The sequence below is a fragment of the Schistocerca gregaria genome, chromosome 1 (genome assembly GCF_023897955.1).
Source record: "Schistocerca gregaria isolate iqSchGreg1 chromosome 1, iqSchGreg1.2, whole genome shotgun sequence".
Classification (NCBI taxonomy): domain Eukaryota; kingdom Metazoa; phylum Arthropoda; class Insecta; order Orthoptera; family Acrididae; genus Schistocerca; species Schistocerca gregaria.
In genome coordinates, this window is record NC_064920.1 from 750,492,584 (window position 1) to 750,564,672 (window position 72,089).

Sequence of the window (72,089 nt, forward strand, 5' to 3'; positions counted from 1 at the left end):
AGGTCATGACCAATAGATTGTGGTCAGAGTCCACATCTGCCCCTGGAAATGTCCTACAATTTAAAACCTGATTCCTAAATCTCTGTCTTACCATTATATAATCTATCTGATACCTTTTAGTATCTCCAGGATTCTTTCATGTATACAACCTTCTTTTATGATTCTTGAACCAAGTGTTAGCTATGATTAAGTTATGCTCTGTGCAAAATTCTACCAGACGGCTTCCTCTTTCATTTCTTAGCCCCAATCCATAATCACCTACTATGTTTCCTTCTCTCCCTTGTCCTACTGACGAATTCCAGTCACCCATGACTATTAAATTTTCGTCTCCCTTAACTACCTGAGTAATTTGTTTTATCTCATCATACATTTCATCAATTTCTTCATAATCTGCAGAGCTAGTTGGCATATAAACTTGTACTACTGTAGTAGGCATGGGCTTTGTGTCTATCTTGGCCACAATAATGCGTTCACTATGCTGTTTGTAGTAGCTTACCCGCATTCCTATTTTCCTATTCATTATTACACCTACTCCTGCATTACCCCTATTTGATTTTGTATTTATAACCCTGTATTCACCTGACTAAAAGTCTTGTTCCTCCTGCCACCAAACTTCACTAATTCCCACTATATCTAACTTTAACCTATCCATTTCCCTTTTTAAATTTTCTAACCTACCTGCCCGTTTAAGGGATCTGACATTCCACGCTCCGATCCGTAGAATGCCAGTTTTCTTTCTCCTGATAACGACGTCCTCCTGAGTAGTCCCCGCCCGGAGATCCGAATGGGGGACTATTTTACCTCCGGAATATTTTACCCAAGAGGACGCCATCATCATTTAATCATACAGTAAAGCTGCATGTCCTCGGGATAAATTACGGCTGTAGTTTCCCCTTGCTTTCAGCCGTTCGCAGTACCAGCACAGCAAGGCCGTTTTGGTTAATGTTGCAAGGCCAGATCAGTCAATCATCCAGACTGTTGCCCCTGCAACTACTAAAAAGGCTGCTGCCCCTCTTCAGGAACCACATGTTTGTCTGGCCTCTCAACAGATACCCCTCCGTTGTGGTTGCACGTACGGTACGGCCATCTGTATCGCTGAGGCACGCAAGCCTCCCCACCAACGGCAAGGTCCATGGTTCATGGGGGGGGGGGGGGGGGGGGGGGGGAAACTGCATTATAGTCTCGTTAATATCATTTAGCACAGTTGTCGACCAACGAAGTCAGAACAATAGTCTCGAGTTCCAAAAGCGTGTACTCGTCCCTCACAGTACATATGGCCTACAGGGCTAGGCTATTGCACTGCAGAAAAATAGCCGTCGTATGCAAGACTAATGAAACCCAGCATCTCAATCAGCTGACTAGTGAATATCAGTTGCTGGCAACTTATAGAGTAAATATTAAATTTCGTTTATTTTAGGGATTTTAGTCAATATTTATTGGTTATGACAGTGAAATCTTTTGTAGCGTTTGGTTACACGGTAAAATACGTGCAGAAAAAGAAACTGTTTTAAAGGTAGTACTAACTTTGTTTTAAAGCTGAGTGGTGTTGCTGTTACTAAGCAAAAACGAACAGTCTTCTGTTTAACATTATTTACTTGCATGTAAGTGTTATGAATTTACTGAGGATGGTTATTAGGTACCGATCCTGTAAAAGTATGACTGGAAATCTGTAAAATATTAAATATATTGTCTTGTCTTTTCTGTCCGGGATATGAACTTCCAAGCTGCTCTTTACGTAATCATCAACGCTAGTGACAGTTTCTCCACTACTAAAATGCGAAGGAAAGCTAGGGTCCTTAACCAGGAAAAGAAGAATGAAGTAGTCAAATAACTACTCAAAGATCCAGTAAACATATTTCGCCTGATTATTTTCACATTGAGGTCTTTATCGTCGGAAGAAAACTAAATCCACAATCTGTGTCATCACTGTGAAAATTCCACAGAAATAAGCATGCAGTATTTTCTCTTTTTGGCAGTAAAATGTGAGATACATTTAACTCTACTTTATATTGACGTAACTAGAAAAAAAATATTGTGGGCCAGTTTAATTCACTTAAATGTAAATCTATTGATCTAAAATTACGTACTTTGAAGTTTTGTTTGATTTATACCTGTATAAGAACCAAAAGAAATACCGTGAGTAGTGTTGCTTCATAAGAGCTACGATTGCTAGAGCATCAATAGTCAGGAACTATTAGGGAAATTTCAGTACTGCAATTTATAAAAAGTGCATAGAATCCCATTCACACCCATATTTTAATAATCGTCTCAAAACGATACGCAAACCACCAACGTGACGCATTGTTTTGATTAATACGTGAATGGTGATGCGGTGTAGCAAAATAGAGGAAGTCGCTGAAGTAATTGTAATTTTGACGCATCTGAAAAGAGTATATACAGATAACTGTGAATACGATGTTTTAAACGTTATTTATTTATTTATTTTACTTTAATGGCTCTTGAGCAAATAAGTTAGACGATCACTGATAGAGTATGACACTGGAAATGTGAAAGTTTTTGTTCGATAATGTCAGTTTACTAGAAGTAGAAGAGCGTTTTCAAGCTTCTACGCCACCCTGCATAAATATACTCCTGCTCCCACTGTGTAAGTTGTAGCGGAATGACAGATTCAACAAGTTATAATCGAAATGGAGAGAGCTTCGAAGTGTATGTCGTTTATAACTCGTATGGCACACGTCTCGTTACAATCTTCGTATAGTACCATTTCGGCAGTTAGATTGTAACAGTTCTTTATGTGTAGGTATTTAGCGTAATAAGTGACTGGTAGTGCAGTAACGAGTGTAATGTTGATAATGATGATGCAAGATGGTGGCGACGGGAGAGGGTGAAACCAACTGCCGACAAATAATCTACTTACAACAGGTAGCGTGAAAGGTGTTGCCCGATTCACCGTGTTCATCCGACAGACGGATAACTGCCCACGTCGCTTTGTGGGGAGTTTTGGCATCTCATCCGTCTGGAAGTTAACTTTGTCATCTCTCCTCCACTAATAGCGCGAATACTGGTGATAAAAATGTGCTCTGCTAGCAGCATTCTAACTGATTACTTCCTGGATAAAGGTCACTGCATTAGTGTGTGCAGACGGGATCCGCACCTCGGTAGTGGAGACAAGTTCATCCCAACTGCTAACTATACAATCATTTCAGCACAACTGCATATTCCACATACACTGAATCAGACGTAAAAAATACAGAAAAACACAATGAGAAATTATACATATTGTGTTTTCTTGTTTACAGTTTCAAGTAGCTGTTTCTTGAAACTACAGAGGTAGGGGAATTTGTTTTAATGTCTCTCTCTTCTGAATTTTTCATACTAACACTTTTTTGTGGAAATGAAGTTATGCGGAAGTAGCAACAGATTTCGTGTAGAACTGATTCTCTTCTTTACAAATCTAATTTGAGTACTGAATGTTTTATTCCTGGCAGAAATAAGGAAATAAGAGCAAACGTAGAAGAGCGAGACATGAGTGGACACTTGCCGGAGTCGGGTCACTACCAGCTATGCGTGAAGGTGATTGAGGGCCGGCACTTAGCCTGGCTCAACATGGACCCCGTCGCCTGCGTCGAAGTAGGCGCACAGAAGCGCTACACCAGGGTCTGCGACAACACCGACTGCCCCTACTTCAACGAGGTATGTTCATGCTCGTCATCGTCAATCGAGGCACCCCCTTTTTATACTACAGAGAGCAGAAGCTGCCAGAAATGAAGATGTTGGCCATTTGTTCTCAATCTGGAGGTGAGTAATGGTGCCAGTTTGAATATGCTGTTCTCAGGCCATGTCTCCATCTAAGTAACAATCGCCGACAACCTCCTTCCAGTAAGTGAACTCTAGGGTCAAATATAACTACTTTATCAACAAGTATTCCGTGAGAATAAAGCCCTGTACAGGCGAAAACATTCCTTGCTCCACGACCGGCGTACTGAGTAAATTACTACGTAAGAACAGCTACCTAGCGCTCCATCTGGTGGCGTGCCATCGCCTTGCTAGTAAATGGCGTGCAATCGAATGAGGCTTTATTCCACGCCATATGGCTGCCATTTTATTGCGTAGATCTGTTTGTTTATGTTATCTGTAGTGCACTATATAATAATGGAGTGGTCTAAGGAAGCTACAGTCATTCTAATTGAGGCACACAGTCACGAAACATCTCTTTATGACACAAAATCACCCATGTATCATAACGAACACGCCAGGAAATATTCACTACACAAAATAGTTAATTCACTAAAGGCCGAAACTGCGGCGAAGAAATTTACGAACAGTGTTTGTGTCGGAACTTAAAAGCTCCGACGAAGAGTGGTATAGCATCTGCGGACGTGTATAAACCCACACTGTGGTATTTTAAGAAACTTCTGTTTTTGCGAGACGACGTTCAAGCTTGCAAACTGACTTGCAGAGCAGAATTCTCACAAGAAATCGTGGACTACACTAACAACACTAACGTCACTATAAGTGATGTTTTGCCCTTTAGTTTCTACTGTGATTGTTACAGGAGGTGAAAAAACTGAATAGATACCTGGGGTTGCCTTGGTGCACCCCACAACATAAGTTATACGAACATATACGTAGGATGATTGAATAGCTCAGATGTTGCTGGCGCGGTAGCTCAGAGTGTTCGGCCAGAAGGCCGGATGTCGTCTGTAATAAAATAACTGTGTGATGTACTCAACGATCAACTTTGAGAGGTGTCATTTGACAACCGGCAGGACGCAATAACTAGAGCAATGACGAAGAAAATAAAAAAAAGTTTTTTGCAGCTTCTAGTTATAATTCGCAATAATGAGAGAGCAAGCCCCACTGGCATCGTTCTTTTATTTTGTTGTAACGTTAAATAAAATACCATTTGAAACTAAGATCGTACTCTATGATCATGCACAGTATCTAATATTGACAATGAATATCCAGTTACACAAATTATAAAGCACACACTGCAAACTGTGTACAATTGTTATCATTATCTTTCAGGATAACTATCATATCAGTAAGATCCCAAACTATCCCTTTGATCTTAATAAGGATTTCATAATTATAGAGCAGTGGTTCCCAAACTTTCTTTCTGACGCAACACTTTGTGAAACCAGGTGCTTCGATGGAACATCTTGATTACTGTATTTTTAAGGTTAACAAAAGTTTTAAAAAATGATAAAATCCCATTTTATTCAGTGATTAAGCCAATTTTAAATCATAACTAGTGGCAAAGAATATGTAATAAAATTAAAAAAAAATGTAGCACCATCAAAATGCTGAGGAGAAACGCCATGTCATTAATAGTTTCTCGTGGAGCACTTATTCACTTGCCCAGTCGTTTCAGACAGTAACATTGTCACTGTCAGGTTGACATAGCTGAAATACATGGCAGACGCTGGAATATTGAGCTCGTAAAAATAAGTGGTTGATTTTGTAATAGTTGTTAATTAAGTTAATATCAGGTCGTAAGTAAGTTAATTAGCACATACTGTAACTGATCTATTCAAGATTTCACTTTTCCAAACGTATTTTTCGAGCAAACAAAATATTTCGTTAGTACCCGTTTTCGCGTTTTCCAAACGTAGTTTTACACAAACTTCAGACGTTTGCGGAAGTATTAAGTGCCAGATTTAAGTTGTTTTCGTTCCACATACATAAAGTTTAGTCTTACCTACTGGGAAAATTAAAGGTTTAAAGTTCTAAATGGTGCAAATGGCTCTGAGCACTATGAGACTTAACATGTGAGATCATCAGTCCCCTGGAGCTTAGAATTACTTAAACCTAACTAACCTAAGGACATCACACACATCCATGCCCGAGGCAGGATTCGAACCTGCGACCGTGGCACTCGCGCGGTTCCAGACTGAAGCGCCTAGAACCGCTCGGCCACAAAGGCCGACTTTAAAGTTCTATCTCATTTCTTTTTAAAAAGCAAATGTCCATATCACGCTTACACGATTTTAGGCCTAATTTTTCGAGTGTATGAGTTTAGCGATTTTACGTAATTTTAGGTGTATTACGTAGTACATACATATATTAGTGTCCTACACAACCTTAGTGTCCCCTGGGGTCTGTAGATAACAGAACATTATCGTTATTTTTTAGCTATATTTCGAAAATATGTTTGTAAACAACCATGAGTGCGAAGTGTTTGAGCTGCTGGAGGAAAATTAATTTTGGGATTCTATGCACCTATTGAGACAGATGGTTTAATGGGGGGTGGGGATGTAGTGGCGTGGGAATTAGGGAAGTAAGTGAGACTCTTCCACGGTATTGCGAAGTGTGTTCAAGGGACAGGAAAATAGCTGAACAGGAAGGAAAGATTAGAGCCCTTAAAGCTGTACTGGATAGTGCTAGAGAGAATCTGATGAGTCTAAGGGGGGAGAAGGGCGAAGAAAAATGGAAAGTGGTAGCAGGGAATAGGGGTCACAGAAAGAGAACAGTATCTGATAGTTTCATCATTGGCACAAAAAACAGATTTGCCTTGCGACCTCCGTTAACTAAGGAAGAGACTCAAGCAAGTGTATAACCAACAGACTTTTATTAGGAAACCAACAGTTAAAAAAAGAAAGTAGAAAATAGGAGGGAAGTTCTGCTGATAGGAAGTGGTCATGGAAGAGGTTTGAGCCAGCTTTTGCAGGAAAGATTAGCTGACAGGTACCACGTCACACACTTTTTCAAGCCCAGTGCATGTCTTAGCCAAGTGGTAGAGGATCTAGGATCTTGTGCAAGGGCTTTAGAAAGCAGGATTGTGTTGTGATAGTGGGTAGAGCAGGAAACAGTATTGATGGTGATCAGGGCTAGAACATTCATAATGGCCTGGTAAAAATAGGTTCTGAAACAAACCACACAAATGTTGGGTTGGTGCCTGCTTTCAAGAGGTATGATCCCTGCAGCTGAACAGTTCTGTGAGGAGGGTCAACACGGAGTTGGACTGGCTGCTTCAGGTTGCTGTAGGGTGAGACATTAGTTTTGTTCGTGTTAATGCTATTGGTAGGTGGGATTTTATTAGATGTGGCCGATTTATCGATAGGAAAGGGAAATTGGTTGGTTTATAGCAAAATCCTTAAGGGGAAGGGGCACTGAAAATCAAGGGAGTACTTCTTTTTTAGGCTAAGAACGGTTCCAGTGACACAATTCTGAAAGGAATCAAGCATAGTAAGAAGCTAAGACAAGCAGGTATTAAGGATTTTAAAATAGCTCTTCTTACAAAAGAACAATGAATAATGTTATCGCATTGCACCAGAATATTAGGGGATTAAAAAACAAAGTAGATGAACTTCATGTTTGTTCAGAAGATTTAGAAACAGAGAATGCAGTAGGTGCACTAACCCTGTCTGAGTATCATGTAGTCCCAGATTTGGAAACGGTACCTGTAAGTGGACATAAGCTTTCAGAACATGTAAGGAGAGACAATATGCAAAAAGGCGGAGTTGCTATATATGTTAAAAGTTATCATAGCGTGAAAAATTTAGAAACTAAAAAAAAATGTTTAGAGCAACTTATAGAAGCATGTGCCCGTGAGCTTAAACTAAATAATGATAATTTTATAATTGTGTATTGGTCCCCATTGGGAAATTTGCAGCTATTTCAGAAAAAATTGGATTCTTTGTTGTGCTATCTCTCAGACAGAGGGAAGCAAATTATCGCTTGTGGGGGTTTCAATGTATATTTTCTGAAGGCGTCTGGTAAAAGAATGACCTTGAACTATTAGTTGGTTCTTTCAGTTTGTCATCAGTTAAGAGATTTTCCTACATGGATAGTACAGGAAAGCAGGTCATTGATGTATAATATTATCATAGACTAAGATAAATATAATCCAATAACCATTTATTCTATTAAGAGTGGTCTTTCCAATCATGATGCACAGCTAGTTACAGTATAAGACATAGCTGCATACAGTAATTGAAAACAGGCCTCCAAAATGGCGCTTTCTATTAACGAATAAACGATTGCAAATTTTAGGAGAGCAGCATGCAGCAGTTAGACTGGGATGAGGTGTACTGGAAATCTGATGCTTATTTCAAATATAACCGATTTCATGATGGGTTTGTGAGTATTTTTGGAAACTGTTTTCTTAAGAAAACAGTGAAACATAATTGTAAGAAACCATGTAAAAACAATGGCTTACCAAAGGGATAAAAACATCTTGTAACTGGAAAATGGAAATGTAGGTAACAGCAAGAATGAGTAATGACCCAGAGACAGTCAAATACTCGTTTTATAAAAACTACTGTACTGTATTAACGAAAGTTACTGAAAAGTCAAGAAGTGTGTGTTATGTCTGAGATTAGCAACTAAGATAATAAAAAGTAAAACAAGGAAGACTCTATTAACATTAAACTGAATGATAAGCTTATTAACAAAAAGATCAGATGGTGAAGATAATTTTTGGTAACCATTTTTTAAATGTTGCAGAAAAATAGGAACCAGATATTCATTAGAAAAGGCAAAACTATATAAGGAAGAAGCAATAGCTGTGCAATTTGACAAAATTGAAATTCTACTGACCTCTCCTTCTGAAGTTAGGAAAATAATTAACTTACTCAAAAGTAAAAGCTGTATGGAATTGATGGTGTCTCCAAAAAAAATACTAAAATCTTTTTCACAACAAGTAAGTAAGATTCTCAGCCACATATGGAATATTTCAACGAAACAGGTCATTTGTCTTGTACTTTCACTGATCAAATATTAAATGCTTCTGAATAACTGAATATCTCCAGTTGGGAGTTTCTATAACCTTTCAAAGGTTTTTGATTGCAAAAATCTTGGAATTCCTTTAGATAAACTTAAGTATTGTGAAATGAGTGCTACAGTGCACAAATGATTTAATTCATATTTAATTGGAAGAGTACAGAAACTTGAAACAAATAGTTCTCATAATGCTAAAAAATCAGCAAATTCCTCTGACTTGGTGGTATCAAGAGTGGGGTCCCACAAGGTTCAGTCTTGGGTCTGTTATTGTTTTCAAATGTATGTTAATCAGTTGTCACTCTATATTCATGAAGATAGAGAGTTAGTTCTTTTTGCTGATGATGCAAGTATAGTAATCACACCCAACAAGCAAGAATTAGCCAAGGAAATTGTAAATAATGTCTTTCAGAAAATTCTCTGCAACTGGACTCTCGCTAAATTTTTGATAAAATACATTGTATACAGTTCTGTACAGTAAATGGCACATCACCATTAATAAATACAGAGTCTGTATAGAAGTCCATAGCTAAGGCAGAATGTTCCAGACTTTTGATTGTGTGCATTGATGAGAGATTGGATTGGAAGAAGCACATTGGTGATCTGCTGTCATCTACTGCCTACCTATGGCATCATATTTTGGGGTAACTGATCATTAGAGAAATAAATATTCATTGCACAAATGCATGTAATCAGAATTATAGCTGGAGCCCACACAAGATCATCTTGCAGATATTTATTTGAGGAACTAGGGATTTTTGAAGTAGCTTTGCAAAATATATATATATATATATATATATATATATATATATATATATATATATATATATATATATATATATATATATTATGAAATTTGTTATTAATAATACACCCTGATTCAAAAAAAGTAGCAATGTGAATAGCTAATACACTATGATAAAGGCTGCTCTTCACTACTTTCAGTTAAGTGATAAAAGGCTGCTTTTCCTACTTTCGGTTAAGTCTAACTCTGGTAAAGAAAAAGGTGAATTATGCTCTCACAAAAATTTTTGGCCACTTACCAAATAGCATCAAAAGTCTATCAGAGAACCATCTAATACTTAAAAGCAAATTAAAAGAATTTTTAATGACAATTAGTTCAAGTCAATAGCTAAATTTTCAGATTTTTTGATATAAATTAGTGGTCTTACCACTAACAAAGAAAAACACTTGAAGTATCACTTGTAAAGAAACCTTTTGTTGCACTGACACATTTCACATCATTATTAAGTGTCATATTCATGATCTGTGAAACATGTATTAGTCCAGACTACAAAGCAGTCCACATCGGAAGATACAGTTAAGGAAACAAACAGGAACAGTCGTTACAATGAAGAAGAAAATTGTGTTTTGAAAAGAGCTGACAACTCTCTGACCAGCATAAATAAACTAAAAATTGGTAAAGTTCAGTAATTTAGTAGGAATCTACCCATGTACGTTTGAGTAAATGAATGTTTCCTTTTGAAACCCCTGTACAATTATCGCTTCCTCATCGTTACCATCACTGTGCAACGTTAAATAATTCAACTTTGATTGTTTAAATTCACCTTAAGGAATCATTTTTGTCATAAAAATTGCTTGTGTATTGAATAGTTAATTCAGAGACGTAAGCTCGTACTATGACATGTTTGATCTCTCTTAGAGTAATAAAATCGTGGAATTAAATGAAATCAGTTCAGATGCTAACTAAGAATCACTACTTTCCCCATCATGTCGTCCCTGCAAGCAATTTCTAATTGTCATCTGTTGTGACAAGAGTGTAGTACCGATGATAGAAAGGACTGGTTACCTGTATGTAGAAGACTCAGAGAACCGTGCATGTTTATGACGCCGCTTTCACCAACCCTTATATACTTGTAACTATTCATGCTGATAAACATACGCATTTCCCGTTGCGTAGCTGAGTAATTTATTAATGACCATTTCACATTTTTTATCCGGCCAACCCTTTCGTCTATGACTAAAATCTCTTAATGGTGTGTCTGGAAAGTGAATTTGGTGTATATAATTGCAAACCGAGCGATCTCAGACGATCCTGGCAACAACTATAGCAAATATCATTGATTTGAGTGTGCAGTTTAATCTCAATGCAAAAATACCCTCGATATATTCAGTGTCTGTGAAGAGCAGTGCACTAAAATCGAACTATCTATGTGGAGAACAACATCAGGAATAAAGCAGGAAGCAAAAATATCATCAGTATTAATTGTAAATTATTACTGACAGTGGTAATTTAATACATGAGCCTCTTTACGATGTCGACAGATCTGTAAGAAAATCTATAGTTACAGTGACCATTGCAGAGGCGATGAAGTAAAGCGAAACGAAACGAAAGTATATAACCTACATTACTTTTATAAGTGCGACTGCGACGTCGAAAAACAAAGAAGACAATGTGTCTAACAATTATAGTGCTGGTTAAAATTCACATGGTATTTTCGACGACTGTGGAGCAATTAGTGGAAAAACACCAGTACCCGAAGAACAGACTTTTCTATTGTTTCCTGCTTATCTAACTCAATGTGCTACGCGACAGCCTTTCAACCACGTGGTATTATCTTCCTAGGTATAGCACAGGAGGTAAAATCACATCAGGCAGAGAACATGAAGTAGCTGATAACTCTGACACACATCATGTTTTGTTTGCTAGTTTGAATGACGTGTGAGCATTCTAAAAATTGTAATGGAAAAGATTTTGTGCTTGTGATAACATCAACAATTCTTGAGCCAGAGTGTGTTTTACATTTGATTTTATACACAGACCACGTATTTCAGTAACTGTCAGTGATTGATTATTGTATTTAGTTCTCGTCATTTAAGTAGGGCCAGTAATTCTGTCATAGGATTATAGTTTTGACTTGTCTCAGGTGACCTTAATATTGGTAATTTTTTTTGGTCTGTTACAGTTCTTCGTATTTGACTTCCGGACATCGCTTACAGAGGTGCTGGAGAGAACAATTACGCTTTCGGTAAGCATTCTTCGTGTTTATGAAATAATAGAAATAACATTTGACTGCACCTGCCGTACAACTTCATATCATCTAACAATATAAATGTGGCAGAAATTAATTTAACTGGATGTCAGATTTCTCTGAAGAATATTACACTCCTGGAAATTGAAATAAGAACACCGTGAATTCATTGTCCCAGGAAGGGGAAACTTTATTGACACATTCCTGGGGTCAGATACATCACATGATCACACTGACAGAACTACAGGCACATAGACACAGGCAACAGAGCATGCACAATGTCGGCACTAGTACAGTGTATATCCACCTTTCGCAGCAATGCAGGCTGCTATTCTCCCATGGAGACGATCGTAGAGATGCTGGATGTAGTCCTGTGGAATGGCTTGCCATGCCATTTCCACCTGGCGCCTCAGTTGGACCAGCGTTCGTGCTGGACGTGCAGACCGCGTGAGACGACGCTTCATCCAGTCCCAAACATGCTCAATGGGGGACAGATCCGGAGATCTTGTTGGCCAGGGTAGTTGACTTACACCTTCTAGAGCACGTTGGGTTGCACGGGATACATGCGGACGTGCATTGTCCTGTTGGAACAGCAAGTTCCCTTGCAAGTCTAGGAATGGTAGAACGATGGGTTCGATGACGATTTGGATGTACCGTGCACTATTCAGTGTCCCCTCGACGATCCCCAGAGGTGTACGGCCAGTGTAGGAGATCGCTCCCCACACCATGATGCCGAGTGTTGGCCCTGTATGCCTCGGTCGTATGCAGTCCTGATTGTGGCGCTCACCTGCACGGCGCCAAACACGCATACGACCATCATTGGCACCAAGGTAGAAGCGACTCTCATCGCTGAAGACGATACGTCTCCATTCGTCCCTCCATTCACGCCTGTCGCGACACCACTGGAGGCGGGCTGCACGATGTTGGGGCGTGAGCGGAAGACGGCGTAACGGTGTGCGGGACCGTAGCCCAGCTTCATGGAGACGGCTGCGAATGGTCCTCGCCGATACCCCAGGAGCAACAGTGTCCCTAATATGCTGGGAAGTGGCGGTGCGGTCCCCTACGGCATTGCGTAGGATCCTACGGTCTTGGCGTGCATCCGTGCGTCGCTGCGGTCCGGACCCAGGTCGACGGGCACGTGCTCCTTCCGCCGACCACTGGCGACAACATCGATGTACTGTGGAGACCTCACGCCCCACGTGTTGAGCAATTCGGCGGTACGTCCACCCGGCCTCCCGCATGCCCACTATACGCGCTCGCTCAAAGTCCGTCAACTGCACATACGGTTCACGTCCACGCTGTCGCGGCATGCTACCAATGTTAAAGACTGCGATGGAGCTCCGTATGCTACGGCAAACTGGCTGACACTGACGGCGGCGGTGCACAAATGCTGCGCAGCTAGCGCCATTCGATTGCCAACACCGCGGTTCCTGGTGTGTCCGCTGTGCCGTGCGTGTGATCATTGTTGTACAGCCCTCTCGCAGTGTCCGGAGCAAGTATGGTGGGTCTGACACACCGATGTCAATGTGTTCTTTTTTCCATTTCCAGGAGTGTATATGAAATCAGTCATAGTCTGCAAAATCCGTAAACCAAGCACTAAAAGATGATGAAAAGACGCAAATAAACAATTAAGCATTAAATTAAAAACGGAAGTTTTGGTGTTCACGCCTATCCTCAAATCTTATCATACAGCACCTGAATAATCTGGAGTAATATAAGAAAGTATGGCAGTTTATCTAAACATGCTCATACCTTAGACCGACTAGATGTAAAACGTCTTGTTTTTGGGAATAACAGAACCGTATTCAGCAGTTTTGTACTTTGATTTTCCAGTACTCAATCTATAATTGTTTCTCTCCTTCCTGTTCTTAATATGGGAAAGGTAATGCAGCGATTTATTTTAGTTTCTTATGAATCAGATCGAGCAACTGCAGACCATGGACCCAAAACATCTCAAACATGTCGAAATCCAATTATTATATAAGTAATAATATTTCAGATATATATACGTAATTGTCAATTTTTGATAGCCTTCGAAAGTTTATCAGTGTTTTAACTTTTACTCACGAGGATACACAGAATTAAATTACTTATCATTTTGCATAAAATCATTATGCATAATAAGCCGCATCTTTGAAAGTACCAAAACATCGACGTTCCGACCGAATTTGCAGCGATTCTCTTCAGGGTGACTAACTGCTGTATTCTGGTGAAGGTCTTCCTCTATGTACTATCGAGTTCGGTTGTCAGGTGCCTATCAAAGTCATTTATGGGATGCCATTGGATAATGAGAAGTAAACATTGCTATGGAGTGGAGGCTGACGTACGGTGGGCTATTGCTCGTGCTACTTGGTGGGTGACTGGTAGGCAATAGCAAATTGGAAGCTGTTCTCAGGAGGAGTGTTTTCCTGCAGCGGGACGTTGAACTCACACGCAAGTTGTCCTGTTCTTTCATTTGTTTTATCTTTGCTGTACATCAAGGGTCATTGTATGTCCTTGTTGCTATATCCATTCGCGAGGGATGTTGTCCGGAGTTCGTTCACTTCATGTTAGAGGGTGTCAGTGTCGTTAATCGGGTGTTATTGGGCTGTCTGTATATATAGCCCAGCGTTATATTGTACTGGATGGTGGTGAGACACCACATGTAAATATCACTGGGTGTGCGTTGGTTTCCTGTACACTTTGAGGCTTGAGTTTGTCACCAGATGTCCTGCACCTTCCTATATTCAGAAAAGGAATCCTTCCATTATTTTCCATTTATAGAGTGAATTGCATGTTTTTATTTAAACTGTTGAGGTGCTAATGAAATCTCCGTAGTTCTGCTTCTCCATGTGGCCATATGACGAACTTGTCGTCTATCTGAGCCAACAACGTGTGTGCAGCGGCGGGAACCTTAACGCTGTTTGAATGCTTCCACGAATACGGCAGCTGCTACCGGTGAATGAGAAGGGGACGGGGAGGAGGAGGGGAGCCCAATCCCACTACTTCTGACTGCTCATAAAATTGGACCTCCCAACCAAAATATGTAGAAGACAAGTACAGTTGCTCCAAGTCTCAGATATGTGACGGTATTTGCTTCTGCAGGATGTTAAGGGTTTCAGCTATGGCCATGTTAATAAAAATAGGTTTTCTGTAGAAGCTTACCATTTGATCTGTAGCTAACATTTATTTAACCCGTATGAGCGGGGCGAAATGTTTAGAATCCTTCGACAGAAGACTTTGTGTGGCCAGACAGGCAGCGTATGTTGTGGGCCAGATGTTTCGCCAGTTATATGTGGGCGAGTCGATCCTGTCACCAACCTCACAACAAATAAGAGCTGTGTTACTTCGCAATGATGCAATTTCCTTTGGTGCTATAGGGCTTATTTTTCCAGCTCCTGCTCCCCTTGAAGGCAGGTTTACAGATGTTGCAAAACTTGTTTTTGACCAGTTTAAAAAACATTTACTTTAAGCATGGTATACGGACATTGTTGCATTGCAAGAATTCCATGGCAGTGGGTCATTTTATGTAAAAGCATATCTGTAGATCGACAGGAAGTGCAAAATGGCTAAGCAGGGATGGCTAGAGGACAAATGTAAGGATGTAGAGTCTTATCTCACTAGTGGTAAGATAGGTACTGCCTACAGGAAAATTAAAGAGACCTTTGGAGATAAGAGAACCACTTGTATGAACATCAAGAGCTCAGATGGAAACCCAGTTCTAAGCAAAGAAGGGAAAGTAAAAAGTTGGAAGGAGTATATAGACGGTCTATACAAGGGCGATGCACTTGAGGACAATATTATGGAAATGGAAGAGGATGTAGATGAAGATGAAATGGGAGATACGATACTGTGTGAAGAGTTTGACAGAGCACTGAAAGACCTGAGTCGAAACAAGGCCCCCGGAGTAGACAACATTCCATTGGAACTACTGACGGCCTTGAGAGAGCTAGTCCTGACAAAACTCTACCATCTGCTGAGCAAGATGTATGAAACAGGCGAAATACCCTCAAACTTCAAGAATATAATAATTCCAGTCGCAAAGAAAGCAGCTGTTGACAGATGTCAAAATTACCGAACAATCAGTTTAATAAGCCACAGCTGCAAAGTACTAACCCGAATTCTTTACAGACGAATGGAACAACTAGTAGGAGCTGAACTCGGGGAAGATCAGTTTGGATTCCGTAGAAATATTGGAACACGTGAGGCAATACTGACCTTACGACTTATCTTAGAAGAAAGATTAAGGAAAGGCAAACCTACGTTTCTAACATTTGTAGACTTAGAGAAAGCTTTTGACAATGTTGACTGGAATACTCTCTTTCAAATTCTGAAGGTGGCAGGGGTAAAATACAGGGAGCGAAAGGCTATTTACAATTTGTACAGAAAACAGATGGCAGTTATATGAGGAAGCAGTGGTTGGGAAGGGAGTGAGACAGGGTGGTAGCCTCTCCCCGATGTTATTCAGTCTGTATATTGAGCAAGCAGTAAAGGAAACAAAAGAAAAATTCGGAGTAGGTATTGTAATACATGGAGAAGAAATAAAAACTTTGAGGTTTTTCGCCGATGACATTGTAATTCTGTCAGAGACAGCAAAGCACTTGGAAGAGCAGCTGAACGGAATGGAAAGTGTCTTGAAAGGAGGGTATAAGATGAACATAAACAAAAGCAAAACGAGGATAATGGAATGTAGTCGAATTAAGTCGGGTGATGCTGAGGGAATTAGATTAGGAAATGAGACACTTCAAGTAGTAAAGGAGTTTTACTATTTGGGGAGAAAAATAACAGATGATGGTCGAAGTAGAGAGGATATAAAATGTAGACTGGCAATGGCAAAGCAAGCGTTTCTGAAGAAGAGAAATTTGTTATCATCGAGTATAGATTTAAGTGTCAGGAAGTCACTTCTGAAAGTATTTGTATGGAGTGTAGCCATGTATGGAAGTGAAATATGGACGATAAATAGTTTGGACAAGAGGAGAATAGAAGCTTTCGAAATGTGGTGCTACAGAAGAATACTGAAGATTAGATGGGTAGATCAGATAACTAATGAGGAAGTATTGAATAGGATTGGGGAGAAGAGAAGTTTGTGGCACAACTTGACCAGAAGAAGGGATCGGTTGGTAGGACATGTTCTGAGGCGTCAAGGGACCACCAATTTAGTATTGGAGGGCATCGTGGAGGGTAAACATCGTAGAGGGAGACCAAGAGATGAATACACTAAGCAGATTCAGAAGGATGTATGTTGCAGTAGGTACTGGGAGATGAAGAAGCTTGCACAGGATTGAGTAGCATGGAGAGCTGCAGTCTCAGGACTGAAGACCACAACAGCGTCTGTAGACCACAGGGAAGTGTCTGTTTCAGTAAGAAATAAACAAACACCGCTTGGATCACAGCTTTTTATTTAATGACAACTGATTTCAGTCAGCGCTGCAAATCATCTTCAGGCCCGACGTCACGAAGTGCATTTTGCCAACATTGTGTGAAACAAACTGCACTATGCGGTGCCAGGCCTGAAGATGATCTGCAGCGCAGACTGAAATCAATTGTCAGTAAACAAAAAGTTGTCATTCAGGCGATGTTTGTTTATTTATTATTACAACGAGGTCACGGCTTCTAAGACATGGAGTCAGCTATGAAGCTCTTTTCTGTGTCTGCTGACTACTACTTCCTTCCATCTCTATGGCAACATGTTCGAATTGTGTGAATTATTGATCATAGCTTTCAACCGATCTTCTATCCTTTGGCTCATACTTTTCACTGACGTACGCGAATGAAGTGTATGTAAGACGACGGAATCGTTTTGTCGCAGTAGGACATTATGCTGAGAATGGGTAGACGGTTTGCTGCTCGATGTTTTATTTTACTATATAATATTATTTCGGCTTTGTTGCCTTCATCAGTACATCTGAAAACAATCGCATTTATGTATAATTTACATAATATATAATCTATTGATTATATATTATGAAAATTATAATAAACATAAATTATAATTTATAATTTGCATAATATATTATTTAAAGATTACATGTTTTGTAAATTATAAATAAACGCGATCGTCTTCAAATGTACTGATGAAGGCAATAAAGCCGAAATAACCTTATATACTAGAATAAAATACACACATCAAAAAAAGCTTTGCATCACCCCGATTCCCAGAACTCCTGAAGACAGACGTTGGCTGTGTATATTGTGTCCCAGACACAGTCCCTTTGACTGTTCAAAGACGCCTCTAAACTCGCCCAAAGATGTAAACAAACATGCATGAGCAGCGCCTGCCTATTAGACAAAGGGGGTCCAACAGCCGATCAGTTCCAGTCATTCCACCAGGAAGGAGGTACACTGCTCGTGTTGTCTGTAGTTCAACCATGCCTAGACGGTCAATACCGCGGTTCGATCGCGTCCGCATTGTTACTTTGTGCCAGGAAGGGCTCTCAACAGGGGAAGTGTCCAGATGTCTCGGAGTGAACCAAGGAGATCTTGTTCTGACATGGATGAAATGCAGAGAGACAGGAACTGTCAATGACATGCCTCGCTCAGGCCGCCCACATGCTACTACTGCAGTGGATGACCGCTACCTATGGGTTATGGCTAAGAGGAACCCTGACAGCATTGCCACCATGTTGAATAATGCTTTTCGTGCAGCCACAGGATGTCGTATTAAAACCCAAACTGTGCACGATAGGCTGCATGAAGTGCAACTTCAGTCTCGACGCCTACGGCTAGGTCCATCTTTGCACTCTGAGGGATCTACGCCGAATCGCCGTTGAGGAGTGGGACAATCTTGACCAACAGTGCTTTCATGAACTTATGGATAATCTGCCACAACGAATACAGGCATGTATCAATGCAAGAGGACGTACTACTGGTTATTAGAGGTACCGGTGTGTACAGCAATCTGGACTACCAGCACTTCTGGAGGTCTCGCTGTCTGGTGGTACAACATGCAATGTGTGGTTTTCATGAAGCGCGGTACAGATGGGCCCAACAACACGCTGAATGGACCGCTCAGGATTGGCATCATGTTCTCTTCACCGATGAGAGTCACAAATGCATTCAGCCAGATAATCGTCGGAGACGTGTTTGGAGATAACCCGGTCAGGCTGAACGTCTTAGACGCACTGTCCAACGAGTGCAGCGAGGTGGAGTTTCCCTACTGTTTTGGGGTGGGATTATGTTGGGCCGACGTACGCCGCTGGTGATCATAGAAGACGCCGTTACTCCGTAACTGCTGTACGATACATGAATGCCATCTTCCGAGCGATAGTGCAACCATATCGGCAGCATATTAGCGAGGCTTTCGTCTTCATGGACGACAGTTCGCGCCCCCATCGTGCACATCTTGTGAATGACTTCCTTCAGCATAATGACATCGCTCGAATAGAGTGGTCAGCATGTTCTCCAGACATGAACCCTATCGAACATGCCTGGGGTAGATTGAAAAGGGCTGTTTATGGACGACGTGACCCACTAACCACTCTGAGGGATCTACGCCGAATCGCCGTTGAGGAGTGGGACAATCTGGATCAACAGTGCCTTGATGAACTTATGGATAGTCTGTCACGACGATTACAGGCAAGCAACAATGCAAGAGGACGTACTACTGGTTATTAGATGTACCGATGTGTACAGTAATCTGGACTACCACCACTTCTGAAGGTCTCGCTGTCTGGTGGTACAACATGCAATGTGTGGTTTTAATGAGCAATAAAAAGGGCGGAAATGATGTTTATGTTGATCTGTATTCCAATTTTCTGTACAGTTTCCGGAACTATCTGAACCGAGGTTCAGATGGTTCAAATGGCTCTAAGCGCTATGAGGCTTAACATCAGTCCCCTAGACTTAGAACTACTTAAACCTAACTAACCTAAGGACATCACACACATCCATGCCCGAGGCAGAAGCAGCGCTGTTCTGGACTGAAGAGCCTACAACCGCTCGGCCACAGCGGCCGGCGAACCCAGGTGATGCAAAACTGTTTTGATGTGTGCACCAAGCAGCAAACTGTGTACCAGTTCTCTGCGTAATGCCTTTCTATGACATAGTACATGGTGGGGCAAATAAAAGTGGCCCGGAGAACAGTTCCGGAGTACAATGAAACACAGCAGAGGAAAGCAAAATACAGCCGACCGAACTTTGGGGCATATTTATACAATCTTCAAGCCTGACAGAGTTGTTAGCAGAGGTCAATCTCGTCGAAACGATAGATGGCTATCCAAGTCACCTGACCTGTCAGTGTGCGATGACTTTGTGCGGGGAGCACTTATGTCTAAGGTGTATCGCACCAATCCTCAAAATCTTCAAAAACTGCAGTAGAACATTTAGGATGAGACTGCAGCAATTCCAGCAGTCCAGCTTCTATCTGCCTTTAGCGACTTGTTGGCAAGTGTCCAAATGTGCCAAGAGATGAATGGTGGTTAGTTTCAACATCTGCTGTAGTCAGGTTAGTACTGTATTCCCTTTCCTCTGTTATGTTTATTTTTTACCCTAGAACGCTGATCTGCGAGCCACTTTTATCTGCCCAACCCTGTATATGCTGAAGGTCCCTAGCAAGGATCGTTTTTAGGGTGGCATTATGGTATCCTTATTGGCGTCTTTGGTTGCTGCGCCTACTGTACCGTTACTGCTAATTGCCACTTGCCATGGCAATCTACATATAACATACTTCTTTGGCCTCGCTTTGAATGTTCATGAGAATGTCTGGCATGTTTTGAATCATTTGTTCTCTTGCTTATATTTCCACAATTGGTTACTGGACCCTGAAGAGTGTTAGCTGATAAGAAATTGCTTGCTAAGGTGATATACCATCCACTCTAGTTTCTTTTAGATGGTGTCACATGCGTTTTGCATTTTAGGAACAGTATTTGAAACTTGAATTGAAATGTAAAGCTTTTTTTTTTTTACAGTTTCAATATTTTGTGTGACAGGGAACTTGCAACTTTATTAAATTTGATAAAGTGTTTATTAACGAATCTGTTAACAGCTGCAGTACTTATCGCCTTCACACTGTGGAAATTCTATGAAGTGAAGCGTGGTTATGGCGAAGTACGTGTAGGCGAAACGTAAAAGGATAAACCATACGATCGCCAAACACGATTCGGACCAAATGTAAAGTCTGTTTGCCGAAGAAGGCAATGTTTGTGTAAGAGAACTCCGAGAAACATCTGAAATTTCGAAGAATGAGCGCAATTTCAGTAGCGATGACGACTGCAGGATTCAGATTTCATGAGTAACCGCCATTAAGGAAATAAATACCCTGCTGCTGAGCGAGGGGAACGTACTAATTGACGTGGTATTATTGGATTTTGTCTCGCATGGCCGTTACCGGAAATGCGCGGTGACGTTGCAGTAAAGTAGTGCAGTGGTGGTTAAGGAAAAAAGATCGCTCTGTGATGTCAAGATAGCTGTACGTATGCTATAATGTGCTTCAGCGCGTCCTCGTGAAATATCACGATAAAATCTCACAATAAGCCAACCAAAGTGCACTCACTCCCATGTGCAGTAAATTGTGGTCGAGTAACAGTTATCAGAGGCCACTACGCTTCCACGACAACGATATTTTGATATCGTTCGCATTCTCTTTCACTAACTACAGTCATCATTCACCCTGCGACGACGACCCACTAACAGCTGGTGGCGTTTTACCAATTAACTCCATCTATCCAAAAGGCGCGGGGAAGCATCATTTTATACGTGGGCGCGACATTATTTTTGGACAGTGAGCACTGTTCAGCCACCCGGGGGCACCAGAAGAGTCCTGAACCAAATCCTTGCAGAGAGTTTTTAACGTCGAGTATCCTGTAAATCTGAATATGAACAGGACGCAGCACAACAGCTCAGAAGGTCTTGTCATCAATGACAACGGCCACGAGATGCTACAGACTTACATACAATACTATAGTTTCCTGTAATGTATTGAAGTGTGATTGTACTACCAAATTTCTCGCAGAGACTTATGGGGAAGGAAAGTACATGTTAAGTATTCGACCGAGTGAGGTGGCGCAGTGGTTAGTACACTGGCCTCGCATTCGCGAGGATGGCGGTTCAGATCCGCATCTGCCGGCCCTGTTGGCCGAGCGGTTCTAGGCGCTACAGTCTGGAACCACGCTACCGCTACGGTCGCAGGTTCGAATCCTGCCTCGGGCATGGATGTGTGTGACGTCCTTAGGTTAGTTAGGTTTAAGTAGTTCTACGTTCTAGAGGACTGATGACCCCAGCAGCTGAGTCCCATAGTGCCATTTGAACCATTTTGAGATCCGCATGTGGCCACCCAGATTTGGGTTTTCTGTGATTTCCCTAAATCCACTCTAGACAAACGCCGGGATAGTGTCTTCGAAAGGGCACAGCCGATTTCGTTCCCCATTCTTGGAAGTTTCCGATCTTGTATCATGTTTCTAATGTCCTCGATACCACCGGTACGTTAAAATCTTTCTTCCTTCCTTTTTAAATATATGAAATAAAATTTCCAATCAATTGTAGGTAGAGCAGAGTGACATTTCAGTACAACATGATGTCAGATCGTAATGCAAATGTGCCTAATAGCATTTGTTGAATTAAAAGAACTACTTCGACAATGAAGCTAGTTCATATGTTACATAGATCTGTAAATTAAAAGTTTATGGCATAATCCAATATTCTGTAATTTTTAAATATGAGGAAACTGTTTGCGAAATTTGGTGGCAGTGAATATTTCTGCAGACACTGGCAAATGACTGAAAAATTATCATGAATGAAAAGCAAATATTGTAGAACAAAAGCAAACAGTTGCTTTTCATTTATTATAATGTTGCTCTACCAAGAACCGACGGAAGGTTTTGTCAACATGAAAAATTATCCAGGACATTATAATAAAAAGACGTTTTGAACAAAATTTTCTCAGAAATAGGCATTACGGATGCATGTGACTGTAGTAGTAAAAAAAAAAAAAAAAACAGTAGCCTCCAAAAGATGGCAACAAGTTCCATCATCAGAATTTCTTAAGCTCACACGGAAGTCTAGACCTGACACGTTGGAAACCTGGCAATGTTCTCATGTTGTTTGTTGTAATTAAAGCTCTCGGCTGTTTATTAACAACTTCAAGCGAATTGTAATAGCCTTGTTACGCATCTAAACAATATAATATTTAGATTTAGATTTTTTGTTGGTAGGAGGTAAGACTGCGGTTTGTAGTGGGCGGGGAAGAGGGCCGTTATAACTGGAGTAGACTCCGAGAGGGAATAAGAATTAATCGAAAGAGTCAAATGTAGAGTGACGTAGATTGTAGTGTCACAGCTACAAGCAGTCATCGGAAAAGATAGGCAGTGAACGTGTGGATCGGCGTGGTTGCTTAATAGGATCTTAGGGAGCTTTCTCAATTGCACTTCATTTGAGCAGTCTGGGCTGTGTTTCAGGTATACCACTCTCCAGTCCGTCATTAAAACATGTTTCTTGTGTGGTTTGTCTGGGGTTTTTGGAAGTTCATCCGGACTGCTTGGCGTTCAAGGATTTGGAGACGTGGTAGAATCGAGTGGGGTGGAAATCTAGGTGACACTAGCATAAGAAAGGATAGTCCAGGTAAAGGTTTGCAAGCCGCCCCCCCCCCCCCTCCTTCCCCCTAGTTGAGAAAATAACCACGATGTTTGTGTTCGTATTCTCAGTTGGTACCGGGATTTACTGGAATCGGGTCCAGTGAACGATTTTAGCGACAAAGTATGGCTTTACAGTCATAGGGGTGAGTCGTCCACTCTGTTATTCAGCCTTAATAACAGCCCCGGCTGTCTATAATATTCGATAACGACAGAAGGTGGACAAATGAATCAAAATTTACACCACGGCCCGGACCTCAACCCAGATAGCGTGCTTACTTGACAGATTTGCTAACCATTACACCACAGTAGTAGTATGACTAACACACCTATACGGCCTACCATAGTGCAACGCCGTCTCTAACGCAAACTTCAGTTCATACTTTCAGCCCTTTTTCCCCTTCTTAAGCTTCATTTCTTCAGCTTGTATCATTATCGAAGATAAAGTTGAGATTCATATATCTCAAGGAAAATGTAAGTCCAGAAGATCAATAGAGATCGCTTATGCCTAAGGTACAAGGCATAACTTTCCCATTACGTACAAAGCTGGGGTACTATTCCAGTAACGGCGACCCTTGGCAATACTGACGATTTTAGAAGGGTTCAATGGCTGAAGGTGTGAACTGAAGTTTGTGTCAGGAAGGACATTCCACTATGGTTTTCTGTGCAGATATGCCATGTTACTACGCTGGTGTAATGATTAGCACATCTGCCTAGTAATCTAGAGACCATGGTTGAAGTCCCGGCTGTAGTACAACTTTTGATTCATTTCTTCAGCTTCTATCATTTTTGAAGATAAATTTCTGAAGGAAAATGTAATTCAATCAGATGTCTGTAATATGTTTGTCAGGCGAGCATCGGTGAAAAACGTGAGGCCTAGCATGTATTACAGTAACAAGTAATAAATATCCAGCACAGTGCCATGCCAAAAGACTGACTTCTGGAAACAGATTGATGAGGAAAAGACCAGTACCCACAAGTGACGAAGCGCAGCAGCACTGTCTGTTTAATACCTCGAAAACCTGATCAATTTAGTCATTTTCATAACTTGTACGAAATTATTTTAGGAATCACTGTTACTGGAAATACATTGTTTGTGTGGCAATTAACCATACCGAAATGAGTCTCCCCCCACGCTGGTCGCATTCGACGATACAAAATATTCTAAAGTATTTATTACAGTAAATATTAATAAAAAGCAATACTGCGCAATAGCGCACAATTTTTACAACACGAAAGTAACAATAAATATTTGTATACACAATTTCCTGCTTTTTTACAAGATAATAGGGTGAATGTTTACATATGCCAAAGTGAGCACAAATTCTTAGTTGCTTACGTGATGCTCCTGGTTTTTATGTAGCATGGATCAAATTTGAATTGTGACCAATTTAATTTGTCGCCTGGCTGAATTAAATTAACAACTGCTTACCCTGACACAGAAATATCTTAATATCTAAACACAAATACTTTTAAGACAAGGGTAAAGGTGGAGGGCAGTACTTGCTGACGTCACGATTCATGTGACTGTGGAGTGCATTTACTTGTTGTCAAATTAAGTGAGTAGTATTAATCCTAGTGAAAGTTCACTTTAGAGTTCACCTCCAGACTGACATATCGTTTATGAATGTCAATTAATAATAAGAGTTTACACAGTAGTGTGCAACGCTGCATTGAACTCGTAACGTTTGAGCGCACGATTTGATATTCTCAATTATTAGATAGGTCCAGTGCTTCAATTTCAGTATTTTTCCACATAATACCTATGAGTAATATTGAGTAGCCGCAAAGTCACGCTTTCGAGAGTCCTCACGTATTCCGAGCCGCTGCCAACGAGTGTAGTGAACCTTGGAACAGGCTTGTCAAGAAGTGGTCCGCGCACCATTTTATTAAAAGACTGCTGTGGTACGTGGCTTTTTCCCAGAGTTCAATTCTGCAGCTGATCACTGATTGGCAAGCAATGTTTCGTGTCCTAAACGTTGTGGAGATGGAGTTTACTGAAACCACCAAAGAGAAGACTTTATTGAATAACAATGGGCATCTGTATATAGTGGTCTGCTCCGACAAAGAAGATGTAACTTACTAGGCTTATGTAAATTTTATAAAGAATGAATACAAAGGAAGACTATCTACTAAAAACAACACAATTTTACTCGAAGGTAGCCATATTTGTGTTATAGATGAAGCACAAATAAAGTGCGAAAATTCAGAAATAAGCCCAAAAAAGCGTGCAAAAGAAACAGATACTAAAATTTCGTCAATGTACGTTTCAGTCGAGACCAATACTTAGTAGAACATTACCATCACGAAGAACTGAGAAACAATCGCTGTACCGCACTAGGCGAAAACATATTGGAACTACAGAAGATCTGACAAATACTGGATGAATAATCTCTCAAGCTAATAATTTACTGATGAATGATGGCAGCAATTTTTTTACTTGCAGATGACAGCAAGGAGCCGAATGGGAGAATATTAATGTTTGCCAGTGGAAAGGGAAAATTGCGTGTATCAGGGTATGGATCGTTCTCCAGTCCCGTGTTACAACGTCTTGGTACGAAACACACTATTGCAGCTCTTTCATTGTGCTTTGCTACAGCAAAGAAACGAGACATGATATTTCTTTAAGCCATTAAAACCAACGTGCCTATATGGGTCCTGTGTTTCTCATGATAGACTTCAAAATTGTTATCGTCCACTCTACTAGAAGTTTGTTTTCTGAAACACTGGTTATTGGCTGCAGTTACCATTTTAATCGATGTTCGTGAAAACCAGTTCAGTGTTGCAGCTTTGCTCCTGTCAATAGCGAAAACGAAGAAATACACTAACACATCTGTTCAGCTCCAGCACATCTTCTCCTGGAAATGTTGTATGATGCCTGGCTATATAATCAAGAGAGCACGTTTGAAAACCGAGAGTTTCAGGACTTCTACGACTATTTCGTGGACGAGCACAAGACAAGGGAAACTAAGAATTGCAGCCGGAGGCGCCGTAGCACGAGCAACGTCTCAAGAGGATGGAACTGAGGGATGAAAACACTAACGTCAAAAGTTCCTCCAAATGTTTACACATCAGCAAAAAATTTTTGAGTCGGTGCAGAGTAACAAGCTACCAGTTTGACCAATTAATTTTAAATTGCAACTGGAAAAGAGAAACAAGTCGGCAATTAAGACTGATGTGACTATCGCAGAGGCTTAACAAACACTCCAAACTGACAGAAACTTAAAATCATTTTTAACTTTATGGCCTACTCACGGAATTAACAGTGAAGAAGAAAACATCATAACCATTCGAAATTATGTAATTATTGGAAAGTGGTTTAATGCACGCAATCCTCGTTAGCAATTTTTCAGATAAATTTAATGGGGGACGAAAAGAGGCTCGCTACTCGTGGTGTTTTCCGCAAAACGACACAAAGTCGGATGAATGTCTCTTGAAATTTGTCAGTGGAGACCGACAAGAATATCTTAAAGGCCCTGCCTTTTCCAGGGAATCATCTCGGCATTCCCCTTGAGAGATTCTTAGAATTACAATCTTTGTAGGAGGACAATAAATACAAATCTTTGCAGCGAAAACTCAGGCCTATGGTAGACTGCTACATTCATTCATTCTCCCTCCATATGAAGACGAGAAAACCAGTCTGAAAGTGACTGAGTCGAAATAGATTATCCTAAAAAAATGATTGGTCGCAGTCTTGCATCATTTCAGCATGTGTTGAAATAATTCTTATAAACACATATCGTAGTCTGCAGCACGCTGTGCTGTACTGCTAGACTTCTTAAGAGTGTCTGCGAAAAGAAGCTTGTCCCAGCAAGAGCCTCAGGCTTCCTGGAAGTGTCACTCCGTACAAGTGTTCCAATCGCGCCGCGCAACATCCGAACCCGTTCGGCTGTTCCACCCTTTTTACCTGCGGCCATTCGCCTTGTGTTGGGTGCTAGCCATGGTTGCTAAGACCACCAAGCTGCTGTGCTATGCTCCGTTCTGCTCTCAGGTTAAGCCAAGGGTCAGCCGGGGTCGTACAGTCACAAGCTTTGTAAGTGTGGTGTGCAGTCACTATGTTTTATCAGTCTGTAGTTTCATTTAGTTGCGGACTTTCTGGTGGATGTTTATTAGGAGGGGTTGCAAGATAGTTGGTGCTCAAGAGTTAGATTGAGGTATACGGGTGTACTAGTTAAGGTGATAGGGCTGTTGCCAACGTCTAAGTAAAAGTATGGAGTCGTAAACTGACGGTGATTCGTCATATAGTTATTGCTTCGGTTCTGGAAAGATTTATTTTGAGAAGTCTCTGCTTGTATCATGTAGATAAACGTTGAGATGGATCTGGAGAAGGCACTGGGTTTTCTGGAGGAAATAGGATAGGGCTAGGAAAATAATGTCACCAGCGTGCTGGATGTAGGACACGAAATGAGGTAGTTCAGACACAGCTGTGATGGAGAGGATGTGTGATTGAGATGGAAGATACGGAATTCGGTATTTTTAATGGTGGCAAGGGATTGGCTACTGACAGATGCCTACTTTGGAATTGCATTGAAGGGCTACAAAAGTTAACGTCCCCGTCCAACAGGGTTATCGATTACAATGAAATTAATACCCCTAGCTGTATACAGACGTTGATGTAAGTCAAAGGGGACAGTTGAAAAAGTGTGCTCCAACCGGGACTCGAACCCGGGATCTGCTGCTTACATCTCCTGCTATCCATCTGGGCCACCGAGGACACAGAGGATTGTGCGCCTGCAAGTACTTATTTCTGGCACGCCTCCCGTGTGACCCACTTTCTCAACTTATTGTCCCGCACTATATTCATAGTGTCCCTGCCCATTATACTCATTACTAGCGGCTTTTTGACGATTCCCGTAAGAGGTCGGGCACTGTTTGTGCATCCACACAGAAGGAGATGGTCAAATGTCCGGTGAACTTATCGATGTCAACATCATTTATTCGCAATCCATGAGATACTTCAGAGGAAAGTCGAATTTCACTTAGAACACTGCCATGCATTCTGGTGATCCTGAACTTTACACCATCATCTATGTTCTCCTTGGCGGCCAAATATTGACGAAGGAAGTTATTTACAGCTACCGTGGATATTGAGGCGTGTCAGTATAATACATATTGGTAACAAGTACTTCCATCACCCTGACGGATAAATCTACTTGTCCACGTTTAACAACTGGCAATCCGTGACACGCTGAAGGACAAGACCTTTCACCACCCATCTCCCCAAGCCAGACACACAAATTACTTCTGTGAAAGTGTTTTGGAGTGATGAAAAGCAAGCCGGCGTTACGTCTGAGCAACATACAGTTTACACTTGAGTAGAACACGGCCTTCGTTGAACGGTAAAATCTAATGCTGAGACTGGTCTGTACCAACTGATATCCCTGTAGATCCTAGGCCATAAAAATTATGTTTCGTCCCTGCAAATAACCTTCCTGTCTATCCATTAGCTCATTGACAAACAACGAAATACATCGCAGAAGTAAATTTATTATGCCAAGTTTTAAAATATCTAACGTCCTTAGATGATATGGTGAAAGCGCAATCTCTTTTGAGTCAGAAAGAGTTGAATTGCAAATTTAAAGAATATTTTAATAATAATGTTTTTGATAATAACTTAATTATTTAGCTATAGTTCACGATTCTTGTCTCGATTTTAAACTCTTCTGTAATTTAATATTACCATTGCGATTGAAGTAAGCATCCATAAAAGAATAGTTTTTCTAGCTACATGTCGCACGTAATAGGAAAAGCTCGATGAGTGTCAGCTTACGTAAGTGATGCACTGGATTCCTGTTTTGCAGGTACTGGCAGACAGAGGGCCCTTGCGCCGTCGCAAACTCCTAGGCCTATCCCGACTCGATGTGGCTACAGTTTGGAAACAACCTGGTATACTTCACCAAACTATGTACAAGTACTGTAAATCATAGTTCACTCTTTTAATTATCCTTGTGCGTATGTTGAATATTCGTATGTTTGGGACGTAGAGCAACAATTAATGCCGCGACCTGCGTCATTGTGAAAGCTCTCACATCAGTTCTATAAAACAAATTTATTTATCATTCTATGATATTCGTTGTCTCTTTTAAACTATATCAGCTTAGTAGTCAGGCATATTTCATTTTACGATGACTTGTGTCTATGTTGTGAATTTTTGTATCATCTCAATAGAGGAGAGAACTGAATGATAGCATATGGAAAATGTTTACAAAGCAGCCATATGAAAAATTGCGACAAAACCTTCTTGGAGCGTTATCGATTATGTCATGGTCCACGGTGTATGCAGACATGTTCTTTTTGAATATGGTAGAGCTAGAGGCTAGGTATATGTAGTACAGTGGGGACGATACAGTTTCAGAGCACTGACTTTTTCTCTAGGTGCCGAGGTGATCAATCACTTAGACTGCGTGTTTATAGCACTAATAACGAAGGTGGCAAGAGCTGCAATGAGAGTAATGCTTGTGAATTGGCATTAGGTGTCTGTTTCTAACGTATGTCTGCAATCCAACACAGTGATACCGTCGCCCATCACTAGCACAGCGGAAGTCTGTCACATTGTCCTCTCGTATAGTAACGGGCAGAGGGATGATTGCGAGACAGTATTAATCACTTGTCTACTTGTTGATTAGCAATGAAGAAAGTAGTATTTACCGTATATTAACTGTACATCATTTGTGTCCAAGCTCTAATAACATATTTAATGATATAATTTAGGAATATTCCGTAATACTAGACAGCAAGTGGGAACTACGAAGGCAAATCAAAAAGCTTTGCCCGTATTTCTTTTAGCCAAATTACGGCTGTAAATGCGAAGTCAATATATCCATTCCCAGCGTTGGATCTTTTCTGACTCGCGCAGGACTTATCTGGCGGTAGCTCTGCCGCACGGGAGCGTTTTACCATAAATCTAATAAACGCAATAGATACACATAACAGGGACTTTTGTCATCAATAACATATTTTCCTTCACTATTTAAAACAGTCTTCCCACTCTGGGATAGCTTTTCGTTTCAGTGGGTGTAGAAATCACGTGGTTTTGAGACGAAGAACTCGTTGAGCCATTTTCGGAGCGCATTTTCATCTGGAAAGGCAGTTCCTTGAACGTTGTTAGATAAAGGAAGGAAAACGTGAAAATCTATGGGCGAAAGATGAAGTGAATACAGTGGATGTCGAATGAATTTCCAACCCAACTTCCGTATAGTATTTTTATCCGTCTAACAGAGTGCAAGCGGGCCTTATTGCGGAGTATTATCACTTCTCGCAGTCTTCCTCGTCGTTGTTCGTGGATTCCGTCTACAAGACGTCTCAGTTATTGATATTAAGTGTCATCAGTGACGGTTACACCTCCGGGAATCAATTTGTAGTACACCACACTGTCTCTGTTTCACCAGATGCATAACGTTCTTTTGTGGATGCGCACAAGTCTTTGTACAGGGAGTTACTGGTTTGTTTGGGCTCAACCAGTCCTTTCGTTTCCTCAGCTACCATAAAGACAACATTTCTCTTCACCTGTAACGATGCAGGATGGGAATTATCGATGGTGTTGACGAGCCAGCCGGTGACAAGTAAGCAGAGATTCACATATGGCCACCTGCTGATTTTTAGTGATTTAGGCTTAGGGCATACGGTACCCGGTTTTTGAACCTTCTCCACTGCATCCAAATGTTGCACGATGGTTGAATGATAGTGGCAGGGGTAAAATACTGGGAGCAAAAGGCTATTTACAATTTGTACAGAAATCAGATGGCAGTCATACGAGTCGAGGGGTACGAAAGAGAAGCTGTGGTTGGGAAAGGAGTGAGACAGGGTTGTAGCCTCTCCCCGATGTTATTCGATCTGTATATTGTGCAAGCAGTAAAGGAAACAAAAGAAAAATTCGGAGTAGGTATTGTAATACATGGAGAAGAAATAAAAACTTTGAGGTTTTTCGCCGTGACATTGTAATTCTGTCAGAGACAGCAAAGCACTTGGAAGAGCAGCTGAACGGAATGGAAAGTGTCTTGAAAGGAGGGTATAAGATGAACATAAACAAAAGCAAAACGAGGATAATGGAATGTAGTCGAATTAAGTCGGGTGATGCTGAGGGAATTAGATTAGGAAATGAGACACTTCAAGTAGTAAAGGAGTTTTACTATTTGGGGAGAAAAATGACAGATGATGGTCGAAGTAGAGAGGATATAAAATGTAGACTGGCAATGGCAAAGCAAGCGTTTTTGAAGAAGAGGAATTTGTTAGCATCGAGTATAGATTTAAGTGTCAGGAAGTCATTTCTGAAAGTATTTGTATAGAGTGTAGCCATGTATGGAAGTGAAACATGGACGATAAATAGTTTGGGCAAGAAGAGAATAGAAGCTTTTGAAATGTGGTGCTACAGAAGAATGCTGAAGATTAGATGGGTAGATCACATAGCTAATGTGGAGGTATTGAATATAATTGGGGAGAAGAGGAGCTTGTGGCGCAACTTGACTAGAAGAAGGTATCGGTTGACAGGACATGTTCTGAGGCGTCAAGGGATCACCAATTTAGTATTGGAGGGTAGCGTGGAGGGTAAAAATCAAAGAGGGAGACCAAGAGATGAATACACTAAGCAGATTCAGAAGGATGTACGTTGCAGTAGGTACTAGGAGATGAAGAAGCTTGCACATAATAGAGTAGCATGGAGAGCTGCATCAAACCAGTCTTAGGACTGAAGACCACAACAACAATAACAATGGTAGAATGATCGCAGTTAATCACATTTGTAAGTTGTCGAGTACACTGACGTGGAATATCGTGGATAAATGTGTTCAAACCATCTTCATCAAACCCGATGGCCACTGATGTCAAAAATATCCTCCTTGAAACAAGAAAACTAGTTTCTTCTCGTACTCTGTCCAATGGCATTATCCCCCTACATGGCGCAAATGTTTCTGGCTGCCTGCTCTGCTGTGACCCCTCTAATTAACTCAAACAGAAGAATATGTCGGAAATGTTCCGATTTCTCCACTTGGCCTTCTATTTTCCAGCGTCCACAGCTCCAATCACTATATCCAAATGACGAAATGACAATATGTAAACTCAAATTTGAACAGTGAACTAAAAATAAAGAATGACAATCGATAAATAAACCCATAGCAACCGGAATACCAACAAGCAAAGAAAAGTTGTCCGAGCTTATGCACCAATATAATAAGTAAAAGAAAAATCATGCGAAATAGTTAAAAAGGAACAGTTACTTCAGAATGAGAGTTAAAAGAAATAAATTAGGAGGCGTTAGTTTCTGACCAACTTTCGTATCTGTTTATAGGTTTCATAATGAAAATGTTCTCACTAATTGTGAAGGATTTTGTGGACAGTTTCCTACTCGCACTGCTCTGGATCTGTTTAGAAATAATTCCAACAAACATCTACCCAGAAAATAACCGATAACGGTACTCTGCAAATAACCGTTAGTGGCATCGAACAAAAGATACTGGCCTGCGAGGGGCTGTGTGGACGAAGATAATGCCTTCGCGAACGCAGCGTTATGTGCGATGTATGCTGGGGAACGCCTGTCTCCCGCTTTGGCCTTCCCGGCTGAGGGCGACTAGCTATGGCATTTTAGTTTTCTTCCTACCAAGGAGGTGATAATATGTGTGCAGTCAATGCGCTTTCTCTGAAGCCAGAGGGTGGGACCGAGACGACAGTTCTCCATTAAAACCTTGAGTTAAACTTGCCGTCTACTCAGACACCGAACTGACTGCCAAATATGGATACGTGTTTAGATACAACATACACCAGCGGAGGAACATTCATTGTCAGACATTTGACAACCTAATTTATCGACACAAAATTTAATTCATTTAGCTTGTAATACATCTCAGAAAAACAGACGATAATTTTAATTTAAGTCTAATTATTTGTTGTAATAGTTCACAATATAAACGGTAGATAATCCTACTGATCCTTTCACTGCAGAACTCTACAATCTTCAGAATTTAAGCAGTGAAATGACGTTTTTAGTCAGAGGAATACAACAACAGTGTACGAAAATGACTGGTGGAGCTTTGGCGCAATTAAGCACAATTACTAAAATTAAAAGCTTACACTTAATGTCACGTAAAGCTCATCTTTGTCTCTCTCACTCATTTTTCCCTTCTAAGAACGTTTAGGTCATCCTATACACAACAAATTTCGTTTGACAATTTTTCGCATTTAGATATATTCAGTCATGATTTTCACTTACCATTACCATCACTAGTGCGCACGTATGCAATTGTGATGTCTGTAAAAAGAAATTTCAACAATAAATGGGTTACACAAAAAATGGCTCTGAGCACTATGGGACTTAACATCTGTGGTCATCAGTCCCCTAGAACTTAGAACTACTTAAACCTAACTAACCTAAGGACAGCACACATGTCCATGCCCGAGGCAGGATTCGAACCTGCGTCCGTATCAGTCGCTTGGTTCCGGACTGAACGCCGAGAACCGCTAGACCACAGCGGCCGACTGGGTTACACACTTAAACGGTTATTTTATATACACAAAACAATACTCCAGTGCCTAGTGAAATTAAGTTTTTATTTAACTTTCACAAACAAAACCAGCTTGTAGCGTACAGGTCAGTGTACTTTATCACAAATCTTGTTTACTGTCCTTCAAAGGTAATTAATTTACTGTATTTACATTTACTTTTGTTACTTTGGGAAAAGACATTGAGGATTATCACTGCATGAGCCATACTAGACAATAATCCCAAGTGATTATCACGTGGCCGTTGATGACTCATGTGGGCCCTCAAATTAAGGAATAAGATTATATTTACCCGTACTCACAACTTCACTAATCATTAAATCAGTTGAATTCTGTGGATCGCTGTTACACTTTTCTTTAGTCTATAACGACTTACTACGTATTGGGTCGAAGTCTGCTGTCACGGCTTCTTGACAGGAACCCCAAATACTGGAGTAGTACTGTATAACATATCACACTAGCGTCTTGTATTTCAGTTTCTTTGCAGATGCACGACACTTTCTCAGAAACCTTCCAATAAATCTATTTATTCCATTCTTCTTCGCTACTTGCAGTCAGTGTTGATTTTGTTTGATACCGGTTCTTATGTTATTAGTAAATACTTCACTTATTTTACACGCCCGAAACTTTAATACAAATCTTGAAATCGGCTCTTTCTCTTTGCTGTGGGCATAATCATGCACTTATCCACAGTTAGAAAGACAGCAAGTAATATGGTGCCGTTCTTCGTTTCCTCAAAGTCATCCAGCTTTGGTACTATGTTGTACACTAGAGTAAGATTGAGGAAGATTCCTTTGACAATAAAACGGAACTTACTGTTTCAGCTTCCAGCGTGAGGAAGGCACTTCGCATTCTACATGTCAGGAATATATCATTCTCTCTCTGGTGCATTGGCCATACTGTACGCCAAGCTTTTCTGTACTAGTTTGTATGAAAAGCAAAAAATAATCTTGAAGATGAATTTTCCATTTGTCTTATGAAGAGTCATCCTCATAACATTATACACGATTCCTCAATGCTACAGCACTTTTAGCAAAGGCCTGAATGATGCAATCGGTGCTGTAATTTTGAACATTAAAATTATTGAACATTGTTTCTGTGTTTGTGCGTGGATACAATGCCTGACTGAGCTATTTTTGAAAAGTGCAATTTTCTTAGTAGAGAAGTTATATTTGGCCAGATTGCAGTAAATAAATATATAGACTGTCCGTTTGACTACCACCTGTCAGTGTGCCTTCAGCTGTCAATACAGACACAGCAAACAGTACCTTGTGAACCAAGTGTGTTTTTATCAGAAACTCTTGAGAGTGTTTACCACAAATATTCATCTTAAAATTTTTAATAAATATTTAAACGATTAAAAATATTAAATAATGAAATGTCTACCTGTATAAAATTATCTGTAGAACTATATTTGAAGTAACTCCAGAAGAGTAATGTATCTGTACATATATCACTTTCTTTGGCACATCACATTAGCAGCCGGTGTAAAGAAATGTGTCCGCCATATTGTTTTTAGTTCAATTCCTGTATCAGCGTGGATTGTAAAAGAAAACCAAACCTCTGTCTTATAATATGTACAGGTCGGCTTTTCAGGAAGTAAGTACAACATGTAGAGCATATATAAGTGTAACACTATGAAATCACAAAACTTTGTTAAGGTTTAGGATGCAAATGAAAAATGAAAAATCTTTTGTTAACTATGCACCAAGGAAACTTAGTTATATTTCAGGACACAAACGTAAAACTTAGAAGAAGTCAACGCTATCATCTGATGATGGGCTCAGGCCCTAAATTAGCAGTAGTGTAATAAATCATTTCGGGAAAACTCGTGGCCGGATTTCCTACAGGCTAATTTACGAAAACAGCTGCAGTGCTCTCCAACCAAAATGGATAAAATAATGGTTACGTATGTATTTGTTGTGATCTGGTCGAATAACACTTCTCTATTCCTGCTGACAGTCAAGTAACCATAATGAGTTATTTTTATGCTCTTACACGCATGACATTCACTATCTGTAACTACGTCTACTGAAATTAGGCAACATGGTAGCACAAACTTTGGGTCCCGAGTCTCTCATACTGCCTGCCTTATAAATTTAGAAATATTTACCATTCTTCCTTGAATATCATGTATTATGCGTTCACTTCTTGAAGACATTTGGCGCGGAGGCTGATGAGAGCCAGCAGAATCAATGCAAACCGTAGGTACTCGACTCGCGGGGACAACTTTCCCTCGCTGACAACCTAGCCCGAATTTCGTAGCCGACAGTACTGACTTCAGGAAAACGTACGTTTCAATAAAAGAAAACAGATATGACAGGTGGTTTAAGCAGTACAGGAAACAAAATCAGCACAACAAAAACACCTCAAGCTAGGGACAACAATATTGGTGTATACTACATTGAATGCTGGGCTGAGAATTGTGTATAACTTTGGAATACAACTTTTCGTCCAGGGTAGAATATCGGATGCACAGAATTACCGGCCAATTTTACTGTAATCGATTTGTTGTAGAATCATGGAACATATTTTGTGTTTAGACATAATGACCTTTCTAGACTCTGAGAAGCTCATCTGCAGAAACCAGCACGGTTTTAGGAAACAGCGGTCATGCGAGACACAGCTGGCCCTCTTTGTGCATGATATACAACAGGTTCTTGATACCGGCTCCCAGGTTGATTCCATATTTCTCGACTTTCGAAAGGCTTTCGGACTCAGTTCCGCACTGTCGCTTGCTACAAAAAATGCGCACTTACGGTCTGTCCAATGACATATGCGGTTGGATAGAAAGTTTTCTAACAGACAAGGAGCAGTATGTCGTCCTGAGCGGGTAACTACAACAGAAACAAGAGTAACTTCAGGTGTGCCCCAGGGCAGCGTAATAGGTCCTCTACTTTTTACGATTTACATAAACGATCTGGTTGATGGTATTGACAGCGGCCTTAGACTGTTTGCCGATGATGCTGTAGTCTACAGGAAAGTTGTGAACAAATCAATGAGGATTTGCAGAAAATAAATGCGTGGTGTAATGACTGGCAGTTATTTCCCAATATTAGTAATTGTAACGTACTGCGTATAACAAGGCGAAAATCCCCATTAATGTATGAGTACAAAATAAATGATCAGCCTGTGGGAGCGGTTACATCAGTCAAGTATCTGGGTGAGACTAATCGAAATGATCTCAAATGGAATGATCAAATTACAAAAGTGACGGTTAAAGCGAACTCTAGATTGCTATTTATTGGTAGAATCCTGAAGCGATGCAGTCCTTCAACAAATGAAATTGCTTACAATACGTTAGTTCGTCCAGTCTTGGAGTATCGTTCATCTGTATGGGACCCTTACCAGTTGGGTCTGATTCAAGAGATTGAGAAGATCCAAAGAAGAGCGGCAAGATTCGTGACTGGTACATTTAGCCATAGCGAGAGCGTTACAAATCTCATAGAAAGTTTGAAGTGGGACTCACTTGCAGATAGACGGCGCGCTAAACAGAAGGGGTTGCTCACTAAATTCTGAAATCCAATCTTCACCGACGATTTAGAGCATATATTATTACCACCAACTTTCAAATCGCGTAATGATCGCCATTCAAAGATAAGGGAAATAAGAGCTCGTACTGAGGCGTTCAGACAATCGCTTTTCCCTCGCGCCATCCGCAAGTGGAACACAGGTGGGGAAATATGATTTTGGCGCGAATTGTGCCCTTCGCCACACACCGCTTGGTGAAGCGGAGTATATATATGTAGATGTAGATGCTGGGAGTGTAAGCATGCGACCGCCACTTTGTACTTTGCGTGCTGTGAGGGGGGGGGGGGGGGGGGGGGAGGGGCAAAGGGAGAGGAGGTGATAAGAAAACCCGTGTACTCATAGCGTAGGGAAAGCAGCATACTGGGTTCAACACTGCATTCACAATGCCTGCTGCAATATACTACGTCGCGCTGCAATGTTTCTTAGCTACGTTTGGGAACTTACGAATAGAATTCGTACCGGACCGAAGTATCCGACTCCCACCGATTCCTCCGCTCCCAGAAAAGCAATAGGTGAAAAACTGTGCATATAGTATAATACCGTCTAACGACATTCGTTCATTCTGCTATTCCTATGAGTCGCCCCACAGAGTGTCTTCCTCCGTGCAGATTAGTACGCTTGCACTGTCATTTGTGATGGTATTTGTGGATGGTATGTCTCGGACAGATCACCAGTTCTTCCACAAGTGGGCGGCGCTTGAGGATCCCGCCAACCCGACGGCGGGCAGCCGCGGCTTTTTGCGCGTCGACCTCAGCGTCTCGGCGAGTGGGCGAGCGCCGCCACCGCAGCAGATCACTCCCGAGGACGACGACATCGAGGGGTGAGCAACGCAGCCAGCGCTACCATTTTTCTATGGACGCTCACTGCGTTTATTCGCTATTTTAACAGTGCGCTGATGGTGTAGCCTTCAGTCTGAAGACTGGTTCAATGCAGCTCACCACGATAGTCTATACCTGCATAACTGCTACAACATACATCCACTTGAACCTGCTTCTGTAATCATGCATAGGTCTCCCCTGCAGCTTTTACTCCCACACTTCCTTCAGTTACCAAACTGACAACTCTCTGATATCACAGTATGTTTCCTATCAACTGAGCACTTGTTTTGGTCAAGCTGTGTCACAGTTTTTTTCCCTGGTGCTCTTCAGCACCTTATCATTAATTTTTCACTCTACCATTCTTCTCTGCCGTATTCTTCTGTAGCAACACATTACAAGCCATTTTATTCTCTTCCTGTCTGAACTGCTTATCGCCCATGTTTCACTTCCAGTCAAGGCTACAAACCAAACTAATACCTTTACAAAAGACTTCCTACGACTCAAATTTGTAGTAGATGTTAACTAATTTTCCTTTTTCAGAAGTTCTTTTCTTGGTCTGTTTAAGGTCTATTTTATATCTTCTCTTCTTTGGCCTTCTTCATTTGTTTTTCTGTTCAAATAGCAGAACTCGTCTATTACTTTTAGTATTCAATTTCCCAATCTAATTACCGCGGTATCGCATAATCAACTACATTCGTTTGCTCTCGTAGGTCGTAAGTCATGCTTGGTTCGTTTGAGAAGAAGACCACTTGTCTGCAAAATACAGCGGTTCCAGTTTTGGGTCCAGATATGGCACACGGTGGTAGCCTACCACGGAGTTGCAAATCAGCACACACATCCCTGTAGAGTGAAAATTCATTCTGGAAATTTCCAGTTGGGTTCGTAGAACCGATTTTAACAATCTAATACTGAACCAAGACTGTTCTCGTCTCTCCATTTTGATATGTTATTGCTCTTTTAGCGCACTTTTTAAAATGCTTTATAAAGTTTTTGGACTATCCTTAAGTTTGTTCCATTCCGTATAAAATTAGGTGTCTGAAATTTGGGTTCAGTAAGACCAGAGCCTCTTGAATTGGAAAAATCTAGAAAAAGGGTACTATGTGCTTTACAAAGCGTCACCTCTGCATGATAAAATTATTCGTTACAGTAGTGTATCTATGTGTGTTCCAGCTACTAGTTGGCGCAACAATAACCGAAAAAATCCAAGATTTCGGTGTTTGGAAACACAAAAATGAAAGACGGCAGCGCCAGGAATCATAAATATTCTAAGATGGCAGTGTGGAAAATTTAAAAATGCAAGATGGTGGTGGTGGGAAACTTAAAAAAATGGAAGATGGTCCTGAAGGAAAATTTAAAAATCCAAGATGGCTGAAATAGCCCATTTGCGCTTTGTGCCCTCTCTCCCTGCCCCCCCCTCCCTTCTACAGCCAGTACTAGTGTAGTATTAAACAAAAAACCAGTGACTTTGTACTATTGTAGTGGGCAATAAAATTAAACAATCAATTACAATGTTGGGCCGGAGCAACCATCTTGGCTGCTATGAAGGATCCAAACGGTCTGAATTTTTGAGCCATGTTCAAAGGTATTTATCTAAAACTTATGTAAAGGATGATCTTGTAGTATTTCCAAATCTAAAACACATCAACATCAGACACACACTCATACACACTCACCCCCCCCCCCCCCCCACACACACACACGCATTATTTACATCACGAACTTACAGGTTAAGCAGCACTAAAGTACGTGCAAATTTTGATTTCTGTACTACACATGGTGTAAGGTACAAATGAGCCCAAATTTTCACATCTAAGTTGTTCTATGATGCTTGTCAAGTGTCAGTATTAATTCAATATACAAAATGTCCTCAAAGTTATGTCAAAACAACAAAAATAACATGCTAAACAGACAGTTGACACTTCAAGTTAGACACAAATTATTCCTGTAGTAAAACTTACCTGACAGGCTTATAACTACAGAAAACACTATGCTAAGCAGGCAAACACACACACAGATAACTAGTCTGCATTACTGTCAGCTAGTGGAGGAATGTAACTTATTACATTTTTAGGTGTGCTATTTGTGTTAGGCACAATGCACCATCCAATGAAATATTTGCATACGTAAATTTTTCCATGATGCTTGTCAAGCGGCACAACTGAATCTCCAAGTGTAAAATTCGTAAATGGTGTTTGTGTATCAATATGAGGATCTCTTACATGTGATTGGAAGAATGGACTGACGCCACCTATAATTTTTACATGTTTTTGAGTAATAATTCAATTTGGTAAACACTATTTTGGGGGTGATAAAGGTAACGTGTTCTACCCTAGAAAATATAATTGATCTCATTAACAGCCTAATATTGCTTTCTATTTGCGTTTACGTAGCTATACTGTAGTTTCTGTACAAAATAAACTTTTGAGGACCTGCATTATTTGCTGTGTGGAACTATGATGATACAGCTCTCTGTAATACATGCAGACTGTATTTCTTAGAATCAACTACTAAATAACACCAAAAACTAATCGAAATACTTCATATAAAGACACACACACACACAAAACATAGCCAAAGAATTGACTGAAGATGATTTTAGGCAAGAAGGAAGAAAGGAGGTATTATGAAGAGTTTTTGTTCTGATGTAGCACTTATACTGTATGTTTCCGTAATGCACTAGGAGAACATTTGCTATGTTTACATTCATCACAATATGACCAAAGATTGTGGTGATGGGACAAGAAAGACATCAAACATGATCAAAGATTATAAACAAGGCAGAGATGGAAGGCAGATAGCTCATAAATATAATACTTGCCAGTGAAATAATATTATTTATCATACTGAGTACTGGTGTTGAGTAGAAAGCAACGGAGGTTGCTTATTGCAGCATTCAAGTATAATTACAGATACCTGATTTTGAATGAAAATTCGAACTTTGCAGTTAAATGTTGTTGTTGTTGTTGTGGTCTTCAGTCCTGAGACTGGTTTGATGCAGCTCTCCTTGCTACTCTATCCTGTGCAAGCTGCTTCATCTCCCAGTACCTACTGCAGCCTACATCCTTCTGAATCTGTTTAGTGTATTCATCTCTGGGTCTTCCTCTTTGATTTTTACCCTCCACGATGCCCTCCAATACCAAATTGGTGATCCCTTGATGCCTCAGATGTCCTACCAACCGATCCCTTCTTCTAGTAAAGTTGTGCCACAAACTTCTCTTCTCCCAAATCCTATTCAATACTTCCTCATTAGTTATGTGATCTACCCATCTGATCTTCAGCATTCTTCTGTAGCACCACATTTCAAAAGCTTCTATTCTCTTCATGCCCAAACTATTTATCGTCCATGTTTCACTTCCACACATGGCTACACTCCATACAAATACTTTCAGAAATGGCTTCCTGACACTTAAATCTATACTCGATGTTAACAAATTTCTCTTCTACAGAAACGCTTTCCTTGCCATTGCAAGTTTACATTTTATATCCTCTCTACTTTGACCATCATCAGTTATTTTGCTACCCAAATAGCAAAACTCCTTTACTACTTTAAGAGTCTCATTCCCTAATCTAATTCCCTCAGCATCACCCAACTTAATTCGACTACATTCCACTATCCTCGTTATGCTTTTGTTGATGTTCATCTTATATCCTCCTTTCAAGACACTGTCCATTCCGTTCAACTGTTCTTCCAAGTCCTTTGCTGTCTCTGACAGAATTACCATGTCATCGGCGCACCTCAAAGTTTTTATTTCTTCTCCATGGATTTTAATACCTACTCCGAAGTTTTCTTTTGTTTCCTTCACTGCTTGCTCAATATACAGATTGAATAACATCGGGGATATGCTACAGCACTGTCTCAGTTCCTTCCCAACCCCTGCTTCCCTTTCATGCCCTCACTTCCTGTATTTTACCCCTGCCACCTTCAGAATTTGAAAGAGAGTATTCCAGTCAACATTGTCAAAAGCTTTCTCTAAGTCTACAAATGCTAGAAACGTAGGTTTGCCCTTCCTTGATGTAGCTTCTAAAATGCAGCTAAATAAAACTGTATTATTTATAAAAGTGGGTCAAATTTCAAGTACAAACCACAGATGGTAGTACTATCATAAATTAATTATTCTGTAAGATTAAAAAAAAATACATATGGATCACATATTGGCTCTACAGATAAAAGTTGTAAGTCTAGCAGCACTTGTTAGTGACAAAATTAAATATTTCTACATCTAAAGTGTCTGTATTATTTTTGCAATACACACAGCTTGCTTAGTGAAGCAACTTAAATAAATTTTACGTTCTGTTGATTACCACAGTTCGAACTTTGTACCATGCAACAAACTCATCGAAATGCATGAAAACAGGTTCTATAAAATTTCAAAACACAAATGGACGATATTTCAGGTGTAACTTACAGCTTAAAGTCCAATTCTCCGAATTACCGAAGTAAAGAGTGTTAGTCCAATGTTTAAATTGATCAGAAACTAGTTTCTACCCCCAATATCCAAGTCAGTCAAACATATAGCGGCATCGTGCTAGGACATTATCTTTTTCCTGCAGTTCAAATTCTTGTCATCTTTTGCTGACAAAATGAAAGAATGAAAGAAATACGGTTTTCCCCAGTAGATGACTCCCCTCCACCCTCCACCTTCCCAAGCACGTGACACCACTCACACCTTCAGTAGCTGTATCCACTGCACTGATTTGATAAGTTGCAGCTAGCTGATTAATTGATTTTGCCTGTTGCAACAAGTCATATCTTGCCGTAAGAAGTTGTAACTTGCTTAGCTAGTGTTTTAATTAGACTTCCTGATGTGTGCATATGTCATATTGCATTGAGTCAAAATAAATACAAATGTAGGAGTAATGTTAGCCATCATGCCAACTGTCTGTCATTGCCCCACGCGATAGTGTCTGAGAGAAACAGCAGTCACCATATTGCACATAATGGATAATGACATTCACCTGACCACTACTGCCCCACTTACAGTATTTGTGGAGGGGGTCTAATGGCAGTCACTCACAATTTTTCCGTGTCAAGATGTGACTTGTCACAGTTAGAAATTAGAATTTGAGATTACCTATTTGTGTTTAAATCCACTCCCATCGCGAGGCGTTCTCTCCGCGGTCCGCGCCCGCGCGTCAGTGGTTGCTGAGACGCTGGCGTCGGTGTGATTGCCTCGCCCGCCCAAGTCGTCCGTTCGTTTCCTTTGCTGACCGTTCTTTTAATTAGACTCAATGCTCCTTCCCATGCCCTGATGAGGTTGTAGCCGCAATCTCGGTTGTTGAGTCCGTCCCTGGTACGAATTTCGATAGCCTCTCTAACGACGCTGTCCCAGTATTTAGATGTCTGTGCCAAGACCCTAGTATGTTGGTAGTCCATTTCGTGATTATCGGAGAAACAGTGCTCTGCGACCGCCGACTTGTTGGGGTACCTAAGTCGAGTGTGCCTCTGATGTTGTAGGCAACGATCTTCGATGGTGCGCGCTGTCTGGACAATGTCTTCCCACATTGACAAGGAATCTGGTATACGCCGGCCTTCCTCAAACCGAGATCGTCTTTGACACTTCCCAATAGTGCTCGTGTTTTATTTGGTGGGCAAAAGACAGTTCCTCCTCTGTGTTTCTTCAATATTTGTCCTGTTTTCCCCGATAGTGCACCAGTATACGGTATATAGGCAGTGGCTATCTCTTTCTCCGTGAGTTCTTCCGTCTCCACACGCTGTAATGTAGAGGTGGGGCGGAGAGCGCGTCTGATCTGTCATTCCGAGTACCTGTTTTTCCAGCATACAGTTTTGAGGTGCTCTCCCTGCGGCAGAGATGGTGTGCGCCTTGTGCACCAGTGTTTTTAACACCCCATTCCTCTGTGCAGGGTGGTGGCAGCTCTCCACATGCAAATACATTTCGGTGTGCGTTTTCGTCCTGTATACCACGTGACCCAGTGTACCATCCGCGCTTCTTTTGACCATGACGTCCAGGAATGGTGATCTTCCTTCTACTTCTGTCTCCATAGTGAATTTGATGTTCAGATGTGTGGAGTTCAGGTGTGTAAGGAAGTCTAGGAACTTTTCCCTTTGGGGCCAGATCACGAACATGTCATCCACACGACGTAGAAAACAAGTAGGTATCCATTGGGATGACACCAAAACTTCCTCCTCGAAGTACTCCACATAGAAATTCGCGACCACAGGCGAGAGTGAAGAATCACATCATCTCCATCATGTTTCACAGATGGTCTTCGTCACCGGCTCGTTATTTTCTAATCAACTCTGATGTCATACATGTGCCATGTGTTTTGTCTCCTGGTTTATTAAAATATTAGCTACTATTCTGTTTGCTGTCTTTGATATGACTTTCTTTCACACATCTTTTCTGTACATATCCCTGTTAAGGTCTAACATTCTTCATCCTATCAGCCTCAAACATGCAATAGTATTTCGTGTCTGTTTCTATTTGCTGAATTCAGATTTATCCTCCTCCAGGTTTTTCCTAATTTTTCCTCTGTAGTTCTGAGTAAAATGCTGTACAGGGCCTTTTCAGTGTGCCATATGCAAATAATTATTCTGTAGTCATTACATCCTTCGGGATTATGTTTCTTTGGTAAAATTAGTGCGTGAATTTTGATTACACTGTTAGGCCAAATGTCCTTCCCCCATGTCCTATTGATAGGGTTGCTTGGTCTGTATATTACTCTATTTATATAAGTTTTTAAAGCTTCAGCTGGTATTTTATTGTAGCCCACTGATTTACTCTTTCAGAAATCTTTAATGGGCCTCTTCAGTTCAAATCATAATGTGTGTAGTACATGTCGCAATTTGTCACACTCGTTTTCTTCCTCTAAACTCAGTCATGTATAATTTTCTTGTATGTCATGTAATTCCTCAATATACTTCATCTGTACTTGTCTGTTGTCTTCTGCGCATGCTGTCATCTATCCATTTTTATTTAGTTTACTCTGTTTACTGACTTTTCTTGGATCTTCGTTTGTTATGTACGTAACTGTTCCATGCATTGCTTCTAATTTACCTTCCTTTTCCAGTTTTTCATTCCCCTCCCACTGACTTTTCATCTAATCCTCACTACCCTGATCTGTTACTCTTCTCTGTTCACCTTTTAGCTTTCCATACAGTTTTTTTCATTCTTCCAGTTTCTACATTTATCAGTTTTACTATATGTTGCTGATCCAGTCTATTCGCTCATATTCTTTCCCTTCTATACTCATCCAAACTTTTTTTTAAACGTTTCCAGAATTTTATTTTAATCATATTCCGTTCTTCTGGTACAATAGCACTTTCTGCTGAATTTGCCAATTTTTCTTTTCATTGTCTTGAGAGCCTGCCCTAGATCCTTCAGGGTTCAAGTCAACCACATTCCATTTCCTTACCAGTTGTCTTATTTTAATACGCTCAGTTTTGTTCACATATCTCTTGCCAGCAAATGATGATCAACTGCATGAGATAAGTTAGTGTCAATATGGATACTGTTTTCGAACTTTTGGTTATAATAAAATCTATCTGGTATCTTGCACTGTGACCAGGAGCATTCCATGTACACATTCTTCTATTAATATTGTTAAATAAAGTGTTTGTAATCCAGAGATAAAAGTGGTTCCAGAACTCTATAAATTTTTAAAGACTTTGTTTCCTGTTTCCACAGTCCATACTCTGCGACTATTCTATTCCAGCACCCCATACTGTAAGTCTTCCTTGCCACTTAACATTTTTTCGGAGATTTCTGCTATTTGTCCATATATTTGATAAATTTTCTCTTCCTCTGTATCAAGTGTTGGAATAAAAGATGATTGTTCAGAATTTCTACTGTGATGCTCAGTAAATGTTATTGCTAGCCATCTTTCATTCAGTGATATAACTTTCTTAATGTTGTTCTCGAGATTTTTCTTCTGCATTAATCCAATACTATTTGCTTTTTTCTCTTATTCTTTGAATATTAATTTATAGTCTACATATTTAAAGTTTCCTACTCCTCTCCACGGCACCCCACATAGTTCTCAAATAATAGTGTTATACTTCTTCATTTCTCTTATCACATTTTCTAGTTTACTCTCTGTATAAATATTTCTTAGATTCACTGCTCAAATTCTCAATGCAGAGACTTGCAGGTGAAGTGAAGCTGTTACATTTGAAAAGTCCGATTGGGGGACAAAAGACGAGCTAAAACAATAATACCGTGCAAGTAAGACGGCTATTGTGTGATGCGTTTAGCTCAGAGCAGGATGTAGAATACTTTGCGTTGTTGCCACTGTGCTCTGATCCTCTTCTGTCCACGACTCACGCTGCAGCCGTTGTCTACGCTTGTAAATGGCAACTCTGGAGTGAGCGCCATATTTGGTAACAGTTCCGCCTTCTTGGCTCTACTTAGAAAATTTTTTATGGGGGACAAACTAGCGCTGTGATTTATTAAGTTAATAGTAGTCTGTTGTAATGAAAATCAACGTTAAATGAACCACCACAACCACAGTGAACAAGCTACAGATGGATGCAGCAGTATGAAACTACTGGCCTGAGCATCTTGTTGTACACCGGCCCGTGTAACTTTATCTTGTTGTACTCACACCGTGTCACTTTGCATTACCACGTGGTTTCTTAAATTCACGACACTATAGATCAATTTCAATTGATTATTAACATGCAAATGGATCACCAATTTTGATGGTTATCAGTAAAAGGATTGTCACACAAGCAGAAACGTCAGAACCAATAAATAAGTTAACTATCTGCTTATTCAAGACTGAATCATAGAAATGACTTCTTCGTCCAACTAGGTAACTAGGTGTAACCAGGAGGAGAAGGAGGAGGAGATTAGTGTTTAATGACCCGTCGATAACGAGATCATTAGAGACGGAGCACAACTTCGGATTAGGGAAGGAAGGTGAAGGAAATGGGCCGTGCCCTTTCAATGAAACCATCCCAGCATTTGCCTGAAGTGCTTTGAGAAATCTGGATAGCCGGACGCGGGTTGAACCGTCGTCTTTCCGAATGCGAGTCCAGTGTGCTAACTACTGCGCCACTTCGCTCGATGGGTGTAACCGGATACAGGAAAGAAAAGACATGTTCCTGTACAGCATACTTACAGTATTATTCTCGAAAACATTACGCTCAGTTTATGAAACTTCCTGGCAGATTAAAACTGTGTGCCGGACCGAGACTCGTACTAGGGACCTATGCCTTTCGCGGGCAAGTGCTGTACCAACTGAGCTACCCCAGCACGACTCACGCCCCGTCCTCACAGCTTTAATTTCGCCAGTACCTCGTCTCCTACCTTCCAAACTTCACAAAAGCTCTCCTGCGAACCTTGCAGAACTAGCACTCCTGGAAGAAAGGATATTGCGGAGACATGGATTATCCACAGCCTGGGGGATGTTTCTAGAATGAAATTTTCACTCCACAGCAGAGTGTGCGCTGATATGTAACTTCCTGGCACTTGCCCGCGAAAGGCAAAGGTCCCGAGTTCGAGTCTTGTCAGGCACACAGATTTAATCTGCCAGAAAGTTTCATATCAGCGCACACTCCACCGTAGAGCGAAAATTTCATTCTACGCTCAGTTTACTTTTTGACACAGTTATAAAGGGACTGATGACCTTAGTAGTTTAGTACCTATAAACAATAAACCAACCAATCAACCAACCATAGTTATATACACATGACCTATATAATTATATATTTGACTATATGTCTGAGAGGACACCAAAGCTCAAATTAAGTGAAATGGCTTGCTCTGGACCAACGTAATTGTATGAGAATTTGCCGCTTGACAAGTTTTTGTAGAGATATATACACGAACTTACGGCCGGCCGGGAATCCAGGATCACAGAAATTGTTATCCCTTTCTGACGGGGTATTCCTGATTCCCCACTCGTCTTATGGTAACGTAGGCTGCCGTTGCAAGGTGATTCTGTCGTACAGCTAGCGGTAGCTATTCGGGATGGTTTCCGTCAAGAAGATGTAGTTGATATTAATGATTGTATCAGGTTGTATTCTGGATACAGGTATGAATTAATAGTCTTTGAAGTTTACATCGAATATTCTGGGATTGCTGCTCTGTAAAACAAAGGTTATTTTAGGATTACCTATGGCGTCAAGAAAATACATATAAACTGACTTGAGGAAAGAGCGGTACAACGTAGTTTCAATGAGTTCGTGTAAAAAAGATCATTATTCCACTTCCTCAGTTGCGGAAACTTCAGTTTCTTAACTTTTCAATAGATGTCTCAAGAGCATTATGTTGAAGAAATTGTCAGCTAAACGCTCTTACATTAATGAGATGTGGGATCTAGTGAGTTAGTACAATCACTCAAAACAGTGCACTGAAATGAGTGCAACTGATATAACAGATAGTAGACTTTCATCTACTGCCTACATGATAGTAAAGACGACTTAAATTTCTCTAATTTTAGAGTTGACTGTTTTGTTAGCGGTAGCACACAGAAGACAGCTTTCAAAGTGGGCTACAGGCTGCCGCTGAAGTGACAATGAGTCGGCGTTATCGCAAGTAGGTAGGCACGTGTGTGCGTTGTTTGGTCTGTTTAGTACCACCTTATCACGCTCCACAACCTCGTTACGTCAAAAATAGCTCCCACTGGTGACCTAAGTAGCAGAAGATAATGAAATAATTTTCGAACTTCCAGAAGCCTCTGTTATAGCTTGAAGTGAATAAATTTACATGTAAAAGTTGTTCAACAAATACTGTATTTATTGCTTGCATTCACATAAATTTTTGATGTTATTTGAATCAAGAAAGCTTGTATGTGTGTGTGTGTGTGTGTGTGTGTGTGTGTGTGTGTGTGTGTGTGTGTGAAAAGAACGACTTCAAAAAAATGGTTCAAATGGCTCTGAGCACTATGGGACTTAACTACTGAGGTCATCAGTCCCCTAGAACTTAGAACTAATTAAACCTAACTAACCTAAGGACATCACACACATCCATGCCTGAGGCATGACCGTAGCGGTCGCACGGTTCCAGACTGTAAAGAGCGACTTCAGATCTAGTAAACAAGGAGGAGAGGATTAGCTGGAAAATATAACGAATGTGATTGGAAAAGGTGACTTCCCACTTTATCTCACGACTAAACACTAACCTGTTACTATGAACACTGATCAGCCAGAACATGATGGCCACCGAAGTACTATCGATATGAACCGGTCCAGGCGATAACAGCGTCACCGGGCGACGAATGACTGCTAGTCAGACACAGGCACGGTGTATGTAGCATGACTGAGCGTGCTGTCCGTGTGTGGAACGGAGAAGGCGCGCGATCTGTCTGAAATTGACCGATGGCAGACTGTGATGGCTAGGAGGGTTGGCACGAGCATTTCGGAAACTGCGCGACATGTCAGGAGGCCTAGGAGTGCTTTGGTGAGTGTCTTCAACACGTGGCGAAACCAAGGTGAAACCACGTCCAGATGTCGTGGGATTGGGTGGCCACTCCTCGTTACGTATTTAGTAGTCAGGGCAGACTGGTAAAACAGGACACAAGGCGAGCTGTGGTGGAACTAACAACACACTTTAATGCTGGGCGGACTACACGTGTGCCTCAGCACACAGCGCACCGAACATTCCCAATGATGGCCCTCCACAACCGTCAATCCATGCATGTGCCAATGTTAACACTACGACATCGGCAACTACGACTGAAATGGGCACGTGACCATGGGCACTGGACGTTGGCGCAGTGGCAGAGCATTGCATGGTCTGATGAATCCTGATACCTCCTTCGTCATGCCGACGGGAGGGCGGTAATCCGTCATCTTCCGAGGGAACAGCTCCTTGGCGCCTGTGATGTGGGACGGAGACAAGCTGGGGAACATTCAAGTGGACATCCATGGGTCCAGTGGAGCTCGTGTAAGGAACATGACGGCTAAGGAGTATGGTAAACTGCTTGCAGACTACGTACGCCCCTTCATGACGATCATGTTTCCCAACTGCAGCAACAAGGTAATGCGCCATGTCACTAGGCCAGAGGTGTGTTGGACTGGTTAGAGGACACAATGACATATCCAGTTGAAGTGCTGACCCCAGTCTCGCCGGATATGAAATCGACTGAACACATATGGGATATGGTTGAATGTGGGGCCAGAGCTCATCGCCCCCCTCCCTAGAATTTGCTGGAATTAGGTGACCTGTGTGTGCTGATGTGACGCCAACTGCCTCCATCGACCTACCAAGGCCTCATTGCTTCCATGTCGAGACGCGCCGCCTCTGTTATCCATGCTAAAGGTGAATGTACCGGCTGTTAGGTATGTGGTCGTAATGTTCGGGCTGATCATTGTGAAGTGTCTAATATAATGCCATTGCTTTCTCATCATTTTAATTGAACGTAATTTACTTAATTTTCACCGTTATTTACTTTTACCCCCTTTTTAATAGGAAGGCCTCTAGTTGGATTTTAGTGTGTCATCACATGATGATCATGAAACCTACGATGTCATCATCTATTATTGTCAAAATCGTCCTCGCCAGGACTAATAATTGAGGTCGGAGTGGTACCTCGAAGTTCTCTTTTATGTCCCGTTGATTTAGGGACATCAAAACACATTCTGGAATGAAGGCGGCGCTATCGATGGAAAAACTGTCACGAGGAGGACTCCGATGTTAACTGACGTCCAAAGATTTAGCAAATACTCCTGTCCTGTGAGCTTCACCTCGAGAAATTTATTTAGGCATTAGCAATAATTTTGGGACAGGATAAAACAGTGGCGGACTACAAGTAAGTGCTGAGCAGAAATTACTACAGTTAGAATTGTTTTATAGTTTCATTTAAATTACTTCGTTCTCAAAGAAGGCATCTGTCTTAAGCGGCGGCTCAAAACTTTTACTGTTTGAATTCATTGCATTACATAAACTAAGATGCAAAGTTAGTGTTAAGACTTTCAAGCAATCGAGAACAACACAAATTCCGTCATGAACGACACAAATACAACGCAAAGTTAGCATAAAATGAATACTGTGCACCAGAAAGATGTAAGAAAAGGAACCTAGATAAGGACAGTAAGAAATCATACAAAAATACCAAGTTATCTGAATGAGATGAGATCTTGGTCCGTCAAGATAGAGGTGCAGTTAGGAGTTTTAAGTAAACGGCATACCGAACAAGATATTTTTTACTGTAAATAATAGTATGAATGGTTCGTTAGTTTACTAAACGTACATTACGCGGAACAGCACACTTCGTGAATCACCGGGGGTAGATGATTAAGAGTGAAACACCTGAGTTCACACTGTATCCAATTTTTGAGATCTTTTACATAATTTGATTCGAAGTTATAATCCAGAACTCAATAACTTTGGCGACAATGATGTGAGTGAATCAGACTACGCGTTTTCTTCTTTCCTTTGGTGGAAGGTTTTTGCGTGTTAACGTCGTCTTGTTAACTGTGTACAGTGCACAAAAAAATAGTTAATTGCTTGTTTGATCCTTTCACCTCTTTTGTTTTCTGTAGATCATAGGTCACAGATCACTATGTTTTGAATATACTGTTTTATTTCGTTCTTGTGGTGTCATCTCTCCGTTGTACAGATACTCTTCATACGTTATTTAATACATACAACTCCTAATTACTCTCTGATTGCCCTGCTCCTTGTTCTGTTTGGCTTCTTTTTTGGGAAGGGGGGGGGGGGGGGGTGCAGTCCACGGTGCTGTAATGTAATTTTCCCTTTACTGTAGAATCAATGGGCTCGCATTCGGGAGGACGAAGTTTCACGCCCACGTCCGGCCAATCTGATTTAGATTTTCCGTGATTTCCCTAAATCAGCTAAGGCAAATGCCGGGATGATTCCTTTGAAAAGACACGGACGATATCCTTCCCCATCCTTCCTAATCCGATGGGACTGATGACCTCGCTGTTTGGTCCCCTCCCCCAAATCAATCATCCAACCAACCAACCAACCATCTGCGGAATCACGAATGCTAAGATCACGTAACGCTAATTAATTATTTGTAAAATTTAAATGGAACGAAAGTGATTCAGAAGAAGAAGAGAGATACGTAACAAGAATGAGTCTAGACAGAGAGAGAGAGAGAGAGAGAGGGAGGGCGGGGGGGGGAGGGAGATGGCCTACTTCGTTACGTACTAGTCTACCATCAGCAGTTAAATAAAATAAATAAAACTAACGTGGTAATTCCCTCCACATTCGGAGCGCTGCTTAACCCCCAGCACATCTGCATATACAGTACTTCATGCTCCTCAAGACACCTAATGATGTGTGGCGGAGGGTACTTCTTGTAGCACTAACTGAGCCCTACAACCGTGCACCACTCGCGAATGGCACGTAGGAAGAATGATTGCCGGTAAGCATCTGAATTGGCTCTAATTTCTCGAAGTTTTTCCTCTTGATCATTACAAGAGACATATTTAGGGGGAATTAATATGTTGTCCGGCTCTTGTTGGAAAGTGTTGTGTCGAAATTTCAATAGTAAATCTCTCCGTGATGCAGAACGTTTCTATCGTAACATCTGCCAGTGCATTTTGTTGAGCATCTCCGTAACTCTCTCGTGCCGACTAAACGATCCCGTGACGAAACGTGAAGCTCTTCGTAGAATCTTTTCTATCTTTTCTATCAGCTCTTTCTGATAGGGATCCCAGACACGTGAACTATACTTAAGAATGGGCCGAACAAGCACCGTATAAGCCACTTACTTCGTGGTTCAGTTACATTTTCTTAAGATCCTTCCTATGAATCTGAGTCTGGCATCTACTCTTTTCCCTTTATTTGTTTTATATGATCATTCCATTTAAGGACACTCGCAATAGTTACTCCCAATTACTTTACGGCAGCTACTGTTTTCAGTGGTTTTCATCAGACTCCATCGAAGCAGACGTCCTGGAGGAGAAGTTTGGAGACTCTGAGGTACCCAGAGGCTACGGGCAGGGGTTTCGATTGGCCGCCATGTTCTCCGCATCCGAACACCTGAGACTCCTTTTTGTGGGGATATATTAAAGACACGTGACGTTTACATGTTGAATAAAGTGTGTACACGCCGCACACCGTAGTTTGTAACTAATTTACGTATTTTTTCATATACGCTACTGGACATTAAAACTGCTACACCAAGAAGAAATGCAGATGATAAACGGGTATTCATTGGACAAATATATTGTTCTAGAACTGACATGTGATTACATTTTCACGCAGTTAGGGTGCTTAGATCCTGAGAAATTAGTACTCACAACACCCCTCTCTCGCCGTACTTGGATACCGTATATAGGTACAGCTGCCCATGCAGCTTCAACACGTTACCACAGTTCACCAAGAGTAGTGACGTATTGTGACGAGCCTGTTGCTCGGACACCATTGACCAGACGTTTTCAGTTGGTGAGAGATCTGGAGAATGTGCTGGCCAGGGCAGCAGTCGAACATTTTCTGTATCCAGTAAGGCCCGTACAGGACCTGCAACATGCGGTCGTGCATTATCCTGCTGAAATGTAGGGTTTCGCAGGGATCGAATGAAGGGTAGAGCCACGGGTCGTAACGCATCTGAAATGTAATGTCCACTGTTAAATGTGCTTTCAATGCGAACAAGAGGTGACAGAGACGGCACCCCATACCATCACGCCGGGTGATACGCCAGTATGGCGCTTCCAACCTTGCGTTCACCGCGGTGTCGCCAAATACGGATGCGACCATCATGATGCTGTAAACAGAACCTGGATTCATCCGAAAAAAGAACATTTTGCCATTCGTGGACTTAGGTTCTTCGTTGAGTACTCCATCGCTTCTGTCTGTGATGAAGCGTCAAGGGTAACCGCAGCCATGGTCTCAGCGGTGATAGTCCATGCTGCTGCAAACGTCGTCGAACTGTTCGTGCAGATGGTTGTCGTCTTGCAAACGTCCCCATCTGTTGACTCAGGGCTCGAGACGTGGCTGCACGATCCGTTACAGCCATGCGGATAAGATGCCTGTCATCTCGACTGCTAGTGATACGAGGCCGTTGGGATTTAGCAGGGCGTTCCGTATTACCCTCCTGAATCCACCGATTCCATATTCAGCTAACAGTCATTGGATCTCGACTAACGCGAGCAGCAATGTCGCTATACAATAAACTGCAGTCGCGATAGGCTACAATCCGACCTTTATCAAAGTCGGAAACGTGATGGTACGCATTTCTCCTCCTTACATGAGGCATGACAACGTCTCACCAGGCAACGCCGGTCAACCGCTGATTGTGTATGAGAAATCGGTTGGAAACTTTCCTCATGTCAGCACGTTGTGGATGTCGCCACCGGCGCCAACCTTGTGTGAATGCTCTGAAAAGCTAATCATTTGCATATCACAGCATCTTCTTCCTGTCGGTTAAATTTCGCGTCCGTAGCAGGTCATCTTCGTGGTGTAGCAATTTTAATGGCCAGTAGTGGATTTCAATAATTGTCACCTTATATATTGTAAACAGTGATAGTCCTATCACACTTCCTTGGGGTACACCGGAAATTATCTTAACATCTGTCGATTTTGTTTCGTTACGAGCGACGTGTTGAGTTCTTTCTGCAAGGAAAACATGAATCCAGTCGCAAATCTGCTCCGATACTCGATAAGCTCGTATTTTTTTTCACTAAATGGCAGTGCGGGACGGTGTCAAATTCTAAAATAGATTTACGTCAACGATATAGGTCTACAATTGTGTGCATCTGTCCTACGGCTCTTCTTAAAAAGCGTATGACCTGCGCTTTCTTCCAGTCGTTAGGTACTCTTCGTTCCTTAAGCGATCTACGATAAATTGCTGCTAGAAGGGGAGCAAGTTCTTTCGCATAACCTTTGTAGAATCTTATTGGTATCTCATCTGATACTGAAACCTTTCCGATACTAAGTTACTGTAGTTGCTTTTCTATTCCGCGATCGGTTATCTCAATGTCAGCCATTTTGGAAGACCGAATTCAGTATTTGGATCTTCTCTCTGTCATCTTCCGTTTTGGTGCTTATGGTCGCTGAGGGAACTGCACTTCTCCGGACTGGGCAGGAAAATCGGCCGCTTGTCCAACAGAAGAGGCATCTTGTGCTGGCTGAGAGTTATCATCAACACTGGGTAGCACCTCATACCTGTTACTAAGGCTTAGGGAGCCAGCCGCGCGACCTGCTCCCTCTTTCGCCTTCCGTCCAGTGACACGCGAACCTATCACTGTCTGCCAAACACTCTCGATTGAAGACGGGCCGGTCAGATGTTCCGAATCAGAAGACGCAGCGACGTCGGCTCACCAGGGGATTACAAATGCAACACAGGTGTCGCAAGTCCTGCCGCAGCGCCTCGATGCTGCCACAACTTTTAACATTAGCCAGAAGCATGTCGACGGTAGCCAACGCTACTTCGAACTGTTACCGACAGCAGCCAGTTCTCCTTGTGTCCGCTCACAACATGCACAGTTTCTAGCCAAATTATAGTGTGCGAAAAACAGATGTAAGACCTCAAATGACGCTACTGAGTTTGGCATGTACGCAAAATAAAACGAGAAGGATAAAGAAACACTAAATACAGCTCTGCAGATTTCTCACTATGCCCTGAGACGGCAAATTCTTAAGCAGAAGTTGATTTCTCTATTGAAGTGGATGTACCTACAGTTACCTGTTATTAGAAACTCTGCTTACCTGAAAGCTACTGCACGAGATGAGTATGAAAAGTAGAATTCACTGGTCTAAATTGTATGCTATGTACCAACACGAGATTTAAACTTAATGGTGTGACGTGGTGGTCCGACGGTGGGAAAAGTACACTGGGAAGCCGCCTTGCACAAGGATAAGCATGCAAGAACAAAAACTTAGTGATTTGCTAACCACTAGGCGTTGGTCTCGAAACACGAGGCTTCTTTCATTCTGGCTGTTTGGGATGGGAACTTGATCTATAAACACGGCAGTTTTTTTTTTTTGGGACAACATATTTATATTATAACTCTTGACAAATTAATTTCATAAATTCCATTTCGAAGGTTGTTATTACTATCAGCAAAAAGTACTTGATAATCATCAAAGAGTGTTGTCATTAAGCAATTACCGTCATATCGCCTAAGTCCTCATGAACGCAAGTTACCAGTTTCTCTCTGTGAACATATATACAGATCGAATATACAAACTGCAGACGATTACACAAAGGATCATTATTTCCGCATTGGAAATATATATAACTAAACCTCAATGCTCTGTTTCAATAGGAGCAAAGGAATTCACATGTAATAATCCTTACGGCCTTCAACAATCAACTTCAATTTTTTTGCCGATTTACTCCATTTTGACCGATCATATCCAGCAAACGCTATCAAGTTATGGAAATTAGAGTTACGTTCTGCAAAACCAAATTTGGAACAGAAAATTGCGGGGTAAGCAATGTAACCAGTTAGAGGCTAATTTGAATCAATGTAACCAGTGAGAGCGTAATCTGAAATGCAAACGGCATCCCTCTCTATCTTGCATCTCTCACGATAAATTCGTGTGTGTTTATTTCTACTCTGATTGAAGACACGAATATTTAGTAATATTCACAATATGAGTATTTACTTATCGATAATTGAAAAAATGCACTTAATCATTTTTGCGAATCGAACAGACTCATCGCATATGATTTTGTTAATCGATTAAAATATTAAATTTAATTTACAGCAGGCAACATTTTCCTCAAGATTCGTGTACTGGAAATGTTCTCCGTGCTCCTCTCCTTATTTCTGTTAAACTAAACTTCCTTTCAGTATATTAAATGGGCTCCTCATGGAAAAGTACAATAATTGAAGTAAGGCGCCAGAGTAATTGTGCCGTGAGTACAATAACTTCCACGAACTGACTGGCGATAATTACAGCGTACTGTTTGCAAACTTGAACACAAGTTCTTTAGCACGATTATAATTAGTCACATTAAACGGTAATTAGATCCTAGGAATGCCCGCAGAATTAATTTTCTCTCGCTCGCTGATGTAATGATTGGTTCGGTTATGAAACGCACTAATTTCCCGTCCTCCTGTTTATTGCAGAAGTGAAACTGAAGTTTCTGTTGCCCCAATTGGACCTTAGGTGGGATCCTTGCTACAACTTTCTCAAGTGTCGAACACCCAACATTCTATTGTGTGGAATAACCATAATCGAATTAATGAAAGACGGGGAGATGTCACCATATGCTGGATTATTTCAGTAAATACTGACCAAATATTTGCTTCACTGAACCTGCCTAATTGTGGTAAACGATTTGATCACTAAAATAATACAACTAGATCTTTCAATATCAATAACATAACAGCTCGACCGAAGAGAAAGATTTTGTATTCCACCTTTCGATGGTTCAGATGGCTCTGAGCACTATGGGACTTAACTTCTGAGGTCTTCAGTCCCCTAGAACTTAGAACTACTTAAGCCTAACCAACCTAAGGACATCACACACATCCATGCCCTAGGCAGGATTCGAACCTGCGACCGTATTCCACCTTTCGACAACCTGTTTAGGTTGTCCTTATTACCAAGCCGTCAACAGTCTTGTTTTGAGGCCGGTTTCTGACACCGCTTTCATTCTGAGGGAGATATATTCTACCGTAATCTACCTTACAGTGTACAACGTTTTATTCTGCAAACCGTATCTGCTCAGAATGCTGCTCCAACGTTTAAATCACTTCTCGAAAGAAGATTTGTATTATATCTTCAGTCATGCATATGCTCGGGTATACTGTTTTCTGGATATCGTTTAACCAACTGTAAAAGTCGTCAGTCCTGTAGAATATGATACACTGTGCGTATTGAATGATGTTCAGCGTATCTGTATCTTAAGTCGAATTTTTGGATGCCTTAGTTTCTTACATTTATGAGTTAGTGGTGTTGCTGTACGATAACTACGCCGGCCGCGGTGGTCTTGCGGTTCTAGGCGCGCAGTCCGGAACCGTGCGACTGCTACGGTCGCAGGTTCGAATCCTGCCTCGGACATGGATGTGTGTGATGTCCTTAGGTTTGTTAGGTTTAAGTAGTTCTAAGTTCTAGGGGACTGATGACCACAGCAGTTAAGTCCCATAGGGCTCAGAGCCATTTGATAACTACGGTTACGCCGTTCCAGTCTCCGCCTGTTAAGGCCAATGGCTATCGAATGTTTTTGTGGAAATCAACAACAAATGATTACTAGGATCGAAAGAAATAAAAGCCTTCCTATTGTAGCATCACATCTCTCTGTCACCTAAATTCGGAAATGTTACTTGATTTCACTGATTCATACCAATTGTAGGTGATAATAATCTACTTGCAGCCTTGCCACGCAAATGATTTCATGACACAGGTTTCCATTGTATGGAGAGGGAAAATAAATGAACTTATCCACATGGATAGAAACTGGAGCTTATGTTATATATTAACAGAAAGGAAGTTACTTTGGATTAAAAAGAAAGAAAGAAGCCACTGTTCTTCCTCTTATAGTGCTGAGCTGCTGTTCTTATCTAATAATTTAATCTAAATAGATAGTAACTTTACAAAGAGTCATAAAATGTGTATGTGCCGGTAAAGTTAAAGCGTAGTTTTAAAAATATTAGTGTTAAGCAATTTGTGATTCAATGTATTAATGAATGAATCAACATTGCTGAGTCTGAAATCCTTCGCTAAAACGCTAAACCGTCGCAGAGGTGGAAACGTTAAAAAGAGTCTTCCCTTCTCTTTACCCAATTTTCACTGGAGCGTAATGATTTTATAGTACCAAGAAGTCCAGTTGGCAACGCCATCCGGATAGATTTATACCTTCACCAGTGATGGGATGGCGAGGCGGGACGACTCGAGTGCAGCGAGAATTTCTCGAGCCTCTAGTTCTCAAGCTATTCTCGAGAAGCTCATGAGAAATGGCTCGTCGGCGTGAGCCGCTGCGCGCCAGTTGGCTGCGAAAACATTTGCCGCGCCGCTGTTGTTTAATGAATTTAATGCCGCCGCTAGACAAACACGCTCGCTGTGCTCGTAACTAGTATGTCTCAGGTTTCATTCGAGTAAAGTTGTTATTCATATCAATATGGACACTCGAAAACGAACATCATGGTGCTGGCAATACTTTACGGAGGATGGAGATAACGTCACTTGCAACATTTTTCGTAAAAATCTCCGTAATGTATCAAAAAATACAACGGACATGATTAGACATCTTAAACTGCACAATTTATCGAGCAATAAAACAGCGACGTCCGTAGATACAAAGGCTCATTCTTCCAATAGTGCGAGGCAGACAACACATCCAGGTACGTATGGTACAAAAAGTGAATTCCGTGCAAACGTTCGGATAATGTCCGAAGCGGTCCGCTAAGCTTAAAAAACATAGATTTTTTAATCGAACTCCGATAACATACAACATACTCCAAAATCAAACCTTTATTACCCTAGTTTTTGCACGATACGATATATAATTTTATTGGACTAGTTTCGAGCATAACGTATCGCCTCGCAGGAGCACTGGTCTAAATCTTACGTTTCTCTTCATAGAGGGAAGCAAACGGCAACAACAGCTAGATGAAGCACGAGTGGCCATGATAACACACGATTTTCAACCGCTTTCAGTCGTCGAGGACACTGGTTTTCGACGTTTCGTTTCACTGTTGGATCTACAATACTCGACACCAAATCGAAAAAAGTTGCGCCTCATGATTGAGGACGTCCATAAACAGAAAGAGGCTGTAAACATGGCCGTGGAAGACTGCTTGTGTTTCTTTAACAACCGATATTTGGACCTCACTCACTAGTGAGGCATATATTGCTGTAACTGGTAATTTCATTAACACTAATTGGTGCCTGAACGATTTAGCTCTCGAGAGATCCCGTTTCCCGAAAAAAGCATACAGAGCTAAATATTAGTGAGGCGTTAGATAACGTGATTTCAAAATGGAACATTGAAAACAAAGTTGTAAGCATCACAACTGACAACGCCAGTAACATGACGGCAGCCGTACAACTTATTCACAGTGGCAACATAGATATGCAAGATGTGCCTTGTTTAGCACACACCATCAATTTAGTTGTGAAAAGAACAGCAACAGTGAGCTCTGCATAATGCGGGAAAATGCCAGAAAAATTGTTAGATATTTTAAAACAAGTTGCAATGCTAATGAAAAACTCCACGAGATCCAGGATCTAATGGAAAAACCTGTTCATCAATTGATTCAGGAAACCGAAACCCGATGGAACAGTACGTTTTATATCCTAAAACGTCTAGTGGAGCAAAAGGAATGCATTGCAGCCTGTTTATCAACTTTGTATTCAGGTGCAGAGAACCTCATAGCTGACGAGTGGTGAATTTTGAGCGAATCTTTATGTGTACTAGAGCCATTTGAAGTGGTAACGAGTGAAATCTCAACTGAAGACTACACCTCTCTTTCGAAAGCTATTCCAATAATCAGACAGCTAATCATAACAGTATGCAATGGGAAGTGAGCTACCACGACGACGCAAGAGCTACAGCAACGTCTGCACAACTCACTAATAGCCCGGCTAGGATTAATAGAAACAAACAAAGTACATGCCGTTGCCACAGTTCTCGACCCAAGATTCAAAACGTTAGCATTTACGAATCCCATTCATTCAAAACATGCCGTTGCAAGCCTAATTGCAGAGTGTACAAACGTAGTAGAGACCGTGCGATCTATTCATTCGTCTGCTAACGACACTAGCCACGAGTACCATTTCGTACAAAACGCCAGTAGTTCCTTACGGGCATCTTTTGATGAAGAGGTTTCTAATAAAAATCTAACGGAAAGCGGTTGCGATAGCATAGACCAGAAGGTACAACGATATTTGGAAGAAGCGTACCTACAACGCACGGATAATCCTTTACACTACTGAAAAAAAAAATGGAAACAGTTACCCAGGTCTAGCTGTCGTGGCAAAAAAATATCTTGCAATACCTGCAACTTCTGTTCCCAGTGGAAAAATATTTTCGAAAACAGGACTACTTATAAACAAACAAAGAAGCAGACTAAAAGGCCAATTGGTTAATAAAATCATATTTCTAAACAAAAATCGACGGCAGTGTAGCAATGAGATGTAAAAATGCCTTCTGCTGAACAACTTTTGTTTCTTTCCTTTCTTTCTTCAGTAAGTAAACGCATGTACGCAGTTTCTGTATATAAAAAGCTATAGCACTTCTCTTTTAAGTTTAAGCATGCATGCATAAATGCAGAATGTACAAGGTAATTTATTTTGTAAGAATAAAGCTTCTGTTTTATGCGAATTTTGTGCTTTGTTTTAAACAACAATTCTATGATTTTTGTCTTATGAAGATATACTAATACTTCAGTATACATTAATAACGGTAGTACAGTTGATATCAATCACAGAATTTCAAAGTTTTCCGGGCAAGTATGCACGACCGCTGCGGCTCAGTGCTTCGTGTACTGAAGGTTTGCGCAAATTCTCAGAGAGCGCAGCACTGTCAACTTCTCGAGCGTACCCTTGAAAGTCTCGAGAAACTGTCTTCGCGTTGCGCGTTTCTCGAGCGCGATCATAGCTCATTCACGGGCATGCATCTTCGAAAGGCGCTTTCGCTTCTTGTTTCCGTCTCTGGAAGTACAGAACTGCCTCTGGTCTGGGCGGAACAGCTTTATCAAGTAAAGTACAACGCCCCAAAAGCAGACGTGTTGGACGACGTGAAAGAACTGCCTGAATAGTCTCCAGTAGTGAGGCAGATGTATTGCACTTGTCGCTGGAATAAATGATGATTCACCGTATTTCAATTATTCCATCCTTGTCGTCTGCGTCTTTATCCGGAACAGCGTAAGTTATGACTAGAATTGGGATTTTTATATTGTATTTATATATTCTTTTCCGTTGCTACTACGTATGTGAAAAGTATAAATATGACGTATTACGTTGCCACGGTTGATGTATTTCATTTTATCATCACAAATTTTTCCATATTTCTTATAATTGAGCCTTTTAAAGCCAAAGTGGTGCAACTTCACATTTAAAAAAATGTGCGTTAATATTAGAAATGAAAGATAAACACGTAAAATTACCTTCAGGAATGGTGGTGTAACTCCTAGTTCCTCAGCGGCTGGTCCCGGCAGAGGTTCGAGTCCTCCCTCTGGCATGGGTGTGTGCGTTTGTCCTTAGGATAATTTAGGTTAAGTAGTGTGTAAGCTTGACCTTAGCAGTTAAGTCCCATAAGATTTTACTCACATTTGAACACCATCCTAGTTCCTCAAACAGCTACACAGACAACAGCACGAATTTATGCAGTCAGTAGGGCTATCTATCGACAGCCAGAGTGGTGTAACTGGGAGTTACACCACTATCCCAATAACTAGAAGAGCTTCTGTGAAGTTGGGAAGGTAGGAGACGAGGTACTGGCAGAATTGAAATTTTGAGGACTGTTCCTGAGTCATGCTTGGGTAGCTCAGAGGGTAGAACGCTTGCCCGCAAAAGGCAAAGTTCTTGAGGTCGACTCTCGGTCCGGCACACAATTTTAATCTGCCAGGAAGATTAATCCCAATTACTGTTTTTGTTCTAATAATCCTATTTGCAACTGCAGGGATAAGTCTTTTGAAAAAATTTCAGAGAATTCACGAATAATGCTCTTGAGTCTTACAGGAAGACATTCTTTAGCTGTCCAAAACGCGTTTTTGTGTGGTTTGATAAAGCAAGAAATGCAAGGATGCTGAGCAAGGGCAGCACCCTTTTCAGTAACTGCAAGGTCAGCAGTCTGGATTACTGACTGATCTGGCCTTGTAACATCAACCAAAATGGCCTTGCTGTGCTGGTACGATGAATGGCTGAAAGCAGGGGGATGCTACGGTGGATCTACTGTATGGTTAAATGATTAAACGATGACGGCATCCTCTTGGATAATATGTTCCACTCGGATCTCTGGGCGGGGACTACTCAGGAGGATGTCATCAGAAGAAACAAAATGACATTCTACGTATCGGAGCCTGGAATGTCATATCCCTTAATCGGGTTTTTTGTACCATCCCCTTAGAAAAATTATGAATAACTGAATAACTGTGCTGGTAAACCTCTTACATTATTTGATTTTCAAACAGCTGAGCAAAACTGAACGTACTCAGACATTTCTCTCTTTACTTATTCTGATCAACACTAAACCGACACACAATATTTTTTTTAGCGCAATGCAATCTGACTTTCAATAATCCATACAAAAGAATGGCCCTGACTAACAATAACTTATACCTTTCATGAATCACTTACCTCACAAAAATCTTCGTTACTTGAACTACTGCGATACAGCGAGCGCCAATACTGCCAGTTAAATAAAAGATTCAAACTACGGAAGGCACTAACTACTGATAGTCATAGTTAGCAAATGAAAGATTTTGATAGAGAACAGACAGTGTATTTACCTTAATAATGTTCAAAAGTCATCATATATATATATATATATATATATATATATATATATATATATATGTATCAGTTCATGACATCCAGTCTTACAGATTTCCTTTTTCTGACGGACAGACGTCCAGATCGTCCGCTCTCAAAACCTCTGCCATCTCTCTCCCCACATCCACCACTGCTGGCGGCTCACCTCCAACTGCCCAATGCTATGCGTTGCTCACATCCAACTGCCTAACACTACAATAGCAAATATTCCAACACTGCAAACCAGCCACAGACTGCACACAGCACAGTTAGTGATTTTCATACAGAGCGCTACTTGGTGTTACGGACATAAAAACCTAAGCAACCTACTTACATACCCCCAATGCTCCCCACAAATAATCTTACAAATTGTTTTGGCCAATGGCCACTACATATTAGTTAATTTTTTATATTAACGCTAATAAATTTATCAAAGGCACACACTTGTCGATACAATGTTGGCGAAAAGCAAAAATTGTCTACTGTGCATAAATACAGTCTTGATCATTCATCACAGTAGTAATTATATTGCACAAAGTCTGATCAGTAAAAGAAAATGCACACGGAAGTAGTAGATTTCCATGGAGTCTTGAAGAAGTAGTGTTGTCCTCCCAATGGAAAGACAATGCTGACTCTTGACATGCAGACAGGTAATGAGCCACAACAGAGCAAGTCCACAGCAGAATCAGTCGAAATTTTGAAGAATATTGGTAGGTAGGAAGAACAGACCCACTGTAGTCCTGGTAGAGAGTATGGCATTTGTGGGCCACCAGAGGCAGACCCACTGCAGTCCTTGTAGAGATAATGGTATTGGTGGGCCAGCAAACAAGCAGGCCCACGGTAGTCCAACAGACATCTGCTACGACTGTGCGGCTGCACAATCACCATCGATGAGTCTTGCAGATTACATAACAATTCCATAAACCACCACTTGTGCACCCACAAACCTTTTGGAATGTCCTTAAAACTAGCAGTGCTGTTAACCAGTCCCTTGCTGAATTATCAACACATGTGCAAACGCTAACAGGCCATTTTTTTCACATATTATGCATATACTATGACCAACAGAAACGTGTACAGTGAAATGAAACTTAATTAGAAGAATTGGTGTCTATACAATTACAGACTGATGACCATAGATGTTAAGTCCCATAGTGCTCAGAGCCATATACAATTACAAATTTACGACATGAGAATACAATTACAAAGGTACAAAATACATCATTAAAGAACATAATAATACAGATAACATTCGTAGGAATACAGGCTTTACAAAAGAATAGAAATAGACATATACATCAGTGTTACAGGAATTGACATAAATAAATAAATAAATAAATGAGAAGCGCTTTAGAATCATTAACTTCACACATGAGCATTAAAACAAAACAGAATAAATAATGTCTAAACATCTTTACAAAGTAAATAATACATTATTAGAGAAGCTCTACAATATAACTCTTAACAGATAAACACATAAAGACAGGAAGAACACAAATACACAAAGGTACACAAACACATAGCGGAATAACACAAAAGGAAAGGACAGGGTTTGTTTTCAGTATGAAATTTGGTACTGCAGTATTTATCGTATATGATTTGCAAACAAAACTTTCTTTACTTCTTGGAGATCTCCCTCAGTTCATCATTATTCCCAAAAAGTCTTATCTATAGCCGTTGCCCCTAAACCCTGGTGTTTTGTTCGTATCCTCTTTCAAAATTATTATTTCTTATTGCACAATACTCGTTTTGGCCCAAATATTTTTTCATATAACTTGTCAATGCATTCTTTCCCTGCTCTACCATTGGTTGTCATATGGGTGGGGTCCGTTTTGGTCACGATTTGCATTGTAAGAATAGCCTTGTCGTGTCCAGCTACTGTTTCTGTCGTCACGGAATTGTGACGGATGTGACCTGTAATGATTGTTTTCCTGTTTTCGCATCCCGCAACTGTCTGTGTCAATTTCTAATTCTTGTAAGACTCCCTGAAATGCTTCAATGTCGACTTTGCAACGTCCTGCCAAATGTCTGAAATATTCAAGCAATTTGATTAAGCAAATGCGGATGAGTTGTGAGGGGCTGTATGGATTTGATAGGTAATGATTCTTGTGCGACGTGTCTTCAAAATATTTGACAAGACTGGAAAATTCAGATTGTTCAAAGTGATTCATCATTATGATGCTATGTTTTACTCGGTCTTGAGTAGCTTGAGGCCAATAAGCTGAGAGGAAAGCATGATAAAATTGTCCTTCGCTGTGACAATCGTGAATGACAGATCGCATACTTACAACTGGTTCATTCTCTAAATAGCCAAACATAAATTATAATCTGTGCTCTAATGACCAGTTGGGAGGAAAACAATGAGAGAATTGATGAAGTCACGCTTGTGGATGAATGTCGTTGCCAGAATTTTTAAATGTTTTGAATTTACGTGTAGCAATGAACAGCTTATAGTCAATGTCATCGTCTCGGCGAGTCGCATATCTGTCATTGTTACGTCGTGTCGGCTGTTCCATCTCAAAATTCGGTGCACCTTGCAAATTTCTTTCATAATTTACGAAATGCCCTGTGTTATGATTTTGTGGCTTTTTGGCTTTTCCGTATGCCTGTGTTGGAGCGCGAGTCTCCTCTGAAATATATAATTCTTGTATCACTTGTGCCTACTGATCTTGTATTTTACGGATTTATCTTTTGTGTTGCGTATTAATTTGATTCTGATTTTGTTTAAATTTTCTAATTTGTTCATACTCTTCTGTGTTAGTGAAGGCTACCGGTCTTGTGTCAATCAGATCATCATCTACCTTCGTAGATAAGTTAGTGAACTGATTCGAAAGTTCGCCTACTTGCTCCGATAATGAAGTAATTTCCTACATTTGTCTTTCGCAACCAATTTTCAGAGTATCCACTGTGTCCTTTAAGTTTTCCTGAATTTTTACAAGTTGCGTAACCGAATCGGTAGATGCAACTGAGTCAATTTTACCCATCAAGGTCTCGTGATTTTCATGAACAATAGTTTGCAGTTCTTTTACGGCTGCTTCGTGATTCTGTAATGCTTTTTCATGCCGCGAAAACGTCAGTACAGAATTTTTGACATTTCGATTCGATGTTATGTAACTCTTTAGTTAAATCATCACGTGTTTGTTGAAGTGTTTGTTGCTGTGACTGTTTTTGGTTTTGTTCCATTGCGTCTAACTTTTGAAGCTGTTGTGTTTGTCTCTGATTTTGTTCCATTGTGTCTAACTGTTGCTGTGTTTGTCTCTGATTTTGTTTGATTTGTTGCATTAATTGCAATAATAATGTACTAGTGCCTGGAATCTGTTCCTCTATGCTTTTTGGCAGTGCATTTGCACCGGCAACATTCGCATTTTGAAAAGTAGAAGATGTGAATTGACTTAATTGAGAAAAAGGTGAGGACCCAAAACCTGAATCTACAGTATTTGCACAATTTTGTCCTGTCATTTCGGAATTCTGAGGCGAGATATTGCCGACCGATCGATCGACAATGCTTCCCTGTTCACTAATTGTTTCACTGTATACACCATTATTTGCCGCCTGGTCCATTTCCCTATGCACAATTACCAAATTACTATGTTGAACATTAATTAATTCATTACACGGTGGCGCTAACACACTACTCTCGTCTTCACTGTCCTTTCTCATTTTACTTTGGCGCCTAGTATTACGTTTTTCACATGCCATAATTGTCACAATATTTCACACGATAACACAGAAAAGCAGAATTTGATGAGTAAAATAATAAAACCCATTAAAATAGCACTGAAAATAATATCTAATTAATTGCAAGCACAGCTGCGAATTATTTGGTGCAAATCTACATGCATGCCACAACTGTTTTACTGTACAACAATGAAAAACTACAACTACAAAGAAGATTGTCTCTACAACTGCGCGCTAGCAATAAACAATAGCTACACCAATTACACAAACTACAAGAAAAAATCAGAAGATTGCAGTGAGGTATCCTCGGCTAAGGGTCGACATATGAACCATCCCCTTAGAAAAATTATGAATGACTGTGCTGGCAAACCTGTTACATAATTTTATTTTCAAACAGCTGAGCAAAACTGAACTTATTCAGACATTTCTCTCTTTACTTATTCTGATCAACACTAAACTGACACACAATACTTTTTTTTTAGCGCAACGCAATCTGACTTTCAATAATCCCTACAAAAGAATGGCCCTGACTAAAAATAACCTATACCTTTCATGAATCACTTACCCATAAAAATCCTCGTTACTAGAATTACTGCAATACAGCGAACGCCAATACTGCCAGATAAATAAAAGATTCTAACTACTGAAGGCACTAACTACTGATAGACATACTTAGCAAATGAAAGATTTTGATAGAGAACAAACAATGTATTTACCTTAATAATGTTCAAAAGTCATCCTATATACCATTTCATGACATCCAGTCTTACAGATTTCCTTTTTCTGACGGACACACGTCCAGATCGTCTGCTCTCAAAACCTCTGCCATCTGTCTCCCCACATCCACGACTGCTGGCTGTTCACCTCCAACTCCGCAACGTTATGGGCTGCTCACATCCAACTGCCTAACACTAAAATAGCAAATATTCCAACAATGCAAACCAGCCACAGACTGCACACAGCACAGTCAGTGATTTTCATACTGAGCGCTGCGTGGTGTTACCAACATAAAGACCTAAACAGCATACTTACAAGGTAGGTTAGAAAATTTTAAAAATTGATAGGATGAAATTAGATATAATGGAAATTAGTGAAGTTCAGTGACAAGAAATCAGAACTTCTGGTCAGATGAATACACAGTTACAAATACAAAATCGAACAGGGGTAATGTAGGAGTAGGTTTAATAATGAATAAGAAAACTGGAATGCGGGTAAACCACTTTGAACAGCATAATGAACAGATTATCATGGCCAAGATAGACATGAAGACCACACCTACCACAGCAGCACACGTTCATATACCAACTAGGTCTTCAGATGATGTAAAAATTGAAAAAATGTATGATGAGATAAAAGAAATTATTCAGATAGTTAAGAGAGAGCAAAATTTAATACTAATGGTGGACTGGAATTAGATAGTAGGAAAAGGGAGAGAAGGAAAAATTGTAGGTGAACATGGACTGGGGGAAAGAAATGAAAGTAGAAGCAGTCCAGTACAATTTTGCACAGAGTATAATTTAGTCATCACTAACACGTGGTTAAGAACCATGAAAGAAAGTTGTATACCCCGAAGATATCAGGTTTCAGTTTGATAATAGAGTGGTAATGTAGGGATTCTGGAACCAGATTTGAAATTGCATGAGTTTTCTTGGGGCAGATGTGGACTCCGACCACATTTTATTGGTTACGAAGTGTAGGTTAAAACCAAGTAAATTGCAAAAAGGTAGGAAATTAAGGAGATGGGACCTGTATAAGATGAAAGAACCAGAGGTTGTTGCGAGTTTCAGAGGCAACGACTGACTAGAACGGGGGGAAATGAATACAGTAGAACACGTAAGTTTGATAACACAGGAGGTTTTGAATTTAACTGAAGTGTTTTAGCAAAAACCTCACTAGTCAAAAACATCGAAAAATGAGTTGGAGGTGCCATCATGTAGTGTGCAGCATTACGCACCTGATTACACAACCGATTCTGTCAAAAAACCGCACGTTGCATTGTCTAACCCACTAAAAATAGGTCAATTCGTTACGGAAAGAAAAGTTTTTGAGGTACAGAAAGCCTTTCACGTCAGAAAAATGAAGGCTTCCTTGGATGAAAAAAAAAGTTTATTCTCAAAGCCAGAAGCGAGAAGTGAACTGCATCTGGTTTGATTTTATGCAGAATTTACCTCTTCCTATTTACCAACAAGTGTTGTGTATTAAATGCGTCAGTTGTGGTATTATGCGTTTGGGATACACAATTTGGGAATAGGAAGTGTCAGAATCTAGAGATATTTGGAAAGTGAGTGAAAGAAGGGTCTGAATGAGGTTCTCTCAATGCATTTACGTTTCATAATCAGCGTCTGACACTCAGAATACGGATGAACTGGTTTTACTAAGTAACATTTGTTTCTGGCAAAACAGAAATAAAACAATGGTTTACTTCCCCTTCTGTCTAGTGCACATTCTCTGAATTTTTTGAAAAAGGTTACATACCCTTTTCCCGTTCATGGCCGTAGCTACCTACCAAACAACCAGGACTTTTCACTTTTTCTGCTCAACGCAGGAAGACTCCCATCGACGAATTTCCCGAAACCTGAGGCCGGATCTCGTCTATCTCCATTTGTTTTGTAGAAATTCACCCACTGTGATATCAAGGATTTTAAAACTGCAACTGTAAGTTTGTGTTTGAAAATCCTTAACCTGACATTCAGGCTTCATGGTGTTCAATATATGCAGTTTGACTTCGAAAATAAAGCTGAATATTTGCGATCGATTACCTTGATGCTTGGGGCTATCACATAATCACAGCCTCGAAGTTCCAAAATCCCTACCAAATAAACTTACCAAAAGCTTTCATCTCTCCTGGAGTGAAACCTGCGAAGGGTAAGAACGTATTAAACCTTGCCTAATACATCGAAAATTGTTGAAGCAAAGAGTTTTACTCAACACCGTTTGGCACAGCTACATCAGCGGATTCACCTGCAACCTGTTGTGACTATGAAACAGACAATGATGACAATAGTGACGGATGTGAAGATCAATGTTTTGAGATACTGCATGCTGTATATCACATTTTTATCCGCTTCCTTTGATAAATAATTGTTTAACTAATACAAGACGTAAGATATTAATTCAACTGCACAGTAATATCTATATGGTATATAACAATAATATTATTATGCATTATATTAGTGGTGTTTTTAATCAATGTCTCACTAGTCCTGTCCATTTTCCTTCTCCACACTCAAAGAATACAATTTGGCATCACTCAATTACTTATGCTAACATTCCTGATGCCTTCAGAGTATTTACGCAAAACAAAAACAAATCAGCTACTTATGGGACGAGGATATGTGTTTGTTTTTATTTTCCCCAACATCGTGATTTTCAGAATAATGGAGCATTTTCCTTCAACACCTCAAGTCATGAAAAGAGAAAATATAAAAATGCAGGGAATGAAGAAGGCGAAAGGGAATACAAACGTCTAAAACCTGAGATTGACAGGAAGTGCAAATTGGTTGAACAGGAATGGCTAGAGGACATATGTAAGGATCTAGAAGTATACATCACTAGGGGAAAGATAAATAATGTCTGTTGGAGAATTAAGGAGGCTTTTGGAGAAAAGAGACACAGCTACCTGAATATAAAGAGCTCAGATGGAAAAACAGTCCTAAGCACAGAAGAGAAAGATGATAGGTAGAAGGAGTATATAGAGGGTCAACACTCGGGAGATGAACTTGAAGACAATGTTATAGAAACGGAAGAGGACATAGATAATGATGAGATGGGACATATGATACTTTGAGAAGAATTTGACAAAGCACTGAAAGCCCTAAGTCGAAATATGGCCCCGAGAGTAGATGACATTCCGTCAGACCTACTGATAGCTTTTGGAGAGCCAGCCATCACAAAACTCTTCCATCTGCTTTCCAGGACATATGAAACAGCGAAATACCCACAGATTTAAAAAAAATAATATAATAATTCCAACTCCAAAGGAATCGTATGCTGACTGTTGTGAATATTACCGAACTATCAGTTTAATAAGTCACAGTTGCAAAATACTCACACATATTCTTTACAGAATAATGGAAAAACGGATAGAAGCTGACCTTGGGGAAGATCAGTTTAGATTTCTAGGAAATGTGGGCGCACATGAGGCAATATTGATCTTAGACTTATCTTAAGAAGGTCGGGAAAGGGAAGGTAAACCTACGAGTATAGTATTAGTAGACGTAGAGAAAGATTTTGACAATGATTACTAGATTATTCTCCTTCAAATTCTAAAGGTGGCACGGGTAAAATACAGGGAGCGAAAGGCTATTTACAGCTTGTACAGGAACTAGACTGTAGTGATAAGAGTCGAGGAACGTGAAAGATAAGCCGTCAGTGATAAGAGTCGAGGGACATGTAAGAGAAGCCGGGGTTAAGAAAGGAGTGAGACGCGGTTGTAGCTTGTTCCCGATGTTATTCAATCTGAACATTGAACAAGCACTAAACGAAATCAGTGAAAAATCTGGAATGGAAATTAAAGAATAGGGAGAAGAAAAAAAAAACTTTGAGGTTTGCCAATGACATTATAATTCTGTCAAATACAGCAAAGGACTTGGACGAACATTTGGATGGAATGCACAGTGTCTTGAAAGGAGGATATAAAACGAAAATCAACAAAAACAAAACGAGGATGATGGAATGTAGTCGAATTAAATCATGTGATGTTCACAAAATTAGTTATGAAACGAGACACTTAAAGTAGTGTACGAGTTTTGCTATTTGGGCAGTAAAATAACTGACAATGGTCGAAGTAGAGCGGATATAAAATGTAGGCTGACAGTGCTAAGAAAAGAAATTTGTTAACATCGAATATGTATTTAAGTGTTAGGAAGTCTTTTCTGAAAGTATTTATATGGAGTGTAGCCACGTGCGGAAGTGAAATACGGACGATAAGCATATTAGACAAGACGAGAAAAGAAGCTTTTGAAATGTGGTGCTATAGAAGAATGTTTAAGATTACGTGGATAGATCACGCAGGTAATGAGGCGGTACTGAGTAGAATTGAGGAGGAAAGAA